The sequence below is a fragment of the Carettochelys insculpta genome, chromosome 17, assembly GCF_033958435.1.
Source record: "Carettochelys insculpta isolate YL-2023 chromosome 17, ASM3395843v1, whole genome shotgun sequence".
Lineage (NCBI taxonomy): Eukaryota > Metazoa > Chordata > Testudines > Carettochelyidae > Carettochelys > Carettochelys insculpta.
Window position 1 is genome coordinate 8,099,612 of NC_134153.1, and position 72,089 is coordinate 8,171,700.

Below are 72,089 nucleotides of genomic sequence, written 5' to 3' on the forward strand. Positions count from 1 at the left end.
AAGCATGTGAAAGGTCTGTGTGGGAGGTGAGCAGTGAATGAATTTGTAGGATTTCTATTGGAATTGTTTGGGGAAGGATTTGGGTGCCTTAAATTCCTGGGTAAATTGTGGTGTGGGATCTTCCTTGAATTCTTTGCAATAGATGGTGTTGGAGAGGTGTTGGTTGGCCTTATTAAAGTAGTAATTACAGCTAAATGCTTTTCACACAATTATGACTCGGTATCTGACCACTCACTGGTCATTCTCAAAGAAAATCTGAACAGCCCCTTCAAAAGACTGGAAGCTTAAATTCATAAGTTTGGTAAACAGTAAAAATCACGGACTGAACAGAGACTGGACTTAGGGCTTCTTAGAACAATCTATATTCCATTAACAACTCCAAACCCCAGCTGCCAATTTTTCCCATCTCTTCCTTTCCCCCTTATCACTGAAGGGATGTTGATGGACCATTTCTCCTTAAATAGTCCCTTAAAATACATAAACTACTTCTGCCAAACAATCTGTTCCAGCTTGTGTTTAGCTATGGAACTTCTGAGCATGTTTCCCAGACCAAAAGGGAGCTCTGTGTAAGCTCGAAAACTTATCCCTTTCACCAACAGAAGTAGATCCAATAGAAGATATTACCTCCCCACCTTGTCTCATTAAACTGGGGATTTATCCTTTTAAAGCTCTCCACCATCCTCAGGGAAATGGAACTGATATTTGGATGCTAAAATGGACCTCTCTTATACCCTCTCTTACACCTTATGCCAAGAGTTTGAGACTATTGAGATCATTTGGTGAAGTTGAAGTTAACCAAAAGTTATCTAGGAAACGTGTCTTTAGAACATCCCCTGGGCAGAGCGGTTTCATTTTGATGGGCTGTATACCTCACACCAGGCCCAATGGGATTATGGTGGGTTTGAAAGCCAATTAACAGGCATGGGAGCAGCACCTGCTAGAGGGAAATTCAGGCCTAATAATGACACCCAGCTCAGTAGGGGGTGAGCAGAGATTATAAAGCCAGGAAGGATCTGCAGGGAAAGCATCTGCCATCCCTCTCTGGAGGAGAGAAGAGGTAGGAAATGGTCCAGAGAGACAACAAGGAATCTGAGGGACTAAAATGTTAGCTGCCATCAGGATTCTTTGGCCGGCATGCAGAGCAGAGCGAAGGTCTGAGTTCACCTATCAGCCACTGAGGAAGGTGGGGGGAAGGCCCCTGAAGTAAAAAGTATAAGGAACATGGACCCAGAGACAGTGAGAAGACCTGATGTAAGGTCATTGAACTACTACAGCTTGATTTGACACTCTGTTCATGAACCAACCAGGGAGTCAAGTTCTAGGGCCAGTACTTTTCAACATCTTTATAAATGACCTGGATGAGGGGATGGATTGCACACTCAGCAAATTTGCAGATGACTCTAAGAGAGAGGGTCAGGTAGATACACTGAAGGGTAGGATAGGGTCCAGAGTGACCTAGACAAATCAGAGGATTGGGCCAAAAGAAATTTGATGAAGTTCAACAAGGACAAATGCAGATTCCTGCACTTGAGATGGAAGAATCCCAAGCACTGTTACAGGCCGGGGACTAACTAAGTAGCAGTGCAGCAGAAAAGACCTGGAGATCGCAGTGGATAGGAGAGGCTGGATATGAGTTAACAGTGTGCCCTTGTAGTGAAAAAGGCTAATGGCATATTGGGGTGCATTAGGAGAAGCATTTCCAGCAGATCTAGAGAACTTATTATTCACCTCAATTCAGCACTGGTGAGGCCACATCTGGAGTATTGTGTCCAGTTCTGCCCCCCGCCTCCACCAGCATAGAAAAGATGTGGATGCATTGGAGTGGGTCCAGTGGAGGGCAACAAAAATGAGTAAGGGGATGGAGCACATGGCCTATGAGGAGAGGCTGAGAGATTTGGGCTTATTTAGTTTGCAAAAGAGAAGACTGGGGGGAGATTTAATATCATCCTTCAATTTCCTGAAAGGGGGCTCTAAAGAGTACGGAGAGAGATTGTTCTTAATGGTGACAGATGGCAGAACAAGGATCACTGGTGTGAAGTTACAGATAGGAAGGTGTGGGTTGTGTGTTGGGAAAACTATTTCTCCAGGAGGGCGGTGAAGCACTGGAATGTGTTTCTGAGAGAGGTGGTGGAATCTCCACCCCTAGAGCTTTTCAAGTCCTGGATTGACATAGTCCTGGCTGAGATGATTTAGTTGGGGTTGATCCTGCTTTGGGCAGGGGGCTGGACTAGATGACCTCCTGAGGTCCCTTCCAGGCCTCGAATTCTACGATTCTGATTCTAAGATGTGAGAAGACCACTGTGGTGACAAAGCAACCATCAGCAGGAGGTGCCATACAAAGAGACAGCCACTGGGCCTTGTCTGACTGAAAGGAGGTACTCCTACAGTGCATGACTCCTGTTACTTCCCCATAAAGGGAGAAATAACAGAAATGCAATCCATTAGGGATGTTGTCATTGCTCTTGATTTTCCAGAAAAGTTGCCCAGATACGGCAATGATGGATGGCACAATAAACTCCCAATGTAAACAGAAAATAAACACTCCTCAGACATTTCTCAATATTGTGGAAATCCCAACTGCTTCCTTCCATAAAACAAACTGGTAAAAGAAGAACAGCCATAAAGTTCATCCCTTGTTCTGTCAAAGACACTCCTTACTGATATTTGTGCCTTACGCTGCAAACTTCTTCAAAGCCTGCATTTGTTCTTTTCTCAAGGAGACAGTCATTTTATTTTTCTGCTTCTAGAACTACTTTCATGTAGGAGGCAAAATGTCAGAACTAGATCCAAAATAATCAAAACAAAAAAAAAAAAACCATCCAACTTGCAATTCATGGTACCTGTGCTATATGTATCGCTAATTATATTTTCAATGTAAGTTAGTAAAGCCCTATGGTTAAACACTTTTAGTTTGAAACCCAGCTTACCTTAACTTCTTCCTTTTATTAAAAAAAAGTTAATATTTTTTCAGTTGCATTCATTATTTGCTTTGTGTCATGTGCTCATCTCGGCTGCATTTCTCCAGAGAGTAGCTGGTCACTCAGTTTCTATGAAGTATTAATACCCCACCAGTGATTTTTACGTACGCAGATCATTTCTCTTTTATTTACCTTTAGATGTTCAACAGCATGAATATTCTTATTTTTTATTTAAAACTAATTTGGAGTTCTTGGCTCTCCAAGGGGTTTCTAATCACCAAAAAGTGCTCGAGGCTAAAGCTGATTGACAGGAAAACGTTGTGGCTTCTGAAAAGTAAATTGGCTATTGACAGAACAGTATACAAAGGAAAATGCTAAATGCTTATTATTAATGAGCTATTAGGGAAAATGTTATTAGCATCTGTTTCCCACATGGGCAAAAACACCTGTCAGACATCAGGAAACTATAAAACGATGCGCAGTTAATAGTTACTTTGTTTAAAAAGTCATTAAAATTGAATGTCAGTTAAAACTTAGGAAAACGTTATTCTTCAAACAACTTCTTAATCTTGCTGTTCAGAAAAACAAGGGCCTTGCCACAATTTCATTTCTGGAAGCATAGAGAAAATAGGACATTTGATTCAACAATGATGAGGCAAATTGTAATAAACAACAAATAAGCTCTTTTTTAATAAAAGAAGAGAGAACTGGAAATTTATAATGGAGAAAGTGTGGAGGGAGCTCAGACATTTGTAGTGTTTTTCATTACAGGGGTCTGTATGCCGCACTTATATCTGACAGTGGAATATGTATGTAATTCTTTCTATTAAAGTGCACTGTCAGTGGACATGACAATGTCTTCTTCCATTCTGAGCCATTGCCCTCTGCTCCCTTTCTTCTCCTTCCCCCTTTAGCTGCTCATAAAAAGAGGAACAGAAATTTCAGGCAGGTGACATATTGATGACCTTGGAATTTCAAGTCCTTTACTCAATTACAGGTGACCATCTACAGTGGTGTAAGCTCCATCACTGCACCTGAAGCCTGTAGTAGAGGGATTACCTTCACGAGTAAAAGCACTTTGGTCTACAGGCTGATAAAAAGTTTGACCCACAGCAGATCCAAATCAATGGAAGTCTTTCCAGTGACTTCACCCCAGGGTCCTGACCCAACAAAACATTTCAGCATGTGCATAACCTTGAGCACATGCGTAGCCTCACTTATGTCCGTGCGCTTGGACAGGGCTACTCGCATGCTAAAAACTACATACATGCTTACTCTTTTCCTTACTTAGGCCCTGATCCAGCAAGGTACTTAAGCATGTACCTAAATTCAAGTGGAACCAACAAGTGGAACCAAACCTGGGTTCTCTGGTACTTAGTGCACAAGCCTGTACAGCAGGGGTCAGCAACCTTTCCAAGGCGGAGTGCTGAAATTTGACCTTTTGACCTCTATGTATGGTCCAAGTGCTAGTGATACTTTTTAAGGTCTCTAAGGCTGTGTCTACATGGCAAAGTTATCTCAAAATAACAACAGCTATCTCAAAATGACATTGGCAGCACTTAAATGATGCACATGTTATTACAAAATAAAATCAAAATAGCAGGTGTGTTATTTCGATTCCAGTACACCTCATTCCATGAGGAAGAACACCTATTTCAAAATTGCACTATTTCAAAACAAGCACCAAAACAGTCCTTATGGTGAACTTATACTGTCAGGGATAAGCACCCGAGGACTGGATCAACTCCTCTATGTACCAGAAGAAAAAAATTCTACAATGGCATTGCATTCAGAACACAAATTCTTCATTTTGTTTGTTTTTGTTTTATATTTCACTTGATTTTTAACTTATCAACTCTCTAACAGACTAATAAAACATTCTCTTTCTAGCTAAGAGCTCCGTGTCTTCTGGGGATTAGAACACTGTGGTCTTTGAAGTTCTATCTGAGCTAAATCATGAAGGTCCCTTTATCCCTAGGGCTTCAGATGTCCCAACTGTAGTATTAAGACAGGTGTGTGAAACTATGGAGAATTCATTGAGATGGCTTCTTACATCTAGAAAAATCCATTTTAACCTCTAGTCCAGCCCCCTGCTAGTCCATCTAGTCCATCTAGTTCATCTAGTCCAGCCCCCTGCTTCAAGCAGGATCAACCCCTACTAAGTCATCCCAGCCAGGACCTTGTCCAGCTGGGACTTAAAAACCTATGCTCCACATGGAGTACAAGGGTTAAGTAGTAGTAGTAGTAGTAGCTCTGCTCAGGACACAGACCAGGTCTTCCTCTTTGTTTTGAAGACAGCTGAGTGCATGCACAAGAGAGGAAGTAATACCAGCAGAGTTGAAGGATTTTATAATTATATATAAATTACAGGTCACGCTCTAATCTGCCCACTGAAGATGCACCTCATTATCCTTTCCAAGTGGGTTGCAGTATCAGAACAGGTTATGAAACCAAACCCAGTAGGATAATTGAAACTATGTGGCAGTTGGGGATGTGAAAATTGACCCCAAACGTATACTTGATTTTTGTATACATTAATTAGTACATTTGTCTACACAAATTAGGTAATAGTGAACACAAGTACATTTTAGTGCAAAATACCCAGTGTGCATGTGAAGGTTAAGCATGTCCATGCACATATATGTGTGTGTGTGTGCATGGTTTGCACTTTCACTATACTTGGGATTTAGGCCAGAGATTTTACTTAGTCTTAGTCTACACTAGACTTTACAATCAACTGCAGATATGCAATTGTGTAGCTAGATAGACTTATCTGCAGTTGACTGTAAGGTCTGTCCTCATTGAGGGAGGTCAATGGGAGCATTTCTCAACCTCCCTTACTTCTGCTGACCCCAGACAGATCGATTTCGTGCATCTTTACCAGACACACAAAATTTAATTACGGATGATCAACCCTGAACAGGTTGATCTCCTGGTAAGTATAGACAAGCCCTTAGTGAAACAGAAGTAACAAAGGTCTTTAAAACAAAGCTGGAAAAAAAGTCCGAACATAATCTTTTTCCTTTTAGTAAATAAGATTCTCTCGATATAGCAGTCTACTTATTGTACGAGGACAAACCCTTTGTGCCACCAGTAAAAATGCCAGAGAAATATGATATATAATATTGCCTGTCCATTTAAATTATTAAATGTTATTAACATTAATTACCATACTCTGATGGTGTGAGTGAATTACATTTTCCATTTCCCAACTTCCCCAGGAAAGTTTAAATCCTAATTAAACACACTCAGTTTTTCTCCATTCATTTCCTTAAAGGGAAGTACCAGTCAGAGGGTACATCAACCCAGTTAGGATCAATCTTCTGGGTTTAATTTTGCATGCCTAGTGGGGATGCAAAAAATCGATCTATATGAGGTCAACAGTTGACCTCTGTACTCCTCAATCTCTCAAGGAGTATGAGAGGTCAGCAGGAGAGTTTCTCCCATCAACCTCCCTCAATGCAGATAGCCAGGTAAGTTGAACATAGATACGTCAATTCCAGCTACGCAACTGCGATAGCTGGAATTGCATATCTACAATCGACTTTAAGGTCTGGTGTAGACCTGCCCTGAGAAAATGAAACAGCCACTGAACAAGTGCCTGGAATCAGCTCTTGTATTACTGACTCCCATTCCATCACTTCACCAGAGTTTGCTTATTACTTCATTCTCTGTGCTGTTTCCATTTTGTCCAACACAGACCATCCACGCCTGCAGTGGCATCCACAGCCTTACACACATTATGCATAAAATAAAAGGAAATTTTTCTTCACACAGCGCACAGTCAACCTGTGGAACTCCTTGCCCGAGGAGGCTATGAAGGCCAGGACTCTATTAGGGTTTAAAAAAGAGCTTGATAAATTTTTGCAGGTTAGGTCCATAAATGGCTATTAGCCAGGGATAAAGTATGGTGCCCCTAGCCTTCAGAACAAGGGCAAGAGATGGATGGCAGGAGATAAATCACTTGATCATTGTCTTCTGTTCTCCTTCTCTGGGGCACCTGGCATTGGCCACCGTCGGCAGATGGGATGCTGGGCTGGATGGACCTTTGGTCTGACCCAGTATGGCCGTTCTTATGTGCTTATGTTCTTATGTTCTTATGATGCATTCTATGGGTACTGATGCCAAGTCGTCAGCATTGGGCAAGGAGGAGCAGCACTGTCAACCTCTCTTCCTACTCTGGTTTGACCCCCCAGCCCCAAACCTGAGCGGCACCTGGTCACACCCTCACCGGCTCAGTTTTGGGAAGACCCCATTTGGAATCCGATGTATAATGCTGGTCACTTATGTTGAAGAAAGTTGAATTCAGACTGGATAAGGTACAGAGAAAAGCTACTGGCATGATCAGGGAGCCAGAGGACCTCTCTTGAGAGAAGAAACTAAAGGAGTTTGTCTTATTTAGCCTAGAAAATTAAAGCTGAGGAGGGATGTGACTGGTCTCTGTAAAAACCTCAGGAGCATAAACACCATGAAAGGAGAAAAGCTGTTTAAGCCAATGGATAAAGTTGGCACAAGAGCAAATGGGTATTAACTGGCCATGAATGAATCCAAACTGGAAATCAGAAGGTTTCCAGTCTTCAGATGTTTGAAGTTCTGGAACAACTTTCCACTTGGATTAGTTGGGGGGCGGGAACAACCCATGTGGGGGGCTGCACAGGAGGTCACATGCACCCCCCACACCAGTACCAGGCTGCCCCCACACTCACTGTTTGGCACTTCCAGTGAGTGAGGAGGTGGTCTCACCCCTTCCCTGGAGTGGCATGACTGAGAGCAGCACAAGCACATTGCTTGCAGGCTGCACAGCGATGGGGAGGGGCGGGACACACACACACACCCCTGTGCACTCACAGAAGTGATGCAGCACATCTGGAGGAAGAGGCATGTGAGTGTGGAACAGAGGTGGGGAGGGAGCAGGGCAGGGGTGGAGCAAGGAAGGGGAGGGGCTTGGGGAGGAGTGGGGGTATGTGGCTGGTGCCCCCCCCCCGAGTTCTCGCACCAGTTGCCACATACCAGCTAGTTTTAAAATGGAGCTGGATACACTTATGAACAGGGTTGTGTGACAGAGCTGCCTTAGAGAGGAGGAGACTGGAGTCAGGGACCCAACTCCTCAGCCTCATATCACACGCACAAGGAACAACCATCGGGCTGTAATAAACAGGGTCACGGGTGAGCTGGGCTGGGTTTCGGCTATGGAGACAAAAGGTACTTGCTGATCAGCAGTTCCCTGGGCCAGACGTTCCATGGAAAATTGTTATTTTGAATGCATGTTTGCCCTCTGAGAGCCTTGGGAAGGGTATACGTAAGATGTTAGAGGGACAGAGATTAAAGTCAAATGCTCTTCAAATGATTCCAGCACGCCTGAGTAATAAGGATGACAATATTTTAGGTTCCAGATACGAGTTTCTTAACCCTTTCAAGCTGGTAGGCTCTGTGAGTTGGCCGAAATGTTGACAGTGTTTCCAGTACAGGCCATGGCATAGTAGGATATCTGCTGTCTGACCATGCTACAGAGACACACTTCCCCAGAGCCAGACAAGGCCACAACAGCAGGTCTTGTAATTGGTTTAGTGCTAGTGTGGTGAGGGGCACAGTACAGTGAACACCAATAAAGGCAGTTTCTACCTGGAGACACTTGCAATATAAAATAGGCTCACGACTGGCCTCCTGCAAATCCAGCGTTGCAGAGGGGATTGTGGGTTTTCCTCTGCATTTTCACTCATACAATTCATTTCTAGGGTGGGTCATCCATCCACCACAACATGGGAGGGGGGCCAGCTCTACGCCCTTGAAAGGGTGGAGTCAAAGTAGAAGGAAGGGATGGGTCCAAGCTGGAAGGGATGGGGCCAAGGGCAGTCAACCCTTAGCACCACCCAGACCATGGTGCTGGGCCTCCCTCCCTCCCAGCATTTCGAAGGGGCCCATAACTGTGGCTGCCACCCCTGCCTAAGTAGCAATAGTGGTGGCCAGAGCTCTGGGCCTCCTGAAATGCTAGGTCTATTGCAACTACCCCCTCACCACACCTCCCCACCGTCAGCAAGCCTGGGTAGGACAACCATTTCATTGATCTGAATGGACTTTCCGCTGAACGTTCTGGCAAGACGTTGCCTGTGAAACTTGAAATTATTAATCTGATAACATCACAAACACCCAAGGGCACTGCAGACTGCACACAACACACACACACACAGAGTTTTCCAAAATCAACAGCATCACATCAACGGCACACTCCAGAGCCCACTCTAGTCAGCAGAAAGAATCTCATTGAGCTTTGGATCAGGCCCTTAGCCTCTTTCTCTCCCCCACTCCCACATCTTGCATTATCGACAGCAGCCATCTCCTCCTTACCCAGCCTTGATTCTTCAGGCAGGAGCCCCCCTGGGTGGACATTTCAGAATTGCTCTTGAGCTGCATTTGATCTGCTGGTTCCTTTTGAAATGCAATGCCTCACTCATTTAGTCAAGGTCCCATTTGGGAAGCTTTGGCTTGATTCTTTCAAATCAGGATACCAGGGGAGCAGGGTTTATAATGAGGAAAGAAAGAAAGATGATTTTGAAGTTATTGTTTAAACGTATAAATGCTTTTTTATCAAAAAAATAAAACATTATTTTGTTAGTTGTTGGTTGGTTGTTTAATTGGCCTGACTGTTTAAATAGTTCTGATAGAGCCAGAGCGCTCACATCTGTTTTCCTAAACTTCCCCTTCATCTTTATCATATAACTAATATAGTTCAGCCTCCAACCCATCTTTCCAGGCATCTGTTGGGATCACTCCCAACGTAACCTTGGCTTACAGTGAAAAAAAATCAGAATCGGGCCCAGCCGGTAAAATGCAGAGCACACAAAATCTGCAGTGTGCTAAACACTTACTGCAAATTTCCTAGTCATTTAGTGGACCCACCATCTCAGCCTCTTCCATTAGTTGAAAGGTGATAGTTACTTGATATAACTGTAGTTTCCATACTGAATCAGACCTGTGGCCTTTCAGGTCCATGCACCTTTGCCAACAGGCCAGCAGAAGACCCAGTTGCTTGGTTCTCCGTAACCTCAGGGGTATAACTGAATCTGACCTCTCCTCCTTCCGCCATATCTCTTACATCTGCAAATGTGCAGTGTTGCCCATACATGCCCCGCCTTGACTCCTGAGCTGTAATCCACATCTGAGCCTTCATATTCTCTTGTCTTGATCACTCCACCTCCCTGGTCCCAGCTCTCCAGGTTCCTAGAAGAGCGAAACACTAATACCCACTGTTACAAAAGTCCAAAGAAGCATCATGCACACGTACGTCCAGAGGCTGCAATATCATTCAAAATTTACCTCTGTGCTTTGCACAGCTCTCCAAGGACTTCATAGTCTGCCTTTTTCTCTAATCCTCTCCACCCTGCCTCTGCCCACCTACTGTAGTTAGAGCTGCTGTTCTTTCCTCCTGCGGAGTCTCCAAAGCCACCCTCCAGGCCATGCTGTCATTACATTCTCATGAAGGCTTCAGACCAGTGCCTCCTGCTGCACCGACTCAGTGGGCCACAAACAAGGCTGGGGCATGAAAAGGAATAAATGAAGCAATCAGCCCCAAGCACTGACAGTCGGTCAGCTGCAGAGGGCCATGGATCTGGTAGTACTAGACTCTGGTAACAAACGGCGTGGGTGCAGGACTTGAAGTAGACCTATGTACCTTCTCACTCAGTGATCTCAGCTGATTGTCCAAAAAACATGATGGCTCTTAGTCACCTATTAGCAAGCCTGGGACTACAGACCTGTAATTGCAGCTAGTGTGATTTAACTTGGAACCTACACACACTTAGCCTCTTAAAAAATAAATAAATAAAGGAATCAAAAAGCCTAACCTTTTCTCCTCTGATTTTTTAAAAGTTAGAAACATCTTTTGTATTCCAAAGGCCAAAGGGCCAAACTTGCCTTTAATTAAAATGCATATTCTTTAATTAAAGGCCCCATAACACATGAAGGGCATTCATTGAAATACGATGTGTGACATAGTCATTACCCCGCTGTTAATTACTAATTAATGAAGCTATTTCAATTAATAGCCTCCCCACTGTCACTCTCACTTTGACAGGGCTCCGTGCTGTGAAGCTGTGGCAGAATCACAGACAATCATAACTCCTGGAACACCACCAAAAGGCGTCAGTTGAATATTCATGTCGCATGACTTTAATACTTTTCAATTAAACATAATAACGTAAAATCGCCATCAAGAAAGTATATCAAATGTGCATCGGTTTTCCTCTCTCTCTCTCTCTCTCTCTCTCTCTCTCTCTCTCTCTCTCTCTCTCTCTCTCTCTCTCTCCCCCAGCTTGTCAAAAATAGCTAGAAAGAAAGAGGAAAAATAGTTAATGTCTTTTTTTTTCTTCCTTTGACACCTCAGGCTGGAATGTGATTTATCAAGCAGAGCTCAGACCACACTGTGCTGCAAGACAGAGATAGGATTTACTATATACTGTAGATGCATTTCAGACATATTCATCCCTCTCTTCCTGCTGATCCTTTGGTTTAGGGCCTGATCCTCTTCCTATTGAAATCTGTAATAACAATTCAAAGGGTATAGATTTTCAAAGTGTATTCTTGCCCTGGGTCAAATGTTTAATAGCTCAAGACCAAACTGCTTAATTTCCATTCCAAGAAAAGCGATCTCTGGCTGCAGAACTTTATCACCTGGTTATATGATTGCAGAGGCTGAAGTTAATGGCAGAAGTAAAGAGATGCATAAAGGAAGCCGTTTGCACAGCGCTTTTTTTGGGCTTACAAAACCCAGAAATTAGGCTATGTATTGTGGAGCGCCATCTACTGGTACCCTATCTGTTAATTAAAGATGTACTAAAGGAGATTAAAACAAGTCCTGTGGCACCTTACAGACTAATAAATATTTTGGAGCATAAGCTTTCGTGGGCAAAGACTTGCTTCACCAGAACAGACTGAAATTTTTCACTCTAAAGTTTTTGGGGCAAAAAATGGCTCATTCGTCAAACTCAAAATTTCTGCGGGAATGGTCATTTTAACAAAAACTTTTAGTCTGAGTTACTGACTTTTTTTTCAGTTTTTGGTGTTTCTATGAAATATTTCCTCAAAAACAGGAAAAGAAATAATTTTCAGCCAATTTTTTTTTAAACTGCATCTGACAAGTATAATAAATAAATCAAGGGGTTTTTGTTTACTCTGCAGCTCAAATCAGCTTCTGCATTCCAGTGTCCAGCTTGTCTCAAGGTGTTTGTGTGTTTTCTCCTTGTAACTTTCCTCTTCTTCAGTGCTGTACTTAACAGCTGACTCCTCAGAAAACCAAAATCCATTTTTTGGCCAAAAAAGCAGAAACAGCATTTGCTAAATGCTCTTTGCAAGCACTTACCATTGTGCTCAGGAAGTCGGTGTGTAGGAGAGTTACACAAAAATCCACCGCCTGTTTTGACATCACAGCGTAAAGCTGTGCAGAGCGTTGGTCAGGCTGATTGGGTAATGTGGTGCTATCATTCCTGGAGGAGACAAAATTTCAATCAGTGATTTTACCATAGCCTGACAGTGGAATAGCAGGCTGCTTCTGGGGCATCTTTTAAAGAACAGAATCAGGCCTGGCCTTTTATACATCATATAAAGATATACCTATCTCATAGAGCTGAAAAGACCTTCAGAGGTCATTGAATCCAGTCCCCTGCATTCACAGCAGGACTGGTCACCATCACTGATTTTTTTTTTTTTTTAAATCTGTTCGCCCTAGATCCCTAAAAGAGCCCTCAAAGACTGAGCTCACAAGCCTGAGTTTAGGAGGCCAGGGCGCAAACACTGAGCTGTCCCTCCCACCCATGCTTTTCGGACCCTGTGCTCCCATTGTCTATAGCATCCATCACCCACTGGCTGGGCCCCACTATCAGTGTGCTGTCTTTGGACCTGCGTATTGGCCAGGCTGGCTCTGAACTGAATCATAAACATACCTGTGACTGAGGTCCCTGGAGAATATTATCTGCCCTGAATGCTTGCTCTGAGAGCCTGAAGTAAGTAAAGCAGAGATTTAAATGTGACTGCTTTCAGAGGGGCACATTAAACCATATTCAACACACACACATACATCAGATGCATTGAAATAATCTGTAATATAGAGGCGCTTTCCCTGGCACTATTAAGTGAACCAAACCATGGCAAATTGCTCAAAACCAGGTCACTTAATGCCCAAACTGGGGTTCCCTCCTCTATGAGTCACACCAAGCCAAACACAAAAAGCTCCTCTGCTGGCTTCCTGGCCAGCAAGGGGTTACACAAGCAAGTCCCACAGGATCCCCCAGCATCCCTGGTCCCCAAATTAGTATCCCTCCTTACACAGATGAGAAGTTATGAAAACCAACGTCACCTAATCCACACAGGTTCTTCCTGTCCCCAGAGAGACTAGCCACATTCCCAGGTCAGGACACTTAGTTCTTACCCAAAACAGCGCACCGTGCCAATTCTGTCTTACTAGTTTTTGGAAATGCATCCTATGTTAGGATGGTCCCATAGTCCCTTGGTGTCCAATAGGCTCCCTGTTCAGCACATGTGGCGAAAGGGGCAGTGGGATGTGGTGAATGTGGCTCAGGAGAGCCGCATGCGTGGGGCGCCCCTCTGGCTACTCCGTGCACACGTCCTTCCACATGGTGAGACAAATGCCCGGTGGCAGTGGCTGAGGCAGCTCCTCCAGGCTCTAGCCATGGGGCAACTCACACAGTGGCTTGCGCAGCAGTGGCTCTAGGCCCAGGCAGCTTGTGCAGCTCTGAAGTCAGGAATCTTGTGGTGTGGGGGGCAGTGGTGCCTGGCTGGGGGCGGAATTCCTGGTGTGGGGGAGATGCTGGCTCCTGGTTGGTGGGGGGAGGCTGAGGCGATTGGGTAAATTTGTCTTGGACACCACTGCCATAGTCCATTAAGGCTTAGTTCATTTCCGTGCAAATCCATGTGCTATGAAGCCATCTGAATAAATTTACTCACAAGTACTTGGCTGTGGTGGGGGGTCACAGAGGTTCTCTCGTCCTGGGGCTGCTGTGGAAAGAGACAGAAAGAGCTCCCCCAGCCCCACGGCTCCTTGACTTCTCCAACCTGGGCTCCTCTGCAAGTTCTATGGCCCTGCTGATTACTGGGGGTTGCCCCTGCTTACCTCCCGCTCTTCTGCACATGCCTGAAGCAAAAAGAAATCAACACTGATGTTTGGGGCAGGCTCCAGGGCAAATTCTCCTCTCGGCCACATGAATATAAATCAGGCATAACTGTACTGAAGTCAGGGAAGCTACACCAGTGTAGAACTGCTGTGAGAGTGCTCAGAACCAGGGACACAGAGTTGGGAATGGAAAAGGGCCTCGCCCTATGAGGCTCATAACTGTCTCCACACAGATCCCTTTCCCAAGTGTTCTGCAGGGCTCTTCCTGTGCAGCTCCCACACAAATCCCTTGTGACAGCTTCCCACTCCTTGGGGGCAGTTCTTGTGGTCACCACCTGCTGCTCCAATATCCAGACCTGTTCTCCCTAAAGTTCAGCCTCCAAAAGAACTGATTAATCCAGGGCTCATTAACCTTTCCGAGGCGAAGTGCTGAAATTTGATCTCTTGACCTCCATGCACTGACTGAGCGCCAGTGATACTTTTTAGAGTTCCCTAATTGTCCGACTTACCACAGCCTCATTAATAAATAAATCAAGGCGCAGAGCTTTGCCATGTAGATCAGTGGAGTCCAATAATAATTCAGGGATCGCCACACTTGTGGTTATGATCCTTGCATATTCACCACACAGACACCTCAAATGACTGCCCTCCCACAGAGACAGGCATCCCCAGCACCGTCCCAACTGTATAGCCCAGTGACTCACCAGAGCTACCGCTACTGGAGCTGGGGCTGCTGGGGTCACAGGAGTTAGTTACACTGCACCTACCTGTGGCCACACCAGCTCAGGAGAAGCTGTGCCGGCCAGAGCAAGAGAAACCATGCTGGTCCACTGCCATGCCAGGGCAGGAAAAACCGCGCTGGCCTGTGGCTGTGCTGAAACAGGAGAAGGCACATGGCTTACGGCTGGGGCCACAGGAGCCCGGCCAGGGCCAAAGGAGCCGGGCAGCTCCCAGCAGCAGCGGCGCACCTGCTGCAGGGCAGAAGGATCTGCACCAGGGAACCTGCTGTAGGGGTTGCCTCCAGCGCTGCCACCGTGCACATGTCCTACCAAGTGGTGGGGCACATGCCAGGAGTGGGCAGAGGAGCACACCACGTGTATGGCTCTGCTGAGTCGCATTTCGCCACACCCTGGGGCCCTATTCACCACATGTGGTGAACAGGGAGTGCATTGGACGCTGCAGAGCTAGATAATGACTGTGCACCAGGGTGGCTGAATGGAGGAAGGCCATTGTTTCTTTGAGTGGTTTATACCAAACAATTTTCTTTGTTTTAATTTTTGTTTATGGTTCAAAGACTGGAAAGGCCAGGGTCCAAGGGGACCAATAGGCTGAGGTCCTGCAACAGGCCTTTATGATGTCACTGCCACACGCACCAATCCCCTGCAAGGCTGGTGTCCTGATGTCTTTGGATATTTGGGTGGTTTCCCCTGGAACATCCCAGTTAATGACAGCTGAGTCTGGGATCGAGTAAAGCCCCAGAGGCTGCTCCCTCTGGCACACTCATTTTTTTCCATTCATTAATAGACTTTAGGGCCAGAAGGGGATCATTAGAACATCGAGTCTGCCCCTGCATATCCCAGCCCTCCTTGTATATCATAGCAGCTAAGTTTTGATCTATGCACACACCAGAAAGGCTGAGAAGACATCAAGAAATGGCAACTCCCTCAACTGCTTTGGTAGTTTGTTCCAATGATGAATCAGCCTCACTGTGAAATATTTGTGCCTTATTTCTAATAAGAATTTGTCTTTCACCTTCCAGCCACACGCTTTGTTCTGCAACATTGAACAGCCCTTTTATACCTGACATTTTCTCTCCAGGAAGTCACTTAGATGCTTCCATGAGGTCACATCTCAGCCTGCTTTTGTAGCAGCTAAACAGATTGGTCTCCTTACAGTAGCTCACAAGAAAGTATTTTCCTTCAGTCCTCAAAATCATTCAGCTTTTTGCTGCCCCCAACTCCAATTTTTCAATATCCTTTGAAAATATGGTCCCTAAAACAGGCTGTGGTGTCCAATGTCAGTCTCGCTGATGTTGTGTCACCTCCCTGGCCTACTCACTCCTCTGTTCATGTGTCTAATGATGGCTTTAGCCGTATTCACCTGGGAGCTCCTGTTGGGGGCCGGACCAGCATGACCCTAGATCCTGCTCAGAGTCACTGCTGGCTCCAGGGGTGTAGCCTGTACACTTTGGGGCTAGGGTCAGCCCTCGCATTTGGCTCTGAAAAGCTGTTTTGTTCACATGGGTCCAGCTTCCCAAGGAATGCAGATCTCTCTGTGTCACTGCCCTGGCCTCAGCCTTATTTACCACTCTGCTCATATTTTGTTACCCATGTTACCAGCAGTGATTTCACATTTCCTTCCAGTTCATTCATAACAATTATTTAAACAGTTCTTGAGAGCCTCATTAGACCCCCTAGTACCAAGGTACCTGCCCTGCCCTGAATCTTTTACAGTTCCACTGTCTGGTTGTAAGATATCACCCAAAACTGAACAGAGTATTCTGGGTGCAGGCGTTCTGGGGATTTGCATAGTGGCACAATGAGATTTTCTGTCTGATTTTCTATCCCTTTCCTGAGAATCCATAACACACCAATAGCCTTCATGATTGCTCTTGCACAGGGAGTGGAAGCTTTCAGAGAATTACCCTGGTGACTCCAAGATCTGTCTGGCGTGGTAACAGCAATTTTAGAGCCCATCACCATATGTGTGTAGTTGGGATCATCTGCACAGGCTGTTGGCTCCCCTGGTGAGATCCCGTTGTATCTCTTCACAGTCTGCTTTGATCTGTACGCTCTTGAAGTATATTTGTATCATCTGCAAACTGGGCCGCTCCCATTCACCTCCTTTTTTAGGGGTTATTACTACATCGAAGAGCTCAAGATCCCAGTACCAGAGCTGTCCCATCCATAGGATGGTTCAGGTCACCTGCTCCAAGCCCCATGCTTGGGGGGGCATAGTGGCCATCCCAACTGTATTATGGACAGGATAGTCCCCCAGATGGAGTTTAAACCACAGGGGCCAGAGCAACCCAGGGGATTACTGGGGGGCAGGCTGGGGAAAGCATCAGGGGTCAGGCCCCATGCACTCACTGCAGTGGTGGGAGCCATGGGAAGTGAAGTGATGCACACATCAGCCTGATCCACTTTACCACCATCTCCACTCCCCCAAAGTGACATGAGCTCAGGGGAGCAGAGCACTGCAGGCTGCTGGGTTGCCCCCCTGCTACTGCCCCACACCAGCCTCTCCCCACACCCCCAGTAATATCCTGGATCAAGTTGCTTGGAAGAGGTGGTTTTGGTGAAGCAGGGCAGTGGGGTAAGGCACAGTAGAGCTGGGGGGGGAGCAAGATGTGGGACCTTTCCACCTGTTTACAACCATTGTACTCTGAATATTGTGGCTTAGGGCCTGGTGCTGCTGCCATGGAAACCAGTGGGTTCTCGCCGATGATGCCAATGGGGGCAGGCCCCACATACACTCATCAGCTACCAAGTGACATGAATGGATGAGGGATGTGGGAACCTGACGGACTGGCAGGAGAAGACAGGGCCAGAGCAAACAGAGAAGGTGCTGAGAGGGACCTGAGCAGAGGGGTGGGAGAGTTGGGTGTGGGAGTGGTCCATGAGCAGTTAGAACCATATTCAAAATGGCTACCTAGCTGCATTGGTTTCAGACATCTGGCTTTGTTTCCAAGAGCAGAATGACATGAAGAGGCTTGCACAACTGCCAGGAACCAAGACCTGAGATCCATCCTGGCACTGATGCAGAGCTGAGATGATTCCCAGAGCATGCAATAACAGCTCTTTGGACATGACTAGGAAATGCAGGCTAAGTACCACTAGAGGCAGGCAAGCAATGAGTCTACAGTGTAAGGCAACACAACCTGTCATGAAGAGAAAGCAGCAGTGCAGGAAGATTTAAAGGACAGAGTTTATAGGCATGATTTTCCTCCCAGGTACCTTGCTGTACAACAAGAGTGACCACAAATCAAGAGTAACCACTTTGAGGCCACTGGAGTTAGACAGGGATAGGAGCAGCACAAGAAACAGCAGAATCAACCACTTTGTTCAGAACAAATCGGCAGGCCATGAAACCCCACATTTTTCAGTGAGGAACTGTCACTTCTCACAAAAAAGTTGCGCTGTTTGTTCCAATTAGCCTCGCACAAGGCCCCAAACCAGGCCTTTTAGTGGCCCAAGGATAATTTTTATGGACATGTTCCCCTCGCTTTTGCCCTGACATGCACACATGAGGGATTATAAATTAGTGTTTTTATAGGGGACGTGATAGGGGAGAACAAACATGAAAGGAAGTTAACAGCTGCGACAAGTTCAATGATTTCACTGGAAAATCCCCTGTTAACCGCTAACTGTTTTCCATGAATGAGAATGCAGGCTCTGCTCTGCTAGGTTTAGAATTCTTTGTGTTAAATTCTTACACAGATAATTGCTACATGTGTACTAGTCTACCGTCCCCCATGAAATTGGCATGAATTTTTCCTTGAGAGCTGAAATTAAAAACTATTTATTAGAGAATAGTTAATGAAATGCATCAGGCGATTATGCAAAGTTTTCAGTTGCATGCCAGACAGGGACTTGTCAGTAAATTGCACTGGTGGCCAATTATGTAAAATGGCAGACAGAGGTTTGGGAAGGGATTCCTATGATTAGTTAAATCTCTTCCAGCCGTCGCTTGCACAATCAAACAGAACTCATTACATATTTTTATAATCCTTTACAACAATTGGGAGAGTTGAATAAAATTTTTGCAAGCACTTAAGAAGTGATTTAGGGACTTAAATGTAATCGGGTATTAGTGGAATTTAGGTATCTGAGTCACAGAAGCATTTAGGAAAGGAAACTCCCATATAAAAAGAGACAGTAGTTTAAAGGTCTTTCTAAGGACTAAAGGGAAAATTTTCCATTCATGTTTGGAATAAAAATTACCAGCTCCCCAATCCTGCAATGTGATCTGATTGGCCAAAGAGTTCTGCCCATTCATTAAAGTCCAGTTTTTAAATATGATTTTTATTATGTGTATATTATAGTATTATTTGCAGTGTTACTTGCATGTTGCATTAGTATATACAATATTATCGTTACGTTATCTCCTGATGCTAATAACAAAGATTAAGACCTCATTGTACTAGGAGCTATCTGTGCCCTGAAGAGCTTGCCCTCTAAAAGGATAAAACAGAAAGAGGACAGAAGTGGAATCAGACTGCAAAGAGAAAGTGAATTCCATGCACTGCTTGAACGGATCACATTGTAGGATCAGGGCCCATGTCTGTCCATGGTCATCAACCACTATACATGTTGAACCTCTCTCATCTGGCACCCTCGAGAACTGATACCATTGTTGGACAAGAGAATTTGCCAGACCCTGGGCAGTCAATATTATCTAGCAGCATTACCAACACATCCACTGCTTACTTAGCTTTTAGAAGATATTTGAGGTAAATTACAGCTAAACAACACCACAGAACACTGAGAGCTCAGACTGGTTGCTGTAAACACATTTTATGGGACCACAGGAAACTTGGCCACACCTATTATAAGCGGTCATCTGGCTAACTAAAATCATGCCAGACCACAGATATTGGCAGAGGAGAGAATTCTGGATTGGAGAGGTTCAACCTGTAGTGGTTAATTTTCCTTTTAGTACAGGGGAAAATATTCATTAGGATAAACAGCCAGGCATATAGCCTCTGATCAAGGTGATGGCCTTGATTTTCTTAGGTTAGCAACACCCAGAGGACAAATCTTTCACTGCGGACAAATGATTAAAAGAAAAAAATCGAAAGGGGCAAGATGAATTTAAGCCAATTAACAAATATAGAGAAGTAAGAAGATTAAATTCAAGCTGTCTGAATGAATTTTGAAGCCCTTGGCTGCGTCTCACTCCACCCCCGCTTTTAATGACAAGGTAGTGAAAGTGAAAGACTTTAATAAACATCCACATCTTCATTATTGCAGTCAGATTTGAAATGGGAAATTCCTCATTGCTTGACATGCAGCAGCTGCAATGAATGGTGGTTATTTGCTTGGTTTCTAGCCCTGGATCTGAGCTGCCCTTTGTAGAACCTGCCCCAAAGTCCCTGGAGGTCAGCTGTTCCATTGGATCCAACAGGCTTTGCCTCTGATTTTGCTGAAAGGAAACAAATGTTCAATATCACAGAAACTAGGGAGTAGAAAAGTGCTCTAGGATAGTCAGATCCCATCTTCTTAGGTTTTGCTTACTCTGTTTAAATGTATTTATTTATTTAGATGTATAAAACCTGTAATGAGAGCATCCGCCCAATGTTCTGTGGGCCTGTGCCATACACTAAACTTGCCCCAGACAATTTCCACATATTCCTGTCATTCCTCCACCCCTCCAGATCTAGTGCACCACACCACAGCAATCCACTGGACAGTGTGTGCATGGGAGGAGTAATTGCAGAGTCCCAGCCCTTTTAACCAGCCCAACCCACCACCCTTATCCCCACGGCAAGAGCAAAAACCTGGATAGGAATGCTGGTAAATTCATGTAGTTACAGCCGGGGTGAAATTAACTTCAAACTGTTACACTGTCCTATTGAAATCCAGGTCCCTGACAGCTCTTTAAATAGCTCCATCCTGGCTTTTGCTGCAGCTCAGCCACGTCTTGCCCAAGCTGTGCATCCACTTATCTTCACCTCTGGTTGCAACCTTGTGGAGAAAGGTAGTTGTAAAAGTCCAGGGCTCTAAGACATCTCACTCACTCTGATGTCAATAAGGCTTCACATGGTGACAATATATCACCAGGAAGGAGGCAATCGCTTAGGTAGGTCCCAGGACATTTAGAGCTTTTGTAGCTCAAAATAGCTTAATTGACGAGATTTCAAATGATTGTGGGCATAATAACAAAACAGCCTCACTTAGGGACCCAGACATTGTAAGGTTACAAAGGAATTCAGTGGCTTTGCAAACCACTTCTTCACCACATTTCCTGAAGACACAAAGGTATTTCTACACTAGGCAAAGTAAGTTGACTGCAGATACATAATTCTAACTATGATAATTGTGTAGGTAGAATCAGCGTGTCTGTTCTTGGCTTACTTGGCCGTCCTTTCTGAGGAAGGTCTACAGGAGGGTTTCTCCCATCAACCTTCCTTACGCCTTGTGTCCCTGAGAAGTCAATTTCACACATCCCTACTTGACATGTGAAATCAAACCCTGGAAGATCAACCCTGAGCAGGTCAATCTTCCAGGCTAGTGTAGACATAATCACAGTTTCACACTTCACGCCAGCTACCATAGCACTGCAGGGAATAAAAAGGATCTTGCAGCTGATGGATTCTGTGATCTTCAGTGATGTTTTTTTTTTTAAATTGAACCAGGCTTCAAATATCTTTTAAAGCTATTTCTACCTCCATTAAATTTTTTCTAGGCATCCTTCTTATACCATTGTACAGTAAACTCTTTTTATCCAGCAGCCCCAGGACTGAGAGGTTGCTGGATATTCAAATACTCTGAAAAATAGAGGTACACCCAGCAATGCATAACACTAAAGAAAAACAAGATTAGCTATTAAGAAACAAACAAAAATGCATGCAGAGTACTTTATGTACCAACAACCTCAGGATTGTAAACTGTACACTTATATCGTATATGCTGTATTTATTTGTTTTTACTGTACTTAAGGAAAATGTAACTAAAATTTGCTTATGGTTAAAATGCCAGTTACTTAAGAGTTCTGGATGATAGAATGCCAGATATGAAAGAGTTTACTGTTGAATGGCTGAGAATGCACATGAAAAGAGAAAGATAATGAGAAATCATGAGGCCTAGGGAATGATGTCTCTGTTGATATGCATCATGCATATCATGCATACTTACGCATCTGCTGAAGCAGGTGTTTGCCCTTGAAAACTTATGCTACAAAATATCTATTAGTCTATAAGGTGCCACAGGACTTCTTGTTGTTTCTTTTGATATGAATAACAGGGGTCAGAAACTTCAGCAAGAAGCATTCCTGCTGGTGTCCTGGACAGCCCGAACTGAGGAAACTCAACTCCCATTTGTATTATTGGTACCAGATTTTCAGAACCAAGTCAACATGCTTGTCATGAATTGACACATCCCAAATCTAACAGCTCCCTCTGTTGGAATCTTTATGAACCTATAAGCAAGACAAAAGAGTGTTCTTTACAGCACACTCCCAGCTGAAGGTGATCTATCTATGATGGGTAAAATACACCAGGACAATTTAGTTTCCTACTTGGTTAGTGCCGAACACAGTAACTTCACACTTAAGCGAACAACAAAATAAAGGGATATCTAACCAATCTACGTGGCTAACTAAGTCTTTCTTCAAGGAAGGTAAATCCTATGAGGCATTCTTACAGGACTATGATTAACATGCAGAGGAGAGAATGTCACTTTGTTATGAAGTCATTTATATTGAGGCTGTTTCAGTACTCCTAGGAGAATTCTGCATCACTGTACAAGCACAGAATTTATGGCCCCTGGAGATTTCTTTGCTTCCCTGCAGAAGAACGACTTTTGATGGGGACGCAAAGGGAAGGTGGAAGAGCAGTCACATGCCCCACTCTGACAGCACAGGCAAGTTGATTTGGGTAGAGGCAGGTGGACCGGGCAGTCATGCATGAGAGAGATACTCTGTCCCTTTCTCTCATGACTGCAGCATACTTAGCCTTGAGGGGCAGGTTTTTGGGTTGTTTCTGAAGAGACAAGCATGGGACAGGCTCTGTCCCCTCAGGCACAGCAAAATGTAGCTGCTTGGCTGCTTAATGAATTGTTCCTATTGTCTTTGTGAAATCCCCCATGAACGTAACATAAGTGTAAAAGTTTTAAGGTTCCTTTATATTGCTAGAGTGATACAAAGAACAATACAGTAAACCCTCAAGTTACACAGGGGTTGCAACCCCCATGTCACTCAATTTTTCACACAAGTTGGCAGGGTGGGGGAGGAACCAGCACCCCTCGGCTTGCAGGTGCTGGGAAACAGACCAGCCCACCAGGGCTGGTCAGTTTCCTGGCTGCTTCTCCCTGCCTTCTCCCAGTGGCATGGCAGTCAGTCTGACAGCAGCACCGCTGGGGGGAAGGTGGGGAGAAGGGTCCACAGAGCAGCTTCAAGCTGTGCTTTTACTCACATTCAAGTGAGTTATGCACAACTTGAAGCTGCATATATCAAGGGTTTAGTGTATTGCCTTATAAATGCTTATTGTGCTTTAGTTAGTAGAAATGGTCTGTATTCTTGGATTGAACATTTTTCTATCAAAATGTGCTCCATGAACTGTTTGCTACTGACCCTTCTGGAGCTTGTCAGTAGCCAACATAAACTGTGAGTTTGATTCCCCAGCCCGCATTTGCTCTACAAATTGCTTATGATGTAGCACTGAAAATATGCTACATGTATTTGCTGACTAATAACTAGAATTAAACGGCCAAACCTAGCCACATTACTGTTACAGAGATGGGGTTTGGGGATTTGCTCCAGTGCTCCCCACTCCCATTAAATAAACTTTCAAAATAATTGAAACCGGTGTGATTTTATTGAGCTATTTTCACAAATAAAATATGCAAAATTTTAAAATATTGTCTGGAGAATTTTTAATTTTTTTGGTGCAGAATTCCCCCAGGAGCACAGTGTTAAGTTTTGGCTTTGCCCCAGAGCTAATGTTCCTCCCTCCCAGTTAATTAGGGCCTAATTTGCAAACACTCAGGTATAGAACTATATGCACAGAAGTGTGTATGCCTACTTTATATGTGCAAGTTACCATGATTGCCTGCACACCTGGCCATTTTGCTTGCAATCTCCTGATCTGTATATGTTGTCAAATCTCTTAACATTTGAAAAATTGGCTTCAATAGTCATTAAAAATATTTAGCAGCTGTGGGGATTTACTTTTCTGTAACTGAAAGTTTTTTTTCCCCTCCAGGAGGCTGGTGTCTATTTTAAGTAAAACTGAAAGATGCAGGATTCTTTCATTTTAAGTACACGCATCCATTCCAAAGCAGGATGCTGAGAATTATTATCTTTGTGTGGATAATGGAGTAATTCAGATTGCTGAATTTAAATTATTTCCATCCTCCGCCACAAAATGATCTTATATTTTATTCTATTATTACGTTACTGTTGTGATCGAGCTTTTTGTTTTGTTTCATTTAATAAAAGTTAATATTTAGAAACAAAGATGGGGGTTATATTCTTGTTTAAAAGGGCACCTGTTGCTGATAGACAAGTATGTAATACTGGTGTCAATTTTACACATTCATTTGACTCTGTTTTTGTGTATAATTATTTTAATAAATAAGCTTACATGAATCTGGACCTTGAATCTGAGCCTGCAAATTTCACACCTACAACTTTTTCCTGAGTGCAGCTTTGGCGGCTGGTGAAAATTGCCATTTCTGCTATGCAGTGACAGTGATTTAGACCAGTGTATGCCTAGTCCTGAAATCCTGTAAGTCACTCTTGTATGTCGTGGCAACCAGCCACCTCAACAGACAATGGCATAAGTGCCGAAGCAGTTCGGTCACTAGGTGTCTTGATGCAGAGTCATGAGTGACTCAAAAGGCCAATTCTCTGTCACAGATTGGGGCATAGGACTGAAACTTAAAACCAACATGTTAGTTTGAGGTTCCTTTGAAAAATTGTCCCCAGCTCCTTCTCTTCACAAGTACATTTTTTTAAAACACAAATGTTGAACAGAACCCCATAGACTTTGCATAAGCTATAAGAATGGGGCAGGGAGAAGACATTTAGTAATTCAACGTGAACATTCGTATTTAAAATAAGCCCTAACAAAACAAACTTGCAGTCTGTTAATCGTCCCGCACGTGGAACTCTCATTGATTGCAGTGAGAGGACCACTGCAGACAGTTTGCGGAGTCACCTCTTTAGAGCTTAAAATGGACTAAGGCTTTTTGGCATTTAAAGTCAAAACGTATGAACAACTTAATGCATTCAGGCTCAAAAGCTTGTATTGCTGAGGCAGAGTAACCCCTTTGGTGAGCATGTAGCAGTATGGATCCAGAATGCAGAAACGAGCCCTGCAACTCGTGCAAATGCATAACGTGCTATTTTCAGGTGCTTTGGAATGTCTCCTGCATTCCTTTCAATGCATACTGGCACAGGCAACATTTGGCAGGTGCATAAGGGGCCACATGCACCCTCCACACCCACCCTGCTAGTGAGTGTGGGGACAGTCCCACCCCTCACCCAGAGTGGTATGGCCCCAGAGCAGTTCAGGCCACATTACTCCAGGGGAGGGGGACTGACCCACACTTATTGGAAGTGGTGCAGCACTGCCATGGAATAGGCATGCAGGGCAGAGCTGGGATGAAAAGGGAAGAAGCCTGGTTTGGAAATGGGTGTGGCAGGAAGGGGAGAGGCAAGGTGGGGAATGAGCAGGGAATGAGTGGGACATGGGCAGAGCAGGGGGCAGGGGCAAGGCCAGGGCCTGTGGCCAGTGTCCCCCTCCAAAATCCCCACACCAGTCTCCTCCGCTTACTGGGAACAGACTAGCAAAACAGAGCACACTTGATATTATGGATCCATTGTCCATCGAGCCAACCTTGATACACATTCGCAGCATACGACAAAACAACTCTGAACCCCCTGATCGTACCTGTTATCTATACCACAATACTAACGCACACAAGGGCAAGCTAAGGGCAGTCCCTGGTATTATTACGTTAATCTAGTGTTGATGAAAGGAGATAGGAGCTCTCTCCCCACCCACAGAACAGGTGGGACAACTGCATGGAGGGCTCCCACACTGCTCAGGTGCCTCAGCGCTGTCCTGGAGGGACAATCTCTCCAGATGAAGGGGCTCACTCCCAAAGAGCCTTTCAGTCCTTGGACTCTCTTCTGAGTCTTCCGCTCAGGCACCTCTTAGTGTCACCTGGTACGGCATTTCCTGGATACTTCCGCATTAGGAATTTGCAGACAGCCACCAAGGAGTTCACCATAGGATATCAGCTGCTTTGTTCAGTCACCAGTGAATTCAAATTCAAGCTGGGGTCTATCAGCTGTCCCCTGAGCAAAGTTTTAAATCTGGATTTCCTTCCTCCTCTGGCTTTAGTCCAGGCCCGTAATAGTCTCTCAATAACTTTTTTTCTCTTTAAAATTCTACATAACATTTTCTTCGCAAAGAACCATTTGCACAACAGTGGTCCATGGGAATCACAATCCAAAACCTTTCACCAGACGTCGTTTACTGAACTCATCTTTACGGTGACTATAGATCTATATATGCAGAGTCTGTGTCCACCCTTTGGGCCTTTCCAAAGATCAGGAATGTACAGAGCCCCAAGGCATTAACTGTAGCCACCAGGTTGAAAACGGAAACCCAGGAACCAGTGGCTTCAATCAGATGCCCAGCTAAGTACACACAAATGACACCTATATGCAGAGAGAGAGCAGAAATTACTCAAACGTAGCCAGACCAGATCCTCACCCTCTAATGTCAACTGAGCCACAGGATCCCACAAACGTAGGACAATGCCAGGAAAATCCCTTACCTAAAAGGGCGCCACCTGTATTTGCAACACCTGCAAAGAGCAGAAGGAAATCACTGCATCACATCATCAACTTATGCACGATGCTTCTAACCATAGGCTATTTGCTGCTCATTTCGCAATGAGTAGTAACTTCAGTGCATGGTGTTATCTGGGCTTCCACTCTGCCTCCAGTTTGTAGGCAGGCAAAACTTCCAAGGGGAAGTGCCAGCTGGAAGTTCTAACACATACACAATCCCTTCCTATAGCCTGATTCCTGTGTGTGCCCAAGAGTTACACTAGTTCAAGGACATGCATGTGCAGGGGAAGCACATGAATAAGAACAGAAAGAGGCTGAGGGTTGAAAGGCTAGGGCTGGAGGTGTGCAGTGCTGCTCCCAAGATTTTAGACTCCCTGTGGGCTTGCCCAGTTTGTCTAAGCACAGCCCCTCTGTGTGAGTGTCAGGGTAGAGCTGCAGCCGCCCATGCAGCAGAGTGGGAGAGAGTGCTGGGAAGTGGAATTCTCTCTGCCAAGATCACAGAGAGAGCTTGCCCCCTGCTACTCCTTCCAGGCAGCATGGCATATATTTTCCCTATTGCGCACCAAAGCAGCTTAGCTGTCTAGTGTGTAGAGGGCAGGGTCCACCTCCTCCCCATCCCCTTTAGGATGTTTTGTTCTTCCAGTGGGATGCAGAGACTGCCCATGACTCCGGATGCCATGGAGGAGAAAGGACTCCTTCCACATCCCCCATTCTGCTGTGCCATGTGCCCCCCAAAAGCCACTCAGCTACATAAGCCACAGAACACTTTGGGGAACAATCTGGCCCTTTGTTAATTTCTCTCTGACATACAGAATGGGCCAAAACTGCTGCTGTGGCACTTACATTACCAGCTTTCTGGACAGCCAAGTTGTGGCTATGAACACATTCTACCTTCTGTTATACCTCTGCAACCCTACTAAAGCCAAGGGGCGGCCTGAACTGAGGCACATTCTGCCCTCATTGACTGGTGTGTACAGGTCGTTCCCCCATATGTAGGTATTTTCCATGCAAATAAAAATTATTATAAATGCCTCCTTACCAAACACCAACCCAGCACACGATGGAGCCAGATCCTGTACATTGACTGAAATGCCACTGTTGACAAAGAGATGAGAAATGAAAGGCTTTTATTAGGAAGCAAGATTTGATTGTTTTTCAGAGTTTACCCATGGTAAGCATGGATTTGCTCAATGAAGGGAACCAGTTCTAACCAATCCTTGGGGAGAAGGAGGACACTGAGAATGAGTATATGGTTAAAATTGAACCACAATGGAATGTAAAGACTTCAAAGCCAATGAAGCAAAGGGATTCAAGGTTAGCCAGAAAGCACATCAGATGCAGTGCTGGTTAGATGGCTACAGTTGCATTTTCAAGTACCAGGTGGAATCAGGATGAAATTCAAATTCTCTTTTGCTGTGTCCATCCTTTGCCTGCTAGAATGTGCCAGTTTCACTATAGCAAGGCTAAGATACTTTTCCCTGCTTGACGAGAACTTGGTATTGCTGTACGCCAGTACAGGTCTATGAAACCCAGCATTCTGCAGTGACCAATATCTGATGCTTCATTTAATAGCTCTGGAGGCCAGAAGGAACCTTAGATCATCTAGTCTAGCCTCCTACTAGGCTGAAGCCCCAAGCCCTGGCATCTTCTCCCACATTTCATGGGGCTGAAGACCTGACTCCCAGTGTCCCCATCTCCATAAGGCTGAGGCCCCATGACTCCCCCTCCTCACAGCTGAAGCCTGGCACCCCACCACTCTGCAGGCAGAAGCCTCTAGCCCCAACACGGGGCAAAAGCCCCAAGCTGTTCCTCCCTCCTGTGGTTGAAGACCAGCGCAACTCCCTGTCCTCCCTCACTGCTGGAGGCTGGAGTTTCATTATTGTGTTGAGAAGCAGGGGGTTCAGAAAGAAAAAGTTTAAGAACCCCTGATTTACCTCATGTAGTCTTATCCTCCTGCAGATCACATGCCACAGAATATTACTCAGTGACTCGTGCATGGAGTCCAATAACTTGTGTTTGAGTAAAGACATCCCATCTCGAAGGGAAGCCATCAAGAGAAGGTGAATACAACATTCACTTTGGCAATTAGATCCAACAGTTAGTAGTCCTCATGGTTAAAAAGCGTGTCTTGTTTCCAATTTGAATTTGTCTGGCTTTAGCTTTTAGCCATTGGATTTTCTTCTGCCTTTCTTTGCATCTGGGCTAACTCAAAGCTTGAGGCAGGAAGAAAACTAAATCAACGGGTGTGCTGAAATTGGGAAGAAACCCTCAGTTCTAAGTGGACAATCAAACAGAAGTAAATGACAGATTTAAAACCATGGGGTCAATTTGCCAATGAATTTGCTAGACGCTGGCTTAGCTAGGAATGCTGTGGAAACTACTCCCACGCAGATCTCAGAATGCATCTCAGATGTGATCTGCAGCAACCTGACTGGCCCATCCACAAAGCAGAGTATTCATTCCCTACCCCCAGTGTGGCCGTGCTCGGCTGTTTCAAAACTAGAACATTAAGAACATAAGAATGGCCACACTGGGTCAGACCAAAGGTCCATCTAGCCCAGTCTCCTATGTTCTGACAGTGGCCAATGCCAGATGCCCCAGAGGGAGTGAACAGAACAGGCAATCATCAAACGATCCCTCTCCTGTCAAACATTTCCAGCCTTACAAACTGAGGCTAGGGACCCCATTCCTACCCATCCTGGCCAATAGCCATTGGTGGACCTAACCTCCATGAATTTATCTGTCTATTTAGCTAAGCTGAGAAAGTGGGGAGGTGGTGAGAGAAATGCTTGAATTTTAATCATGTTGTGCATTTAACGTTCCCCTTCTGTGGGTATTTAGCTGCAAGGATTTAGCTGGTTGTCCAGCGACTGACATGACACCCATGTTCCAGACACTTTTTCTTTATGGACAGTCACTGTTCAGTAAAACCTGGATACGCCTTTGACCTTGGACTAGATGGTCAACAGAAATCCCACACGTAACAAATAAAACACTGATGCTGTTTGTCTGCCAAGTATTTGGCCTAAACTGCTTCTGGAACTGTAAAGGCAGTGTGGCCTATTGGATGGGGTACGAGGCTGAACCGCTGAAGAATTTAATTCTATTCTTGTCTCACCTATTGGCCAGCTAGGTGATTGTGGCTAGTCACTTCACCTCTTTGTGACTCAGTTTCCCCAACATGGATAATGATAACTGCTGTCTGTGTAAAGTGTTTGGAGAACCACAGATGAAAAGGACTCTGTCAGAGGTAGGAGTTGACTCCTACTATGATAATTGTTACCTGTGGTTAAAGGTCTGAAGTCCAATGAAGACAGAGGCAAATACGATAGCTTTGCAAAAACTGGCTGTCTGACCCATGCACAAGGCAAAGATGCTTGAGACACCTGAGCCAATGACCTGAAGGAAAAAGAAATGTAACACTCACAAAGTTTCACAGCGAGTGGTAGTGAAAAGAGCAGCTCCTACAGCAGACAGTCTGTCCCTTTGTGTAACACAAAGGTCTGGCTATGGGCCTGTATGCAGAACTAGGGGGTTCTTAGGATGTGCTTTTGCATTGCTAGGGGGGTGGCCTGTCTGCACAGCAGAATACCCTTTCTGAAGGCAGAGGCCCTGGTGGCTGGTAGACAGCAGCATTTCCCAAATACGTCCTGACCTGTTAGTCGCTTGCCAGTCACTGCCCCCCGTTGCTATTTCTTCCCCGTCTCCCCGCGCTCTTCTCTGCTTGGCTGAGGGACCAGGCAGCAGCAGTGCCGAGGAAGTGGCCACACGTGGACAGTCAGCAGCCTGGTGCTGACTGTGGCCTCGCTGCAGGGACAGAAGGACTGACTGGGTGCATCCAGGACCGCCAATGGGGGGAGGCAGCAATTGCATAGGGGCCTGGCGTTTCAAAGGGACCCAGAGATCTGGCTGCCACTGGTACTACCTCACGGTGCAACTGGTGGAGAGGGGCAGCCCAAAGGGCTGTCTTCCCTAGGCCTCACCCATTCCACACCTTGGTCTCACCCCTCTGGGAACATAGAGCAAGAGCCCCTCGCCCTGCCTGCCCACTATGGTTCTCGGCCCCGCTGGCTGCATCAGGGGCGGGAGAGAGGGAGTGAAAGCAAGGCGCTGAGAGAACAGAGCAGGAGATTTGCCAGGCTGGCAGAGGGGAGCAAAGGACTCAAAGCTGCTGTTGTACACTCACAGGATTTACAAAAGAATGGTTTCTGTATATCTCTACAGAATGGCGGCTCCCCAGAAGAAACCAAATGCAGTTGTTGGGGGCCCCTGAGTAAAAAGGTTTGAGAGGTAAACTTCCCACACAGTGTCAGATTCTGTCCTTGGAAAGGTCCTTACAACTCCCATACATGACAAAGGGCATTACACACATGTAGAGAACAGTACGTATCCAGCATTCTACAGAGTGGACGGGCTGTGCGCTTGCATGGGGATTCTTTTCTTGTTCATTCTTTTGTCTGAAACCTGAAGTCAGTCAGTGTGAAAAAACATGCTTGCTCTGCGTGGCTGTGTCTGCACTACAGAAATAACTTTGAAGTTGCTTACTTCGAAGTACAACTTTGAAGTAGAGCATTTACACACACCTTACCTGGAAGTTAAACTTCGAAGTAGGACACCACTCCATTCCCAGGAATGGAGTAAGGACTTCAAAAGGTGGGTTCCCTACTTCGAAGTTAACTTTGAAGTTAACTTTGAAGTAAGGAAAAAAAAAAAATGCATGTAGACTCTCTGCTGGCTACTTCGATGCTGTGCTTAACTTTGAAGTTAACTTTGAAGTTAGTTCCTAGTGTAGACGTACCCCATGTCTGATAAAAACCATCCAAATCATTCACAAAATCACCATTCTCAGGTAAACTGGCAAAATGTGATGGTTTCTTAAAGTCCAGTGAAAAAGTCAGGGTGTTTTTCTGTATTTCCCTTCCCATCAGAGCTGGTTACCGTTCTACCTGCTCTCAATAAAAGGTTTTTTTTTTTTTTTTTGGTAGCCAAGACCATAAGTCCACTTTCCCTAGAGCTCTAATCTGATCTCCACTGTTACACAGACATGCAAAATAGGTGCTAACAGATAACTGACATTTCTCTCACAGGCTTTCATTTTCTTACCTGCATGAACTTCCGAACAGTGATAGTTTTATACCCTGAAAGGAAAAAGGCAGATGATTGGAAATATTTAAACTAGACCCCATCACTGGAGATATTTAAGAAGAGGTTAGATAGATGGCTTTCAGGGATGGTCTAGAAAGTGCTTGCTCCTGCCATGAGGGCAGGGGGCTGGACTCGATGGCCTCTCGAGGTCCCTTCCAGTCCTACTCTTCTATGATTCTATGATTCTAAGCTGTGACTGATTTTTCAGTTGACATGAGTTCAACACCGATAGCTTTGGGCTTGTGCTGGGAGAAGAAGTAGGTAAACTTCCCACACAGTGTCGGATTGTGTTCTCAGATAGGTGCTTACAATTCCCATACACGACAAAGGGCATTACGCATGGGTAGAGAACAGTATGTATCCAGGCCAGAAATCTGCTTGCTTTCTCCCAACAAATCAGCTCCTCCCATCTGGCCCTCTTTTCCATATAAAAGGACAGAGCTGGTGAACTCCCAAGGATCTCTTACCCTGGTTGATCAGGTGATCGGACAGGAATCCACTAAACAGACTTGTTGGGATTGCAACCAGCCATGGTACGACGTTAAACACCCAGCCCTGAAAGGGAGAAAAATCCTCACAGGGAAAGTGAAGAGAATCAACATTCACTTCCTGCTACTGGAGCAGGATGTGTTGGCAGCTAATGAATTTGCTAATTAGGGGAGAGCGGGGTTGGGTTTAGTCTCTCCCAATTCCTTGCTCACCTAACATAGGAGCATTAAGCCACTTGCTTGTAATACTCTCTACCCAATCCTCTATGGAGCTCTGCAGCACTGACAGATGGGGCCTCGGGTCTGTAATTTATGTGCCCATATAGGGAGTCGTATAAATAAGTGGATTCTAATAACCGTGAGGTCTGACTGGGTTTACACCCATGACAGAGGAGCACAAATTTCTCGCTATCACAGTGAGAATTAAGAGTGCCAGGGTTCACTGGCAAACAAACAGGGTTGACAACTTTCCCAAATGGACCAACCAGACTCTGGCAATGGCATCTGGTCAATCCAATTAGGAAAGCTGGCAACCCTACAAACAAGATTCTGCAGCACAGAGCCAAGATGCAAAGAGTATATTCTGTCCTGCCTCGTGCATCACCAGCAAAACTGCTAACCAAATTCAGACTTTGGGCACTGTATTATTAGCTAGCATTGCAATGAAGCTAAGGGAACACAACTGGGTTTTCTGAAGCCAAGGCTAAGCTTTCAAGACTGATAAACAGAAGAATCTGACTTTGTTTTTTAACCAAGAAAATGTACTGTGGCTGTAAGTGAAGATAATGAAGGGTTAAGTTTTCCGAAGTACAGTAATGCCCAGGTCTATGCCCTGCTGGCTTTCAGTGAGATTTTCAGAGATATTTAGGTGTCTAGTGGGATTTTCAAATCATCAAAATTGATTAAGCTCCTAAATGACTTCAATGGTAGTTAAGAACCTAACTCATTCAGATGTCTTTTTCAGCCTCCCTAGGCATATACCTGCGAGGTTAGGCACCTAAAATACCTTTCAAAATCTAGCCCTTAGTCATGTTTGAAAATGGAACTTAGGCTCCTAAACTGCTTAGACAGTTTGAAATTGAGAGTCTGATTTTCAGAAGCACTGAACACCAGTTGCTCCCACTGCTTAGCACCTTTCAGCTTATGGACCAAAATATCCAATAAGAACAGAGGGACACAGGAGAATGCCACATTGTTATTATATAGCCCCCTTTTCAAATCCTAGCACACTTCCTGACATGGCCCAAAGGTGCAGGATTTTCTTAACTGGACTGGCCATTAGCAGAGAAAGAAAACAGCTCACCTGCAGCATGTATGTCTGACCAGTAGGTGACATAGTTTTACCACATTAAAGATTATTGTCAGCCCTTTAAATTCACATAGAGTAAGTCCACATTTTATTAATATGTATGAGGTGAGGCCCCATGCAGGAACATTATATCAAGCATTTTACACAAGGGCACAGGAACTAAATGCACAACAGATGGTGAAATTACCAAATCACTGCTACAAAAGTTTATTATAAGAGGTGCTGCCAATCTTTTTATAACAGTATGTTTGCTGGATAAATACACAATTTCAATATAAATATACGTCATAAAGCCCTTCATAAAAGTACTACATATAAATAGTAATAGAATTCTATATAAACAGAATATAAAAATAGGCCTCAGAAATTCTGGACACCTATGACAGAACCACCACAGAACAGACAATCTTAGGATTTCTGTGGGCAGAATGGCTTGTAAAAATAGAAGCTCTCAGCTTGGAAGAATTTTAACCGAGTTTAAAAAAAAACAGATTTATTTGCGCAGAGAGCAGTCTTTTTCAGAGCCCTGACAATAAAAAAGTGTGCTAATTAGTAATGACAAATAGCACTGTAACAACTAACTTCATGCCTCTGACTCAGCTATGACAGAACAGTAACAAAGCCTTGTGTAAACACAGGTTAGTGGCTGTTTGAAATTGCTCTCATCTGTGAGCTCTGTGTCATCCTCACCCACACAGCAGTGTGGATAGAAACCATACAGAACTCTGAAAAGAGCAAGCCATGCTGGAGAGCTGCTAAAAGGAGACAGGGGGAGCTGTATGTTGACAGTGGTGGAAGGAGTAGGAGCAGGCCCTGCTATTTCTCAGCACTGCTGCTTAAACAGTATGGCTAGATCCTGCAACCAGAGCCCTGGAAGTCTGTGTGAAGCTGTAAGGGTGAATCTACAGGCACACAATGGCACTGATCAGGGCCTATAACTGTCACTGCCTTTGAAGAGAGTTTAAAAACACTGGTACTTTTCAGCTAGGAAAACAGAGGACTAAGGGGGACTATGACAGAGAGCTATAAAATCATGACAGATGTGGAGAAAGCCAGTAAGGAAGTTTTATTTATTCCTTCTTGTAACACAAGAACCAGGGGTCACCAAATGAAATGAATAGGCAGCATGTTTAAAACAAGCAAAGGGAAGTATTTTTTCACCCAATGCACAGTCAACGTGAGGAACAGTTTGCTAGAGTATGTTGTGCAGGCCAAGATGATAAGAGGGTTCAAAAGAGAACTAGAAAAGTTGATGGAGGATACCTCCACCCATGACTATTAGCCAGGATGGGCAGGGATGGTGTCCCTAGCCTCTATTTGCCAGAAGCTGAGAATGGATGACAAGGGATGGCTCACTTGAGGATCACGTCTTCTGCTTATTCCCTCTAAGCATGTGACATTGGCCATTGTCAGAAGATACTAGTTTATAATGATCTTTGGTATAACGCAGCATGGCCATTTTTATGTTTTTACATGTGGGAGGTACAAGTGTCTATTAAATAGCTGGACTCCTGCATATATCAAGCGTGAACTCCCTGCTTGCCAAGAGCCTCACTTGAGAATCAGGGTAAATGCAACTGGCAACAGCACAGCCATATGCGCAGAAATCATTCCTCCTTCCTCTTCCCCCTTCTCTCCCTGCCAGCAATGTGTGATCCCCAAAAAAAAAGCTTTCCTCTTATACTGACACCGTCTTTCTAACTCATACAAAATCCCTAGGTGCCCACCCTGTCCAGTTCCCAACTGTATGTGTTTGTGGGGGGGTGGGGAGGGTCGCATTAGACCTTCTGGCTACAAAGGATGCTTTGACAATACAAAAGCTGCTGCTTCTGGAAAGTTTGCCATTATGGAATGACTGAGAGTTTAACCCCCTGACACTTTCTCAGATAGCAACCTGTGGCAAGACTTGGCAAGTGACAAAATTTGAACGGACCTATCAGAACCAGGCTGAAGAGGACTAGATCGATCAAAATCAAATGTAGGGGGCAAAGGGTACTAAAATCAACTTCATAGTGTTCCCAGCTCAGATAGCGAAAGGACCATTCTCTTCAGGCCTAATCCAGAGATCAATGACGTCAACGCAAAGGTTCCCGATACTAACATGAGCTGCGTGAATGCCTGGGGAATACTACATCCCTTTGTTTGTACTGAGCTCTGAGAATCTCCACTTTGTGGCAGTGTCAGCCTACCTTGGACTCGGGAAAAGTGTCTTTAAAGAAAGTTGGCAACCAGGAGAGGAGGGTAAAAAATGTGCTGCCTGTAGAAAGCTGAGCCACTATGACAGCCCTGTAAATACACAATGGGAAAATGAATCAATCCAGATGACAGATCACATTCCATAAAAAAGAGGATTCTGTTATTATTTCAAAACAGTGGTGTCAGGCATATGAACAAACCCTCTCTAGCACTGAGGCAGTTTCTTGCAACTTATTGGCATAACTAATGCGAGCTGACTGCCAAGGCAAGAAGATACGGCAATGCACCAGCTTATTCCCATGATGCTTTCACCATAAGCTGCTCTGAAGGGAGACTCGGTATCAGCTTATCATACAATCAGTGCTGCTATCTGTCACACTCTTGGAACGCATATGAGTGGTGGAAGATTCCATTATCTCCTTAATTACAGCAGAACTTGTGCACTACTTAGTGATTTCGTTTAGGTCCTGCTAGGTGTCTGTCTGCCAAGCATGTCCACTCAAGCCCTGGTATTGGCAACAATAAGCCACTGACTTAACCTAGCATAGTAGCGGGGCTGGAGTTGACATTTAAACAATAACATGGGTGGTTTTGAGCAGAACCATATCTGACAGAACATCGCAATGCAAGCGTACCAGGGAAGATTACTACCTTCATGTTACACCCATTATCAACAGAGCCACACCCTCTGCACCTCTTCCAGAACACTGGGGCACTACCCATTCCCTCCCACTCCCCTGACTATCTTTAAAGCCATGGCTCCTGTCCCTAGGCTTCTCTCACTGTCTTCCCTTAAATGGCCACAAGGCAGACACATTGAGCAAAGTGAAAACATTCCCCTGCTCTGGCCTGGAGAATATTAAACGCAGAACCCCACACTAGGAAGATGCCATGTCTCCTGAAATAGTTTATTAAATCAGCATGACAATTGAAAGGCATTTTTGGGAGGTCTCTGTCTCCAAGGACAGCAAAGATACAGCACTGAGTGTCCTCTGAGCAACATATCCAGAGTATATGCTGTGGGGTTGCAGCCATGTCAGCCCCAGGATATTAGACAGACAAGGTGGGTAAGGTAATACCCTTTACTGTAGCAGCTTCTATCGGTGAGAGTGACAACTTTGTGAGCCACAGACCATGGAAAGACTTGAAGAATGTCATGTAGCTCGTAAGTTTGCCATTCTCACTAATAGAATTGGGTCCAGGAAAAGATATTACCTCTCCCGCCTTGTCGCTCTAAATTCAGAATATGGCCATATGCCAGGGATGGGAAATAAGTGACCCACATGCTGGAGGCAGTTCACCAGGATTAGCCTCTGGTCGCCATCAGACATGTTATTTACCTGCTTACCTGCAGGTATACCATTGGCTGCCGATCACCGTTCCCTCAGCAAATGGGAGCCGTGGGAAGGGGCATCCAGGTCTGTGCCACTTCCCACAGCTCTCATTGGCCAAGAATGGCAATCCATGGAGTGGATATACCTATGGAAGTGCAGGTAAATAATGCACCTAGTGTCCTGATGGGGTCTAACCTTGGTGAACTGCATCCAGCCACTTTTTGCCTGCCCCTGCCTTATACTCTGGGCTGTTAGAAGCACTTCTCGTGAAACAGAAACACTGAACAGTATAATTCACAGAGGACTGGATAGTGTAATATGGGAATACCGCTGCTCAATGCTGATGATTATGTTACCGCACAGTGATGAGCTTAGTGGCATAATGGTTCTCATTTTTACAGGGCAATGATTTGTAAACCTGTTAAAACTTCCTAATAAATAAATAGTTGTAAAATAGCACCCTTGGAAAGACCCACCGTTCTGCTGCCTGCCGGAGGAGTTTGGCAATGCCTGATGGTAGTTAACTCCAGGAACAAAGCACAAAGGTTTTAGAATGAAAGGAAGGGGGAACAACAACAAAACCAGGTTCCGCATGAGGGGAGGCTGACATGCACAACACACAGGCCCGTGACGTTTACTTACCAGATAGGGGCCTTTTTAAATAACTGCTTCCAGGGAACTTTGGTTTGTTTGGCTATCGAGTGGCCCTTTGCTCGATGTTCTAAGCGAATGATGAGATCTGCAGGAAAGAAATAAATCAAATCAAAGCTACACAAGCCTGTACAAACACCCAGGGTCTCTTCTAGGCTAGGACTTAAATGCATGATTTAAGACCTCCTTATAACATGAAGGATAACCCCAGAATACGTATGCATTAAACCATCCAAGCATTGAATGCAACTTCACTCTGCTCACAGCCACTCCGAATGTTGCTGCAAAGATCATTTTCCAAGCCCGCTACTATGCTCACATCACCCTTCTCTTTGCATCCCTGCTCTGGTTCCTCTTCTCCATTTCATTGGACATCAGGTGCTTCTCTACACTTTCAAGACCCTAAACGAATGGCCTACTCCCACCCTCCCTATCATCTCTCATTCACTGTCAACACCTGGCTACCTCCAGTGCTCAGCTGATACACTTTCAGACAGCATCTTTGCACTTCTCCCATGCTGCCCCTTACCCTTAGGAAACCCTCCTCAGAGAGGTGCTGGAACTGGGGTGGTGGTTAAGGACTGGGGGCCATGGCCTCATCACTTTTAAAAGTGGGAGGGCTATGCCATCCTACCTGACTTACAGGCAGGCAACCAAGAGGGAGAAGAGATCTTGAGGGAGAGGCAGAATGAAGGCAGTACCTGGGAGAGGCAGACCAAGGGTGTGACCTTGAAGAAAGAGGCAGAACAAAGGCAGGGCCTCGGTTCAGGTGCTGGTCCCCCACCCGCCCCGCTTCTAGGACTCTCTGGTGCTGCTGGCTCCCTGTAAACATCCACAAATCCACCTAATTATTTTCCTTCAAGATCCTCCTTAAAACTCTCATTTTCTGCAATACCTACCAAAAAAAAGAAAGTTAGTAACAGCTAGCCTGAATTCCCTGCCGGTACTTAAGCGCCTAAACCCCAGACTTCGGTACCCAAGTGTGAGGCTTCAGGTCCGAAGCCCCAGTTCTGGCTCCACTGCCAGCCATGGACATGTGCCAACCACTGCAGGTGCCAACCACTGCAGGTGCCCACATTTTTGCCATAAAAATTCCTGACTTGCTTAAGTTTCTGCCTAAGCCCCAGAAAGAGTCACAAAGCAGGAAGAGAGAGGCATTCGGCCCTCTGGGTCAGATGGGCGGCTGATCAGATGGGTGCACTCAGATTCCAGCCAGAGGAGAAGGAGGTGACATCTGCAGTTTGCCCCAATACACATCTGCAGTTTGCCCCAGTACATCACATCTCTATCATCCCACATCACAGCCTAGCCAATGAAGGCCTGGGGGAAGGAGGTTACCTTGTTCATTCAGGAGATATTTGCACATGCAGTAAACCCAGAGCAAAGTGAGTAAACCAGAGAAATAGAAGACACTCTCCCAGCCATACCAGTCCAGCAAGAGGGACCCTGCCCCGCCAATCACCAGCGTCCTGGAAGGAAAAGCCAAAAAGATCATGAACCAGATAAGAGTGTGCTTTGGGAAACCCACAACCCTCTCAACCATGCTGAAAGTGTTACTGGGCAAACACTGGGGTTTACTGGCTGTTATTTATCCAGGGGCTGTTTGTCTTGTCAAACTGTTGCACTGGCTAGTTATCCTGACCACATAACGCTGTATGGAGAAGTTGCTCAGTTACTAAAATCCATTCCACAGTACAATAGGGGTCTCAGACTCAGTCCACAGACCAGCTATTGCCTGAGCAGTTTCACAATCTGGCTGGGGAGCCCTTCAGCTGGAGGGGGTTAGGGGGAAACACAACCCCCAAGCTCCACCTCTTCCCACTCTGCCCTCCCCCCTGCACCCCCATTTCACCTCTTCTCATAGTCCCCCTTCCTGAAGGGATGTGGCCTCGGCACTTTTCGGGTGGGGGGGGGGGCCTGGCACAGGATGGCAGCAGGGCTCAGGCCCCCGCAGTCACTGCATCCCCTGCGGATGGGTTTTGGGGGTATGGGGCAATGGGGGGAGAGGACAGGGCAGAAAGAGGTGGGTTGGTGGGGATGGGGATGGACACGGACACATGCACCCTGGGCCACAGGGACTCCTGGGCTGCATTGTGAAACTGCTCAGGCTGTGCATGCCCTGCAGGTCATGAGTTTGAGACCTGTGCTCCAGCCCTGGATGTCTGTATTGCAAATTCTAGAGGCCCCCGACCCAAGCTCCATGAGCTCACTGGGGCCAGCCACGGGTGTTTAATTGCTGTGTAGACATGCCCTTAGTCCGTCCAATAAGGCCACCATTTACATCCAAGAATGCACCTATTAGCATAAGAAAGTCAGGATAGAACATAAATTGCATAACATACTTTGCTGCCCTACAGCCCTTCCTGTTGGAGATTCTCCGACAACTTCATGCAGGAAGGAAAATACTGTTAATTCTCATCTAACAAAGAGAACCGAGACTGGGGAGTTTAAGTGACATGCTCAGGGTCATGCAACACGTCAGTGGCAGGCCCAGAAACAGAACTCATGACCATACATGGTCTGTCTTGCTCTTCCTGCTGGCTCATGCCACTTCTTACAGCAAACCAGCAGCAACTCCTTCAAGCTGCTTGTTCAAAAGACAAAAAGTCCCACTACTCTTCAATACACCTGGGAGTACAATACGTTGCAAAGGACTCAGAGTCTTTGAGTGTGTATATTCTAGAGCAACTGTCAAAACTTTCTTCATGTGGCACACATGCCCGCCAGAATCCAATAGTCCAGATCTGTGATCCCCAGCACCGTCCTGAAGCATATGCAGTATATGTAGTTGTATAGGGTACCACTAAATTTGGGGCCCCGGTGGTGCTTCAAAGTTAGTAATGTCCTGTGCCACTTATGCCAGGAACCACCCTGGGCAGCGGCTCCAATTTCCTGAGCACCACCCCGCTGTGCCTCCCAGCCCTGTCAGTCGCTATCCCCCAGTTCCCGGTCTCCCCACCCCAACTCTCCATCCTGCCCACCTGCCAGCCCACACCTCTAGCTGGCTGGTGCCCCACCATCTGCCTGCTCCCCCTGCAGCATCCCTGTCTTCCTCCTGCCCACCCCCACACAACTCCTGCCTTCTCAGCCCACAGCACAGCCCCACTCCATAGAGTGGGCTCTCCCCACCCCTGCAGTTGCTGGAAGGTGCAGGTGCTCAGCTGCTCAGGGCACCAAAAATCTTAAGGACAGCCCTGGTGGTCTCTGTAAGCTGAGCGTTTGGGCGCCGCCTAGGAGAGAGTCAGGGGCCACACAGATGTTAAGCACGATGGTGGTGCACATCCCCATATGCTTTGGCACACATAACAAAATTTATTCCACCCACAGATGGATAAAATTAGAGGGAACCATGTTGCAGATGTATGTGATGGGTTAGTGGTTTTGCCTGCGGCAGTTCAATGGTGCTTTCTCTCATTCGGCATCACTCTGAGCTCCTGTCACTCACTGCTCAAAGCCCAGGGAACACTGGCCTGCGGGAACTTACCCAAACTGAGAGCCGGTTCCTACCGTGCTGCAGGTGAAGGCGCGCTCGCTTTCCCGGACCTTCTGAGAATAGAGGCTCGCCAAGGCAGGGAAGTACACTCCTAAGAGCAATGGAAATGAGAGTTCAGCCTGCAGTTATCAGGCACCCACAGTTGGTGGAGGCTGAAGCCCAAAAATAAAACCGTGAAAATAACCCAGAGCAAACAAGAAAAAGTCACCTGACCAACTTTGGGGTACCACATGCCAAGCGGCCCCACTTCCAGGTCCTCATTCCGCAAATTATCATCACTCAGACAGAAGGCCAAAGAAACCTCCCCAGATTGCAGGTGCTTTGAATCATGTTCAGAGCCCGGCAGAGAGACTAATGCATCCTATAGTGACGGCACCATTCTTGTCATAGACACATTTCTCAGTGGGCCCCATCTGGAAACCTAGCCACACCAGCACTGAGAATAGGATTTCCAGATGCGGGGAGCCCCGAAACTGAAGTTCACTCTGATCAGCCCAGCAATTTACAGGTGGCAGTGATGCCTGTCATTTGAGTCCATGATATCTGAGAGTTTCAGTAGAAGCAATTCCTAAATCAGTAGAACACACACACACACACACACACCACTTTTTGTCTCACCTTGCAGCAGTCCCATGAGGAATCGGGCAATGGTCATGAAAAGCAGGTGGGCAGAACTGATGTAGGTGAACAATGGTGTGATAGCGGTAATGAAGCCCCAGGCAGATGCAGAGAGGAGGAGGACTTTTTCTCCTCCAATCCTGAAAGAGAGGCAAGTATGATGTGTGTGGAGGAGGGAGGGAACTGTGCTTAGGGCATGGGGTTAGCACAAGGTCTAGGGATCAGGACATGAGGGTTCTCTTCCCAGCTGAATGTAGGCCAAGTGGCTCTCCATTGGACCTTCCCACCCCACAAATGTTCTCAGGGACAACCTGCTGACTTGCTCCTCCTTCACCTACGTCCTTCAGGGAGCTGAGCAGCAAAGCAGACCCTTCCTGTGCCCTCTTCCCTCCACTCCCTGGTTGCATCTGGAGTCATCTTCAACTGGTCATGCCTGCAGAACTCCTACCATTTCACTGCACACCTGAGGGGGCCTGGAAGGCACAGTGAGTGAAGGAGTATATAAAGGAAATCCCCATTTGCTCCCCAACAGCAGCAGATGCCTGGCACATTCACACTGTTGGGAAAGTGATTACCCACCACACCCGTCCACATAGTTACATTGTTGGTAATGCAGGAGGAGGTGAGGGGTGTGGCACTTACTTGGGGCAGGTCCTGTAAGTGACCCACACAGGGATACATTCACAGCCACCTCCAGACTTGGTAACAAGAAGCTGCTTTAGCCACACAGCACTGCCAGGGGTGGTTGCAGGGATCAGTGGCCATTTTAAATCACAAAAGGGCAGCAGGCAGGGCCGGGGTGTACCAGGGGAGACATGTGGGACTGGCAGGGAGGGCTCATGGAGAGACCTAGTCCCACACTTTGGTGGAGCTGGGCTGCCATGCTCTCACATGGGTGGTGCACAGGCTCATACAACTTTCCACCCCTGCCCATGGAGAACATAAGCAACAGCTGGTCTTGTAATTACAAGCCTCTCTCAGCAAGGTAAGGAGAAAACAGATAAATGAGGGGGACATCAGCCGGGAATGAAACCTGATTTCAAAGCCCCAGAAAGAGCTTTACAAACAACAGGGAAGGAGCAGTAGTCCTCAGTCTTTTTACTATCTTGGGAACCTCCCTCCATCCTGAATAGCCAGGTTAACAACACGGAAAGGCACGAGCTCAGGGATGAGAACAACAGATGCAGGGGAAGTTTCAATAACAACACGTCGTGAGCACCGTTCATTTTTTCTCAAAGGACGGGTGCTGTTTCCTGTTCTATCTGCTCTTCAGCACTGGCTTTGCTTGCCTGTAATCTTTCCTGTCATGGGGGCACTTTGCTGGCAGTCTATTAAAGACCACCGTGCATTGGCACACCACTTCACACAGATAACGTGTGACTCTAAGACTGTGTTTCTTACACAAGATTTTACAGGCAAGCTGTGCCCCCCCCGTACACCTCCCAAAGACACTGCAGTCTGGGGGATGAATTTAGTCAAATAATTACAGGTGTTTCCACAATACAGATGCAGATCACAGCAGATCACTCTCCCATAGACCCTGTTACTCCACCCTGGATGAGAAGAGTAGGGGAAGTCAACAGAAGAGTTTCTCTGATCAATCCTATATGGTGTAGAGCTCACAGTAACTGAGGTACATTGACTCCAGCTAGGTTATTCACATAGCTGGAGTTGCATAGCTTAACTTGACTTTCTACTGTAGTATAGATGTAACCTGAGATCAATTTTGAGTTGGTTACACCTTACTCACATTCATAAGGTGACGCGGTACTTCAGTGCTCTGCTGGACCAGAACCATAGGGTCTGATTGCAAACTGACTGAAGTCAATGGAAAAACTCCAACTTCAGTTTACTTTGGATCAGGCCTCTGGAGCTTCTCCTCCAGAGATATCAATGTACTTCCCAGATAGTTATCAATCCTCACCCCCTTTGGGGCAGGAGTTAGAGGTAAGGTAACTTTGCTAAGAAGTGTTATAGCAAACACTGAGCCAGGGATGGTAGAGAAATTTCCCATACCGATCACTGAGGTGCCCTCCAATGATCTGAGTTAAGCAGTAGCCCCAGAAGAAGCTGCTCAGAACAATGCCAGACTGTTTCTTGTCCCAGTCGAAGTGTCTGCTCATAGCCACCGCACAGATGGGCATGGTCACCCTGGCACAGTACAGTAAACAAGTCCCGAGTAGTAACATCACAGTCCAGATTCGAGATTCGGGCCTGCAAGGATGAAGAAAGAGATAGGGAACAAACAAGCTTTAAGACAAACCAGGTTGCCAACTTCTAATTCAGATCACACAATGCTGCCACACAGGTCATACAGGTTTCTTGGAGGGCTTTCGCAAGCCACACAAGTCTCCCTTTGAAGAGCAAAATGTCACAGCAATGCCAGCTTCACGTTCAGATATGGCCTCATCCACCTGCTTTCATGTCCTGTGCAGGTTCTTTAATGCTGCTTTGTTCCCAGCTGTGAAACAGTGAGCAGTGTTGGGTTTTGTCTACACTTCTACAATTAAAGCACAGCTGCAGGGGGCACTATTTCAGATTTTGGTAGGGGAGGGGCTGGCCTGAACATGCCATGATGGGGGCGTGGAAAGGAGTGAGACAGCCGTGACCTAGTTTTCCTTAATGTGGTCAATGGGTCCAGTAAAAATGATAATGCAGGTGTGTAAGTTTTGAACTTTTGGGCTGACCAAAGAAGGGACAGGGATTCAGGTCAGATCTATCAAACATGATGTTTTTATGCCATACTATTTTAATTTCTTACACTAAATGTTAGGAAAAGTTCTCTATATTTTTCTGCTTTTCCTCGGGATCAGAAAAGAGGCCCAAATGCCTCTTGCTGGGCATCTTGTATCTAGGGCTGTGCATAGTGGGAGTAAGATACTACCATGCTGATACCCCACAAAGGTGTGAATGACTGTGTGGGGGTGCAAGGCAAGCCAGACTTGAGCCCACTGAGTTCACTTGTTCTTTATGATAGTGCCTTGCACACCTTGCAGTGTTTGCAGCAGTAAGCACAGAGGCACAGATACCCAAAAGAAACGAAAAGGAAATTCCAACTCTGAAAAAAAAAGTTTTAATTATTAAGATTTCACGTCCCGTCCCTTGACTTCAAAGGTATTAAGAGTCCTACATTTCATTGAGGAGATAACTGCAGTGCTGTTGGAGCTGTGTTGGTCCTAGGATGAGAGAGAGACAAGGTGGCTGAGGTGGTCTTTTACTAGACCAACTCCTTTTGGTAGAAGGGACACACTGTCAAGCTTTTCAGATCTCCTCTTGAGATCTAGGGAAGCTAACTAGCGTGTCTGAGCTTATAAATTGGGACAGATTGTTAAGGACAAGGGGTTTGTGCACGCTGCAAGAGACCATTTAAATGAAGTGAGCAATTAAAGATTAGTAGGCAGAGGGGTTAAAAATTATTACAACGAGCTATAAACCCAGTCCATAGTTTTTAGCCTCCTGCAGAGTTATGCAGTTGAATTCTCAGGCTCATCTTTTGAAGGGGTGATGCGGTTTCCTTTGCGGGTGAGGACTGAGGTCAGATACAAAGTGATCGTTTTTGAAAAGTGTTTGCATGTGGATGACTTGTGTCTTTTATTGTTTTTCTGTGAGAATTCATTCGAGTGCATGGTAACTGTCTGCCCAAAGTCCTTCCCCTCTCTAAGAATGCAGAGAATGGCACGTGGGCTGGCCAAGTCAGGTTAGGTGCAGGTGTCCTGAACCAAACTCAAAGCGGTCAATGGATGCGTTCCCTTCGCTCCAGTGGACATTTACCTCAGGCTCTCAGCAGAAGCAAGTGGCTTTACCTTGTATCAAATCACTATAGTATCATGTTACACCTACATTTCTCTGGTGTCAGTGATTTCACCAGGCACTGGCTTAGGCCCAGGATGTTGACAGGGAGTTCCTGTTGAGAGAGAGATGAGTGTACTGGATCCACAATGGGCAGAAATGTTGTTCAACTCCTGTGGGAATAACTGGGTGGCGGCACAGGAGGTGCTCTCATTAATGCTGAATCAGGTTCCCCTGCCTTCCTGATCCCAGCTCAGAATTTCTGACCTAGTGCATAAGAAACATGCCACATTCACATTGTGTGGGATCAGGGCCTACAACATTTTAACTATGGACAGAAGAAGAGAGGAAAATGACAGAGAGAGGAAAGACAGTGGTGGTTTAAGCACTAGAATGAGATTCAAGAACATTGGTTCAGTTCCCACCTGTGTCACAGACCCTGTATGTCCCCTTTGGTGAGTGACTTAGGCAAGGTCTACACAAGGCAGGTAAGTTGATTGCGGGTAAGCAATTCTAGCTACAGCAAATGGATAGCTGGAATGGACTTATCTGCAATCAACTTACCTGGCTGTCCTCACTGGGGAAGGTCAACGGGAGAGTTTCGATAGTGAGGAGTACAGGGGTCGACTGACAACGCCAATAGGTTGATTTCACATGCCTCTACCAGGTGTGCAAAATCAAACCCTGGAAGATTGACCCTGAGTGGGTGGCCTTAATCTCTGTTTCCTATGGAGGTAATAAGCCTTCCTTTACCTGGTTTCTTGTTTTAGATGGTAAACATTTTGGAGCAGGGACTATCTCTGACAGAATGGCTGCATAGTGCTTTGCATAATGGTACCTAATGTTACTTAGGCTCTGCTGCAGTAAAAATAAATAATATACAGGAACAACAACAAGGGGGATTAGAAAACAGGAAACCTTTTCTCCCCACCTGGTTTTTGACAAAATTTCTATGGAATATTTTTATGAGCTTTAGTTTTTAATCCTTTTTTAAAAAGTGGAAGATTATTTCACAGGACCTGATTATTGTCATGGATTGCTAGTCTGTTTTATGTCATTTATTTCTATTGTTTTCATTTTCTAGAAATATGTAGCTGTAGATATAAGCACAAACCAAGAGGAAAAGTGTGGAGAAGACTTCAAAACAGGGCAAGCTTTTTAGACAGCATTTCTAGCCAGAAAATCCACTAAAACAATACTAAGTGTCACATATAAGCACAAGCTTCACCTCTGCACCAAACTATTGAAAGAATTAATCCAAGGATCCTGATGTGTTTATATCCGAGGAAAGCACCTTAGTTGCAGAATCATTTTTCCCTAATTACAGTTATTATTGTAACTGCAGATGAGTCACTGTTCTGCTTAGTTCAAAACAACAATTTACAAGGCAAATAGGAAAGTGTCCGCAGACACTGAGGAGTGGGGGGACTACATGTCCCTATCTCAAGAACTAAATAGTAATTAAAAAAAAGCATTATTTTGCATGCCTCTAGCACCCTCCATCTGAGAAGCTAAACGTGCTTTACTGGGTGAGGTTCTGTGGCTTACAAAGAGCGTATGAGACTAGATGAAAACGATCCTTTCTGGCCTTAAAGTCAAGGAGATGTTAATAAAGTCAACCTAAGAACCTCCCTCATAAAGTGAGAAAACAAAATTTGCCTGTTACCAATATGGAAACTGAGTCACAAAAACTGGTCTAAGTGCCTTGTTCAAAGTGCTATCTGGAAGTGACTGAACTGGCAATAAACTTGTTTTCTGACTCCCAGCTGATGACTCTGACTATGTGGAGTGTTCAGTCCTAGTCTCTCTTCAGGAGCCTTTTGGGTGGCCTCCACTCTCTTGGGAGACTTGGGATCAAGAAATGATCCTGCTGAGCAGGGGCAACAAGTGCTGGAGAGACACTAGGTCAGATAGTCACATGGGGTTCTCCAATCCTTATACTTCAGGGGTTCTCAAACTCGGAGTTATTACCCCTCAGGGGGTCATGAGGTTATTACAGGGGGGTTATGAGCTGTCAGCCTTCACCTCCCAAACCTGGCATTGCCTCCAGCATTTATAGTAGTGTTTAATATAAAGAAATGTGGTTTTAATTTATAAAGGGGAGGTTGCAGTCAGAGGTTTGCTATGTGACAAGGTCACCCATACAGAAGTTTGAGTATCAATTCAAGCAGCTGGCTCTCAGCAAACCAAGTGGAAGATCGGTCTGCTCCTGCAGGGAACTGAACACGCATCAGCTCTCAAACTAAGACTATGTCTACATGAAGCTAAGAAAGTTGACCCCAGATACACAATTTTCACTATGGCAATTACGTAGCTCAAATCAACATATCTGCACTCGGCTAACTTAGCTGTCTATACCGGGGAAGGCAAACAAGAGAGTTTCTCCCAGCAACCTCCCTTACTCCTTGTATCTTGCAAAGAGTACAGGGGACGACTGCGACCCCTGAGAGGTCGATTCTGCACGTTTCTACTAGATGTGTGAAATCAAACATCAGAAGATCGACGCTGAGTGAGGCAATCTTCTGGGGTAGTGTAAATCTGCCCTAATGCTTCAACTTCTCTTACCTATACAAAAGCTCCACAATAACCCTCAAATGCCACAGGAAATCATAGAGATGAAATAGAAATCTACAGTTCCATCCCTTTCCCCCAGCATCAGGCACATTTGTGTGGGTGATGGGGAAGTTCACCACCTAGAAAGCAACCTTTGTTTTACCAAGCACTATTCGACACTGGGACATGCCTTTAATTAGTCCCTGTGTTTGGGTCACAGTTAGACGCATCGACTTGGTTTGGCTTGTTTATTCCAACAACCCTGCATTCAGACAGCCATATCCAATGCCCTTGTTTTTAACTTCTTGCAGATTCCTGTCTCCATCACCGCACAGGTTGTGAGTTCAACACTTGAGGGGGCCATTTAGGCATCTGGGACACATAAATTGAAAAAAAAAAAAAAAATCAAATCTGTCAGGGATGGTGATAGGCCCTGCTGTGAGGGCAGGGAACTGGACTCGATGACCTCTCAAGGTCCCTTCCAGTTCTATGAGACAGGTGTATCTCCACATATTCAATATATATCTGGCTCTTCGCTGCAGCTCTGCTTTGAAACATCCCTAGGTAGCAATCTCCTAGGATTCCTGTGCTTACACAAGCTGAATAACTGAGTCAGTGGTTCCCAACCTGGGGTCCATGGACTGCTGCAGGTCCACCACAGTATTGCAGGGGTGTCCATGAAAAAATAAAGAAATAAAAATCATCATAGAAAATAAGTTTTAAATAAATTGCAAAGTTACAATCAATTATTATTTTTAAATTAAATCTCTTCCAATCATGTTATTAATAGTTATCCAAAAATCAATGTTGTGGTTTCCTTTTTCATTAATAAAGTATACACAGCAGCCAGAATTGGCTTTGATCGGGGTCTGCGAATGGTCTGCGGTGGGTGACTGAGGGTCTGCAGTAGGGAAGAGGCTGGGAACGACTGCCATAGGCGAAAGCAAACATCACTGTCTGCCCTTCTGTATCGGCGAGGTTGGTTTATGTTTAATGTCCTAGGAAGTCACAGATCTCCAAGAGGCTAAATAAATAAATAAATAAATAAATAGCCCACACCTCACTCTAGCCCAGAGAAAGCCAGCAGCATAGTGGTGCTTTAGTTTCTCTGTGTTTTTCATGTGGCAGGAATTTCTCCAGGAGCTGCCCCTCAGCTAATATTTGTTCAGCTTCATTTCTCTTGATTCAGACCTATCCCTTTCCCTCAGTCAGTGATTCCGCCTGTTTACCGACAGCTCAGCTGGCTTTTCAAATGGATAGTCTGGAGCTCAAGCTGCCCTTAGATTTTAGTTGGTGCTGGCTTTTCAGACTGGAATGAGGATTGTAGTTATGCGTGTGTATTTTAAGGAGGAAGCAGGGTGGCGTTCAGACAGCAAGGCTAAGGCTAAGAATAGTCTTATCCATCTATGTGGCCAGCAGACCAACCATTTGGTGTTGTTCTGCTGAGGGGAGTTGCCTATAGTAGAAGAAGTTATAAATTCAGAGCCTGATCCCTGTTAATGCTGCTTTGTGTGGCTCCATATTGGGGGGTGTAGCCATGTTGAACCTGCACTCCGACGGCATGGTCTAAAGGGGCCACTGCGGACAGATAGCACATAAGGGCAGTGTTCTGAACCACCTCATGGTGGTCCTGCCCTCTCCCTGTCTCTGATGAACCTGCCCAAGTGTCTTGATAGCTCAGCTTCCTTCTCTTTCAAAAAGGGACAAAAATGTTCCCACCCTCCCTTGTAAAGCACAGTGAGATCTTGGGCTGCTCATATTCACAGCGTTGTCACACATCATCTGTGTCTTCACAGGGACTAAAACAAGAATCGTTAGCTCAGAATTACTGTATGTCTTCCCTGCCCAGAAGATCGACCCAATTAGGCTCAATCTTCTGGGGTTCAATTTCACACGCCTAGTGGGGACACACAATATTGAACTACCTGGGGTCGACAGTTGACCCTTGTCTAAGGTGACCATATCTCCCATGGCCACATATGGGACTAGGGGGGTGCTCTCTCCCTCTTCCCCGAGCCTTGGGGAAGCAGCTGGCACAGAGCAGCCGTGGTGCTCCATCCCACCATCCCCAAGCCTCATAGAAGCAGCCGGGATGCAGCAGCCACGGCACTCCCCTGCTCCCTGAGCCTTAGGAAAGCAGCAGGGAGGGAACAGCCACGGAGCTCCCTTCCCTGCACCTTCCACGAGCCTCGGTTGGCTCCCTCTGTTGTGGAGAGCACATACTGACGCAGAGTACGTGCTCTCCAGCTGGCAGCTGCACCTGCACAGGAAGTACCCTTTTATAAAATGTCAGGATGTCTTTTTGGGTCCCAAATACAGGACGGTTCCACCAAAAATGGAACGGATGGTCACCCTACCCTTGCCCTGACTCAATGTTGAGAGAACTAAGGGTATGTCTACACTTACTGGGAGTCAACGCACCGCAGTTGATCTTCTGGGGATCGATTTTGCCGCACGTTTGAACACAGGGTAAAATTGATCTCTCTGGGCTCGACTATCAATCCTTGTTCTTTATGCTGATGCATAGAGTAAGGGACATCCACACGAGCCCAAACAGGCCTGCTCTACACCAGGGAAGAAAGTCAATCCTGATATGTCGATTCTAGCTATTCTGAGATCGACTTTGATCCCTAGTGTAGACCAGGGCCTCAGAGAGGTTGATATGAGAGTTTCTGCCCTTGACCTCCCTCTGTTGGCCAGCTGAGTTGATTGTAGATAAGTTGATTCCAGCTACACAATTGCCATAGCTGGAATTGCCTATCTATAATCAATTTTAAGGTCTTGTAGATCTGGCTTTAGACCTAGCTGCAGGTTTTGATGTGATGTAAAGACAGCACAGTGACACCAATAACACTGTACAGAAGCAAGTTAAATCAAAGAAACTGGTACTGCCAAGGGGGTTGGGGAGTTATTTTTAACTCAGCTTGACGGTTGGCTTCCCTGAATTTGTTTTTTCTCAAAAATGATCGCTCCCACCAATAATTACTCCTAGTACTTCTGTATGTCACACCCTTCCCTGCCATGTGTCTGCCTCGTAGAATTAGATTGTAAATTCTTTAGTACATGGACTGGTTACTAGTATTTGCACCATGTCTAGCACAATGAGACCCCATTCCCAGTTGGCCCATAGCATGGACATAACCAGTGCTTTTTTTGCGCTGGTACTTGGCAGTACTGGCAGCCCCAGCCACGGGATTGGCTGGTGGCGGAGGGGAGCCGGCTGCATATCAGCTCTTCTTCTTTTTTTTTAAACAAAGAAAGTACTGTCCATAACAATTAAAAATTGTCATAAGAAAATCTTTTTGCCACCCCCCCATATTGCAACATATCTGTCCTACACCAGTTGACACCTTACGATCTATAGCCATGAGAGGTAGCTTTGATTTTTCAAATCAATCATTTAATCACAAACTACAATGACCTAGAGAAGAGGGTTTGTTTATTTCCTTCCTGCCTGTCTCCTGCAACACTTGGCAACAAGCACCACTTAGCAAGAGCAGCTTTGTATCTAGCCCCTCTTTTCACATCTTGCTTTGGGCAGCATACCAATGGAATTTGATTCTCACCAGTAGTAGGAGCAGAAAATCACTATTAAATCAGAATACTGGAGGCGGAAAGGTGCTGCTGTGATCACATACAGACACACTAAACACTGAAACAGGACTCACACTTGACAATCCCGAATTACCACAAGTGATGCATGGTTCTTGGATTACAGCTCCTTAAATAAAGGGATGTTATTTAATAATAAGAGCAAGTCGTACAGTAAAATAAACCAATGTGGACTTGCACTGATAACAGAAAGCTGTGAACAGAACACTGTTCAGTGCAGTCCGTGGGACTGGAGACAGGCTAGCAGAAAATGACCAGGAGCCAGATTTTGGTCCCTATCACAGTTCTGCACAAAGCAACTACTCTAGCTTATTCCCTGGGCCACACCGGCCCTGCAGGTAGCTCAGAATCGAGCAGGTGGAAGGTTCTCACACTGTGCTGTGTCTTTTGTGCTGCACCACCTGAAGAGCACAGCACAGAACCTGCCCCATAAACTCTGCACTCTGAGCCTGGATCCACCAATTACTTTGTGTGTGACTTTGGGCAAGACATAGCACTTCTCTGTGCCTTCCTTTCTCATCTGTAAACAGGGAGGTGTTGATATTTACATATGTCCTGGAGGCCCTGGCTGGTAGAGCACTCTAGGTAGGTCTACACAGCCAAGTTATGTCAAAATAACCTCTCCTATTTTGATATAACTTTGTATCTACACAATGCAACCATTATTTCAAAATAATTTCGAAATAGTGATTGGCATATTTTGACATTAGTCAACCTCATTCCGCGAGGAATAGCGCCTATTTCAAAACAGGAGCTGTGTAAATGGGGAATAGAGATTATTTCAAAATAAAGTATTCTGGAATAGTTTAATTCAAAATAAAGCTGCTAGGGAGACATAGTATTTTGGATTAGAGTGGTGCATCCAGGGGCTTGTAATCTGAAATAAACTTTATTGTGTGGAACTACAATTTCAGAATAAGTTTTGCTTACTTTGGGACTTCTCTGTAGTGTAGACACATTATTCTGGAATAGTTTATTTTGGAATAATAACTCCAGAAGAAACTATTCTGGAATAACTTTGTAGGCTTGTAGGGTTCCGAAATAACCCTCTGAGAGCTGCAGATGAAAAGTGCTCTCCAAGTGCTAGGTTTCATTAATTAATTTATTATCATTACTCAAACTGACATCTTTTTCCTGCACAGCCATTCCAGCACCTTCATCAGAACTTTCTGAGAGTTGGTCCTGGTAAGAGAAGGGATCGTATGGTATCACAGAATTACTGGCAAGTTCCCCGAAAGTTTAGGAATGGCATCTGGAGAGGGTAGGATAATGTGTATGAGTGGAGCAATAAAAGGGAGTACGAAACCTGATCTGAAGACAGGGAGAACAAAAGATGGAATAAGCCAGGGAAAACAAAGAGAGGAAAACAAACATGCCCCCACAAGTGGTTATCTGTCTCACTGCATCCATAGGCCAGGGAGGATCTAGAAGGCTGCCAAGCCTTTCTTTTGTTTCAATATGAAAATGGATTCTATGTCATTTCTCCATATTGATAAATCCTTGTTTCTGCAACAGGATGGGATCCTTCTGAAAATATGGACATTTATGTCTATTATTTTAATTTTAAATATATATCTGGGCAGACGGACAGAATATGTAATTCACCTGCTGCGTGACATTAGGCAATCACTTCCCTTTTCTATACCTGTTTTTCCCTTCCCTCTTGTTGACTGTCTTGTTTGCTGGGGCAGGGACTGTATCTCTGTGGGTGTGGGCAGGGCATAACACAATAGGGTTCTGAGCCTGTGTGTGTGTCAGCAGGACAGGTGATATGCTTACTGCCATTTCCATTACCCTCTCACTGTTCCTTCATTAGAGTCATTGCAACTACTTGTTGGTAGAGCTTGTTGGGCACAGGGCCGGCAGCAACTAACTTTGCATCAAAAATTAGGGATTTTTTCATGGGAAGAAATTTGGGTGAAAATTTTCAAAATCTGTCAACATTTCCCTTTGAGCACGGGGGCAAATTTTCATGCACTCCCACTTTTTTTTGCCACTATTGCCCACCTTTTTCTATTGGGAAAAATAAACAAATCAGAGAAGCACGGGAGAGGAGAGGCAGGGTTCCCTGCAAGCTGAGAAATTCAAGTGTCACCCAGCTGATAGGCAGAGCACACACAGCTGCCCACAGTGGGACACATGGGTTTCTATTGGTAGTGCACATTCACACATGCTTTGGTGCACATACCAAAATTTATTCCACCCATCAATGGAAAAAAAATTAGAGGGAAAACTGGAGCAGGTGGACACAAATTTGAAATGAGGTTTTCCCCAAGTAAAACTTCCTTTTGGATTTTTTGTATTGGCCCACCCATCTGCCCCCACACCAGGGACAAATATTGACATAATACAAACACTGTACTTTGGGTGAAAAAAAATCCCAATCAGTTCTACAGGCTCCATCTTCTTTTAAATCAGTCTGGAAACTATTTGGAGCTGCATGTTTTACTTTACTGTATAGCCTTAACTCTCTGATTATATGGCGTGTAGCACTGTGCTGAAGCTCCAGTTCTGACTGGAGTGCTTAGGGGAGGCCACAATATAAATAATTAATAAAAATATTAGTTAAAAATGACTGTGAACTTTTCATCAGCGTAGTTTTCAATGGCAGTTGAGAAAAACAATCAACTAAGTTTTCAGAGATTGTTTCCTTTTTTTTTGTTTGTTTTTTTAAACTACTCTCCTTGGGAGTTTATCCAAAGCCCATGAAATTTGCTGGACTTTTCAGCTTCAAGGGGTGTTCAATCAGAAGACTTTCTGTAATGTGTTTGGGAGCTAGGGGAAACCGCTGGATCCAGATGAGTCTCATCAGCCATCTATGCAGTGATTATTTGGTATGAATCACACATTTTAAACATAAGATTAAGACTTCTTGCTATGGCAGGCTTTCAGTTTTGCAAGGCTTCTGCCAATCAGTCAGTCTTAATTACCTCCCAGTCCCAACCATTTCACCAACATTAACCAATTAATTTCTAGCAGCACCCATGTGTATCATGAGTGTGGCTGTAAACTGAGGCCTAATGGTTTAGCGATTTGCCAAGGCAACAGAGAAGGGTCTGTTTTAGAGATGAGATTAACATTGGTAATTCTCGGGTTCCTCTACAAAATACATGTCTGGATTTCCATGTACCATCATTGTCAAGGGTAGTACATTTTGGCTTAATAACCTGGAGACTCACCTGTCCTTAAAAATATCGAATAATAATAATATTCATTGTGGTTGGGCCAAGAGGCACCAAGTGGGTATTGGAGCCTCATTATACCAGGCAATGTACCTCTGTCATGAAAATGGGCAGAATGGAGCAATTTTACATGTGTCGCTCACTTACCATTTGCCACAGACTTGTCGAACTAAGTCCATGCACAAGCTTTGAGCCTGTTTTCTACATTACACACACTGCAGAGAATACAAAAGGCACTAGGAAATCCTTCTCCAATCTACTCAAGTTAAAGTAAAATCACATACACTGCAGCAGCCTCTAACACTTAAAGACTGGGCAGCTAACCCACCTTAGAATGTGATTTTTCACAGTGCATATTGTAATTGAATATAAGAACATGAGGACAGACCAAAGGTCCAGAAAGACCAGTATCCTGTCTTTTGCTAGTGGCTGATGCCAGGAGTCCCAGAGGAATGAACAGAACAAGCAATCATCAAGTGATCCATCCCCTGTCACCCATTCCCAACTGCTGGCAAACAGGCTAGAGGCACCATTCCTACCCATCCTGGCTAATAGCCATTGAGAGTGCTAGCCTTCATGAATTTATCTAGCTCTTTTTTGAGCCTGGTCTTCACAACATGCCCTGGCATGGAGTTCCATGGATTGGATTAGTTTGTTTTAAGCCTACCACTTTCTAATTTCATTTGGTGACCCCTAATTCTTGTATTATTAGAACAAGTTAGTCTCCGCTTTCCTACACTGAAAAAATCGGAGGTTTTTTTTCATCTCTCCTCATATGGCAGCCGTTCCAAACACCTAATCACTTTTATTGCCCTTTTCTAATGCCAAGATATCTTTTTCGAGAGCACATCTGCATGCAGTATTCAAGACATGGTTGTACCATGGATTTATATAGCCACAATAAGATATTCTCTATCTTACTCTGTTTCTCTTTTTAATGATTCCTAATGTTCCATTTGCTTTCTTGATTGCTGCTGCATATTGAGTGGATATTTTCAGAGGACTATCCCCAATCACTCCAAAATCTCTCTTTTGAGTGGTGAAGGCGAATTTAGCCCCCATCACTTTGCATGTATATTTGGGATTATATTTTCCAATATGCATCAGTTTGCATTTATCACATTAAAATTCATCTGCAGTCTCCTAGTTTTGTGAGATTTTTTTAAAGCTCTTCGCAGTCTGCGTTGGACTGAACTATCTTGAATAGTTTAGTATCATCTTCAAGTTTTGCCACCTCACTCTTTACCCCTTACTCCAGATTGTTTATGAATACATTGAATAGGATTGGCCCTACTACGTACCCCTGCAGAACAAATTACCTATCTATTTCTGAAAACTGACCTAACCTCAACTAATTGCTAACTTGAACTACTACTATATGCATGACACTGATAATCATCATAAAGGCAGTTTGGACGCATATTTTTTGCTTGGAAAAAAAATGAAAGAAAATATTTTACCTGGGAAAACTATTACTGAGTGCTCTAGTTACTTCTACTAATGTTTCAAATGACATGTTTGAATAACCAGCTCCACGGCAGATATAAACGCAATCATCCTGCATTTAAAAAATGTGTATTTTATGTTGCGGTTACATTATCTTCCTCTGCAGTACAGTTTTGTGGTATTGCTATGATTAAAATAGTGCTTGACTATAATGGCACAAATTTGCAAGGAAGAAAGTTTGTGTCTGTCTGTCTGTGGGTTCTTTTTTCACCCACTTTATCAGTCCCATAGTATCTGACTCCTTTGTAGTCTTTAATGTAATTATCCTCACAGTACTCCTGTGAGATCAGGAGTGCTGTTCTGTCTTACAGCTGGGAAAGGGAGACACAACTAAATGTGCCTGAGGAGGACGCCTGTGGGTGGCAAAACAAGACACTCAGCTCAGCTCTCCTTGTGTCACAGGAGTGATCTCCAGCTCTGACTGGACCACTGTCCACTGTCATTTAGAGCCCCTAATGGGCACAACTCTGACTATTAAAACTACGTAGAAGAGGGTTACATACAAGGAAAAGAATTATACATATAACAAAAGAGGCTGCCAGTCTTACCTAGACCAATAGGAATCCACAGTCCCATCTTTTTTCGTGTCTTCTTTATATGCCGTCTTTACAGGCTGCTGCTGGTAGACCTGATGGTGATGATGATGATGTAGCAAGACCAGCTCAGAACTATATACCTGACCACCATTCCTGCCCACACTTGAGGCCATTCAGATGATGGTGATTATTATTTTAAGGAAAGGCGACGCACTAAGGAAAATGACTGACAGACCTCGCTCTTACTGCACTTAGAGAGGATGCTGGAGGGGTTGCAAAGAGGCAGACAGCAAGGACTAGAAAGCTCCCTAGGGCAGAGTTCCGTGTCCTATTCTTGCAGCTCTCTCGCCGGCCGCTGGGCTCCAAGCGGCTTAGCTCCAGGAAAGAGGCAAATTGCAAAGCCGGTCTGGTTCCCAGGGCGTGACTGGGGCGGCTGGCCCTTTGCCCGGGCCTCGCAGAGCTGGTTGGGGGCTCGGACGGGAGGTTTCCCTCTGTGCCATGCAAAGTCCACGTGTCAGTTTTCAACTCCTCTTCCTGTTGGCGATATTCCAGGAAGTCAGCCTGGCCGGCTAGGGCTGCGAGCAGCCGGGGGAAATTGACAAGCTGAGTTGAGCTACCAGCCTTTCGCACGGGGCCGGAGCAAGCACGGTCCAGATTCAAGACTGGGCCCGGGGGGTTACAGAGTCAAGGCCAAGTCTGGATGGCTTTTCCTAGGGAGGTGCTTAGCAGAGCTACAAGCCGTCACCCTCTTCCATCGGCGGGGAGTAGATGCCCCTGCCCCGTGACTTTTCAGAGCTGGGTGCTCAGCTCCATCAATGTTCAGAGCCCTGCCAAGAAGCAGTGCCTGAGGCAACAGGCTTCCAGCGGGGGATCCCTGGCTTCTCTACCTGCGCTGCAGGAGAGAGGAGGATGCAACATGATTGGCAGCTCCCTTCTCCCAGCCCCATGCCCCCAGAAAGAGCACAGATCTTCCACCTGACTAGCTGCCTGCTGCGGCGGTTTGAGTGTCTTGCACGGGGCTGACACGCTGGCCAAATTTGCATTCTAGTGCTCTGGCCCTCGCGGTTGTGGTGTCCCCCATTGCCCTGGTCCCTCACAAGCTCCCTACGCTCCCCTTCTAGCACCCCTCACTCCTGCAAGCACGTGGGAAACTGACCTACCTGGAGGCAGAAAGCAACCGACTGTGCTGCTCACCCCTACCCCAGACTGCTGCTCATTGGCGTCAAGCAGCTCTTGGGAGTCCACAAGGAAAGGGAGGAGAACGCAGCTGTTAATGCCTCAGTACAGCCCAGGAGGAACTGACTGTACAAATGACCACACTTATTTTATGGATTTATTTAGTTTTAGCTTACCACCAACCCATGTACACCCAGCTCTGGGCCCAGCCAGCTTCCCATGTTCCCCCTCTGCTTTAACAGTAAACTGGAAATTCATCAGCATAATACACATTTTTTTAATCCTAAACGTTGTAACAACGTTTCTTAAAGCTTCCTAGGTAAGGACCTACTTGCATCACATGCAGAACAGAGGCGGTTGCACACTTCCAATGCTGAAATGGGAACTACTCTCCAGCGAAGAGAAATTACATATGGTTTGGGCTCAGCAAGTTTGCACCCCTGGAGTTGGTGCAGTGCAGTTTGTGTATGGGCACCCTTTTTTTCTGCCTTGAAGTGGGAAAAGTCCATTTCAGTGAAGACAGTTTGCTAAGTGGGTGCTAGTTTGGGCAGTTCAGGAGAGGCAGTATAGACTAATGGTGACAGCACTGTACAGCGACAGGAGATCTACTCCCATTCTCTTAGTAGCCTGCTCCGTGACTGTAAGCCAATCCTTTCGCTTCCTTCTTGTACAATGCATTGAGGCATTGCAATGCTACTCCATCATGTCTACACAAGAAGCATCTGTCAAAAGAAGTCACTGGTGGAAGGATTTCCCAGTAAAACTTCTGTTGACAGATTTTGTCTACAGATAAAAACCAAATCTAAAGAGCAATCTGCTTCATCAACAGAGAGCCAAACTGCCCGCCCTCTCTTACTAGAAACTCTGCAAACAGGGCTGCCTGGTGAACTGGAAGCCCTGTCTGTCAATAAAAGGAGCCTGGAGCATCTACATGGCTGTTTTGTCAGCTGAAACCTGTGGGGAGAGGCATTATAAACTGTCAACAAAGTGCATTTTGCATGTAGACACTCCATAGTTTTTCCTAACAAAAGCTCAGTTTTGCCAGGAAAAGTCACTTGTGTAGACATGGCCCATCTGTTTAAGGGTAACAATGTGGCTTTTAAATTGTAATCCTATGGAGGTCAGGGAACTGTGTGTAAAACAAAAATAAACAAACATAGCTGTACCTATTTTCCATTAAATACCTGATTTAACATGAAAAGCAGCTTTACTTTCAAAATAAGCAAGGCCTATGTTCCCCAAGTTGGAGTACTGGCAGAGAAAATATAAAGTTAACTGAAGGCCAGCTTATGGTATAGGCTACACACCCATACAAGGCAGAAACTCTTTTAAAACCTAGTACAGCTTGCGGCACTGAACTGTGATGCTTAGATAAATGGAGGGAGAATTTCAATAGATGTACTAAAAGGAGAAACCTTCCACCTCTAGGTCATTGAAGACCTGGACGAAACTAATGATCAAGCTTGCAGTGATCAACATGCAAAGTCTGCAGAATAAATCCAGTTGTTCACTGATATCTGCCCACAGGCAAACTCCCTAATGAAGCAATTGATTACAAGTGGGAATACTGTGTAATTGCTAGGGATATTTTCTCAGAATGGGGGTCAGACATACTGGAAGTACACCATGGAGATGTTTGCAGTTATGCTAGACTGTACCTATCATGAGTTCACAGCCCAGTACTCAGTCTAAAAGCATTACATTCACATAAAGTCTGATTTTGAGCAAGATCTCAGCAAGTTTTCTTTTTAGTCACTTTTGTGAATGCAAATAATCATGGGTAGGACTATGTCCAATATCTTATCTTCCATGTTTTCTTATTTCTGTAATGAACCTCTTCTGCTGAAGCAGAAAAATATGTACTGTTTAACAACTCTGCACCTTACTGTATTCTATCTTGTTTCTTTTGTTTAGTTTTTAAAAAAAGGATACCTGCAAGGGAAAGTGTAGATAAGGCAAACAAAGAACAATTTACACCAAGTGAAAGCTTATTATATTAATACTTGAAGACCAGGTATACACTAAGATTACAATTACAATTCAATATAGCCAATACCAGAAGTATGTCAAACAATTTGTTACACTTTAAAGCTTTTGTGAATTCCAGTATTATGTCTTTTCCCCGTATTCTTCCACTAGGTGATCTGTAAAAAAGCCTTGTTTTTAAAAGGACAAGGCAATAATGATCCAGATACATGTTACCTAGATCACTCTCCTACTCAGTTTAAAACCTTCTGTAAAAAAATGGGTATTAAGGTAGTGTAAAGAAACTGAGCAACACATAGCTCTAGAAGACAAGCAAACCTATTCTCAACTTGCACTTGTAAATGTACAAACCAGAGGAATTTTTACAACTTCAGCAAACAAAATTCACTCTATGATAGGATAATTAACATTTTACATTTGTTCCCATCTTCCATGCAGGGGGAAAATAAGTTCTCCTTGTTTGCTGTAGTTTCCTCATGTGGTTTACAGAAAGTGGTAATCCTGTTTTAAAAAGTTATGTAGAACGTACTTAGCTGTTAAAAACTTCACCTGTCTGCTTTCCACATAGCCTTCTTTTACGTACAAGTATTACTTATATACATTCATCTTTCCAAAAATTCAAGGTAATAATTATAATCTAACCACCATTTTCTATATAGTAAAGTCAGTTCTCAGATAGTAATATGTGAGACTGAAATGGTTCTCAGTACTTCATACATATGCAGATCCACTATTTGCTCCCCCATTATAGAAAACTACTGAATTACAGGAGCAAGCACCTGTTTACATTCCACATTTGACTGGCAAATTCCAATTATGAGAATAGCCAAAATGCAGAAACAATTAACTAGTTAATCATGAAAATGGAAGCTTATATCTTAATCAGAATGCACTCGACAAGACAGGTGTACAATGCAGAATCTTTTGCATCTTGATTGTGTTCACATCACTAATAAAACAAATCTGCTTTCAACAATGAAAAAGATTTAGCAAGGATAATGCTACACATTTACTGTATTTGTTTTCCAACAGTGTGTTCAGAACAGACCATGTTAGATGCTGCTGTATCTTTCATAATCAAAGAAATCCATCTTCAGACCATTTTGTTATGTGAAGTGGAACAAAACAATGTATTTACATTAACAGTAAACTGATCAAAGTGGTATTTAAAGTGATTATCTAACAATGAGGGATATAACAAAATCCATTAATTAGTAGTCACTGAATAAGACACTTCTCATGCATAACAAAAAATTCATTCATGTACTCACATCTGCATTTACTGTATACGGTATTTCCATAAGTTATGTTTCACAGTACCTATCATTCAAGAATATTTCAGAGTATATATTATATTTGTATATGTAAATTATATACATTAATATAAAGATCCCTAGAAGTACCATAATGACTATCTTTATGCTTTCTGTATAATGCATAGCTTTTGAATATTTTCTTGCAGATAGACTTTACAGATTAAAGCTGCTCATCAATGTGGTTTATTAATAAAAAACAAATAACCCTTTACTAAAATGTTATATTTAAACCCCTTAGAAAACATTTTATTTTTAATGGAGAAAAAAATAAGCAATCTATGCACTTTGCCCAAGACTATATGGAATTAATGCAGCATTCTAAAAGTATGGCGAACTCTCCAACCAGGTCAGTAATATCGCATTTCTCATAGAGAAAAATGCTAGTTATGCCACAAAAATGCATCAGTTTCCACTTCCTCCTGGAAAAGCTTCAGACAATATTCAGCACAAAAAGTGTCAGACTGGAGGAAAAGTTGATTGGTTGTTCATGAAGAAATTAGAGCAAACCCAAATTTAATTTCTGCAGTTTGTTATGGAACAAAATTACACTAGCCACATCAACTAAAAATATTATACTTTTTGAAAAACAGCAAGTGACTGAAAACAATTTTTATCTTCTCAGTTCCAGTAAATTGTTAGAATAAACAATTACAGTGAAAAAAGCCAGCTTGTTATTGCAGGTGATGGCCCATGAAAGCTTATTATAGTTTGTACGAATTATAAGAGCTACATATGACGAAAGCTTCAGGATGTACAACAAAACCATCAGTAGTAAAATAGGACAGATCAGACTTTTCTTTTTTTTTTTTTTAAAATCTCACACCCCTTTACTAACCTTGGCACTGAGGCATCTCTATAGCTGTTTTGAAGACAACTGTCTCCCCCCAAAATTGCTACACACAATTAAACAGTGCTGACAATAATGCAGGTTTTGTTTTTCTCTAAGTCATGTATCTACAAAACTTTTACAGTTTAATTCATAAGTTTCCAGAGAAAACTAAGCGGAAACTAAGTAATTTCAATCTACAGGGTAATAGCTACCATATGAGGAAGGGTACAGTGTAAATTGCCAGTGCACTATGATACTATATTTTCTCCCCCAAATTGGTTCAGCAGTTTTATAATAACTCAGATGTATAGCTTTTAAAAATCTAGATCTCCATTTGGCAAGGTCAGTACAGAATACTACTAGATATATGAAATAATGCAAAATTAAGACGTACATCAAGCATAATCTCTTACATGCAGAAGACTGCAATTCAGTGAAAAAGAAAATTAGAGCTTCATGTATAAGCATTAAAGTTATAATATATCTAACTGAATACAGCCAATGAGCAATAGTACAGTTGTCACGACGAACTACATCTTTACAGAAAGATATGAAATCATTGGGAGCATGTAAAGGGGCTTTGTAAAGTTGCTGTTCCATTCATCCAAGACATAACATCCCAAAAGAATGGTTACCACAAGCACAGTACAAATTATGACACCCACCTGCGAATCACGCAAGCTAGTCCACAAACGTGGACACCCCCACATAAGGACAGACACTTGCAAAAAAAAGTCTAGGATTTTTCCCTTCCCCCACACATCACCAAGGAGACTTCAGCTAACCAAGCCATACACAAGTGGCCAGAAAGGGTATTGTAAGCATCTGACATCAGTGCAGGTGAGTGGAGATGAAAGTTTAATAGTGGAAAAAATCCCTGAATAATCCATACCAAAACCCTACTTAAATATATGATTTAATATCTTATTTCAGGAAGCCATTTTGGTCATTTTTGAAATTAAAAAGAAACTTTTATTTCCAGCAATACTAGTTGTGAAAAGATGGGTCACTGATCCACTGTGAACATAACTCTCACCATATAAATAAAGCACCAAAGAGTCAGAAACAAGGAAAATCACCCTTAAATTATGATTTACAAGTTTATACACTATTTCCTATGCAAAAGGTTGGCCGTACAGTAAGAAATTTTTAGATAGAAGCTTAACCAGTTTTTAGTTTTAAGGGGAAATGCATATCTTGCTGTAACTTAACATAAGGTAGAAAATATTCACTGATCTATAAACATGTCAAATGAGAGAGCTGAACTTATCTGACTAGTTAACCCCATTTAACTCACTGGCCACTAAACTAAGCATCAGTAGCCACTTAGAAACCTTCAGCACTGTACTTTTTAAAAATGCCATTTTTTTCTTTTCTGTTTAATTGGATTTTTTAAAAAATGTATGATAGTGCATAGCCTAAGTCAGACTTTCAAAGAGATACAGCGCCTTTCAATGCAATTTTCGCAGCATTTAAAAGGGACTTTTCTCCCCTTAAATAAGATGTTCGTTGAAAAAAATCTGAATTGTTGAGTGCTGTATGGTAGTAAAAATATTTCAGTCACAGACTGATAAACATATACTGTGCAGTATTAAGACTGCTTGGTGTCCTTCTGCACATAGTTTACTTGGGTTCCTCAATTGTCCCCTTGCTGAGGTCTGTCATTTTGGGATATTTTACTTTTTTCTGGTCCAGTTCATTCTGAGCCCACAGAAGTAGTTTCAATAATTTAGCCAACTTGGGTGTTGACTCACGATTTTCATAGTCTAGGACAGCTTGGTTAACTTCACTCCATACCTAGAAAAAAAAATATTAAATTTAGAATAGTAATTTATTAACTGAAGAACACTGTGCACTGTTTGTGGACCCATCAGGGCTGGCATGGTAGCCTTATGCCAGATAAGCAATCCTCAACTGCTACTTTAGGTCAAATTTAATACCCTGTAGAAAAAAAAATTAACCATCCAGTGTAAAGGAAGTTTGAGAATGAGGTGGTTAGGCCAGAATGCAATGTGCTCCAGGAACCTGGTAGTGGAGCAATCCACTATGGACTATAATCCAGAAGCACAAATTAGAGCAAATTCACCACCTAGATTATCACATCACCGTAGCATTTTTGGCTGTCCAAGAACACAATTTTTATCGTGAACTTTTGAAGTTCCACTACCACTTTCTACAATAACGGCTATTCTTTCCCTCCCTCCCCCACATATAAAATTGAACAGTCTGTAAAAAAAATACTCTGGGGGAAAACAGTTCTCTTTACAGCCATCCCATAAGAAAGTCTACAATTTCCTTACCTTCCCTATCTAAGGAAATTCTAATGCACAACACCAGAAGACATAGGAAAAAACAGTCAAAATGAGGAAAACCAAGGAATATTAAAAACAAATCCTGAAAGAGCAATTCTGATTTGCACTCAAAAGTGGATAAAAAGCCAGTAAAATGGAAACATCCTGTTTTCTAGAGCTATACAATAATAGAAGCATCATTCTGAACACCTTGAAGTTTTTGCTTGTCCTAACTTCTGATCTCTAAAAGAGGAAACTGTAGTTATAGATTTTGTAGACAGAAAAATGAGCCCCCTTGTTTCACAAATTGAGGATGTCTACATTACAAAATTATTACATGTTCAAAAATTATTGCTGTTACATTATAACAGAAGTCTCAGTTTTAGAAATGTCTGTTCTCCCTACCAGTTTATAAGTATTTAGTAATTAAGCACAAAATATGTTAATATTAGCATCCCCAAAGACAAATAAACGTGGAAAAAGCTTTCATTTGAGCACATATTACCTTTTGTCTCTGCATCATGTTGAGCAAATCCCCAAAGGGTGATTCTTCAGGATTATCAAAGGCAAGCAATGCCAGGGTGCGCTCCATTTCTGTCAAGCATTCTCTGCTCTCCTCTCCTTGTTCTGCCAACTGAGTCTGAGCAAATTCCAGGGCTGCCTCTGTCTCACGCTGTCGAATCAGTTCAATCAAATGCTGCTGCTACATGCATGAGGAACAAAGCAAGATTATTTGATGGAGATGTAAGTGATGTTTAATGTGTTAAGCTATAGGTATTCTTTTTCTTACATATTACTTAGCAAAGCAGTACTGAACCAGTATTTTGGCATTACTAAAACACAAAAACGCATTCTTTAACTGTTCTATTAGTTCAACAATCCTATTTTTGGAATTAAAAACCTGGAGGACATGTTTTCAAGAAGAAACTTTGTAATAGCTGCCAGAAGACGTGACTAATCAACAATAATTTTGGAGTTCATAAATCATATGCATGACCTAATCATGTTCCTCTTACCTATTACTGAATACATCAAACTAAAAATACACTTTAAAAGCTGCATTCCATGCCATAAACTAAGACTTCTCCTTACTAGAATGTTTTAGAAAGAGACAGTTAAAAATCACATCCCCATCACTTTAGTGAATGCAGACATTTACATCCTTTCTTCAATTATTCCAGTTACAAGATAAAGTGATTACTGAAACTTACCTGCAAATGAAAGTAAAGGTAGCGGTTTGTATCTAACAGTTCTGGATGGAGACTATTTATGAGTGCAATGGCTTCTTGAATCTGTCCTTTCAGTATCATTTCTCGAATTTTTATCCTTTCATCCAGAGTCTCTAGATCAACGCTAGGCTCAATTCCAGACTCCATCCGAAACTTCTCTGCGGCCTCTTTAAAGCCCTCTGAAATTTAAAAATAGATGGTCTTCGAATTGTATTTAATAAGCTATATACCAAAGTACAGATTTATCAAACCTGAATACTTCCAATTGTCTTCTATTAATGTAAAACACAGATTTTGCTTAAACAAAACCGTTAAGAGACTGAATGCATTTCTTCCGTGTTGCGAGCAGGAACTACTGGACATAATACTGTTTGATTTTGTCAATTAATAGGAACATATTACTGAACTGGCCTGGTGAGAACTGAAGCCCTCATCAGTCACCACCAGCTGCACTTCTTGGTCACATAGCCAGTCTCAAAGATAAAATCCCTGCACATGAAACCCTGAAAAATCAGACCTGAGGTCAGGAGGAGACACTGCATGGGTGTAGACTTGCTGGGCTGCACCAGATTAATAACAACCCCATCGAGCTTTGAGGCACCTGGAGTAAAACCTTACGATAAAAGACCATTGATATCTGGAACCTCACTGTTTCCATATAATGTTGTTTTCTGAATTTTTTATTTAATAAACTAAGCAAAAAGCATATATTAAGATGTCCAGGCAATCCTATCTGGAATCTTCTCAATGAAACAGGCATTTTTATAAATATATAATTATATGATTAAAAATACATGAACTTCTAACTCTCTCAGAAAGGCTAATTTAAATAAGATGCATAATTGTAGGAAAACATCACGTTTAATTCTCTTTAAATTTGTAGAGTTCGTGTCTCTTCAAAAAAAGCCTACATTTAACTGTGTGCAAAGAGAAAAAATGTATAAAATAAAATTTCAATGGAAAGGATTCAAGTTGAGCATTAGATCTTGTTGGACATATTTAGGAATGGTTATCCTTTTGCAGGAAACATGACAGCAACAATTGTGTTCATCTGTTGTATAAAGAGTCACACCTATTTTATAATTAGCATAAACATGAGAATCTGAGCTCTTGCTGCACACCATATGAAGGCTCTTTTCATCAGGAAAAAGGTCACCAAACTATATATGCACTCTCTTTGTATGCATATATACAATACATGACAAACTTGGCATGGTCACTCTAGTGCATCTCCCATTGCTCAAATTCCAGCTGCACATGAACACAAACTGGGAGGTACACTTGATAAGTATGAACATCTCTACTACGGTGCACCTGGCCATGGAATTAATATATCACATGACCAAAGGACAATGTCTGAGGAGTTTCTCGTTTCTCAAGTTGCAGTTTCTTAATGCCTATCATGTTAAATATTCTGGTATTCATGAGCAGTTTTGGGAAGAATTTTTCCTCATAATTAGTCTGATCTTTCAACCAAATTAGCTAAAGGTGGTTTCTCATAATTCCTCCTGCTCTGTGATGAAAAAAGAGTAGAGGCAGCTTGTTCAGGGATGTACAAATGACATTTGTAGAGGCCATCAAATTTTCCGAATTTAAGGAAGATACTATAACCAAAGATGTGCTATCAAGTTCTATGTTGTCTTGGGTAACAGTGTTCCAAACAAGGAATGCTATGAAGGAAACAGCTTTTTTCACAGAAAAGCTAAGATCAAAACAGACAGGAAAGACATTTTGGATAAAATCGATAGAAATGACATTGTCAAAATCAAAAAAGTCTGAGGAGCTACAACTTTACTTCATAAAAATAATATGCTAACAGAGTATGAGTAATACACTATTAAAAGAAATAAGAAAGTACTGAACTTATTTTTCCCTTTTCCAAATGTACAACTATTTTTTATTAAATGATCAACCACATTTTCTGTCAATTCTAGAAATCGCAGAAACTATTACCTAAATTTTCTGTGATTTCTAGAATATCAACATTTCACAGGTCCTTCTAGTAAGGATGAATTTTGTTTATTAAAATAAACATCAGATAATCTAAAAAGAGACCAACCCACTAAATTTAATATTGACATGCATGGCTCACTGTTACCTGTAACAAGATAATTCATGATCAGGCGATTCATATCAGCTCTCTGGATGTGCAAATTATTGAGTTTTTCCATCCATTCATCTTTTGTGATTTCATCTGGTTTTTCTGCATAACTCATTCTGAACTTTCACTATAAGGGATAAAAAATTATCTTACTTGGCACAAACACCAGCAGGCAAAGAAAAGTTAAACCTTACTTGCCTTCAACAACAGCGTGACCAGCTCAGTCATGACATACTTTCTTTGGGGGTTCAATAAAAAGTTGTGGAAGGGGGAACTGAACTCTCTTTGAGACCAGCCACTGGAACAGAAACCCACTCACGGTGTAATTCCCTCCCCCCCATAACAACACGCCACCACACAGGCGTTCCCCTCCACACTCCCCCGGCACCCAGTCGCCCTCCGAGGCGGCGCGCATTCCGTCCCTCACACCGGCTGCCCGGCCCTTACCCCCCACACCTCACACGGGCCGGTTGGGTCTCTAGCCCCAGCTCGCTCCAAGACGTTGAAGGGTTCTTCAGCCCTACCAAGCGCGCGTTCCTCAGCCCCGCTGTTCCTCTGGGGGTGGGCCCGGCCTGCAAGGCTCCGCGAGGTCCGGGGCCGCTTCTTCCAACACCCGCAGGCCTCGCACCCTCTCCTCTGGCGCTACCCGAGCCGGGCTCGAACCCCGAGCGCCGCCGCCCGAGCCCCATCGCACCAGGGGAGGAAAAAAAAGGCCAACGGGCGCCATCTTACCGAACGAGCCACTGCGGCTGGCTCCGGTGCGGAGACCTAGGCGCCACTCCACCGCCTCACTCAGCCGGGACTCCGGCTACAACTATGGTGTCGCGAGAACTCCTCTCCCAGCCAATCACACGCTGGACCCGGCGAGCTGCGCGCACCATAGAGATGGGGACAGAGGAAAGATCATAGAGATGACAGGCAGCAAGCCCAGAAAGCAGGTCGGGGTGGTACCATAGAGGTTGCGGCGGGAAGGTCTAGACAGCGCTAACCAGGGGAGAAAGTTAGTGTGGACGTGCAGCGGGGTCGGCCCTTCGTTCCCTGAGCCCTGCTCGAGGTCAACGCTACGGGGCGCGCTCCTCACCGCCGGGCTTGGCAGTGACAGACTGGTTAGGGCCATGGAAGCCGGTGGATGAATGTAAGCAGTCCTGTAGCACCTTAGAGTACAGCACATTTATGAGGTAATGAGCTTTGGGGGGCAATACCCAGTTTACCGTGAAAGCTCATTACCTAATAAATAAATTTGCTAGACTTAAAGGCTATGTCTACACTAGAGCGATCTGTTCACGTGTTTCTAAAACTTCTGTCAACAGATCATGTCCGCACTGCAAAGCGGATCAAAAGAGCGATACCCTCTGTTGACAGAGGGCTTAGAGACTGCCCGGCCTCTCTCTTGACAAAACAGCCAACCAGATGCACAGCAGACAGGGTTGCCCACTGTCTTGGAAGCCCTGTCTGTCAGCAGAGGGCCCCCAGAATGTCTAGACCACCTTTCTGGCAACAGAATCTGTCATCAGAGGTGTTCTGCCTTATGGGGGAGTGGCAGAACACTGTTGACAGAAGTGCCACGTTCTGTTGATTTACTGTCAACAGAACGCCGTGGGAATGTGGATGCTCTGGGGGTTTTGTCTACAAAACGCCGGTGTTGTTGACAAAACTCTCTAGCCTAAGGTTTTACAGGGCTACTTGCTTTGTTTGGTGAAGGTACAGACTGACATGGCTATCCCTCTGAGACTATTTACTATGCAAGTGGATGAATATGAATCCCAGGCACAGACCATGCAGGACTGGGGGGTCAAATCTAAAGGCATATTAAATTGGGTTGTCTGAGGATTATTACTATTGGGATGCTCTGATGTCACCATAGCACACCAGGTTCATCTGCACCCATCTGTAGGGATTATTCTGTGTGTGTTTCCTTTAGGCCTTTTCTACACAATGCTCAAATGTATTGTTTTAACTACACTGCTATATTTCAATAGGTCAAGTCCAGATATAAACATGCAGGTGCTGTAAAACTCTGTCCAAACAAGGGATTGTACTGGTTTGACTATGTCAGTTTCAAAATAATTTTAAGAAACCAGCCCCCTAGCTGAAATAGGCAAATCGGTATTAAAAAGGCTTACATATTCAGAACAATATATACCAGGGTCCTCCACAAAATCTGGTAATTTCATTTTTCTCTGTCCCCATTTGATGTTGGTATATGAGGTTTCTCTGAACACTCATTTTTGCAATTGCTCTTGAAACGCATAACTCCAAAACTCACTCAAATTATTATAGTATAGCATAACCACTATTTAATAATTTTAAACTTGAGTTATATCTCAGAGAATAAAAAGGATTTCTACTGAATGTTTGTCATCAATACAGATTTTTGAACAAGGAAGTATTGTTAATTGTCAGAAACACTTCAAAGTTACCATTGAAAAGTACAGCAGATGAGTATCAGATATAAATAAAAAATAACATAAACCCTGAGCCTGTAACTCCAAATATCATGCAGCACACATTACCCTGCTACACATACCTCATCACCTTATTTTTATTTTCTAAGATGCTCCCTGAATGTGTGATGTAAAGTCAGTTTAATTTTGGGGATAGATTCCTATTTATTTAAGTGGTCTTTGCATCTGGTTTTTGGAATTAATCAGGAACAATATCAGGCATAAACAAGCCCTTAATTTGGAAACCCACAAAGTTTCTGACTCCCCATCAGTCAGTACTTTTTAAGCGTAAGATTCTATTTTCTATGTCTCTTTTGTTAGATTGAAGAACATCTCTTGATCAAGCACTCTTCCCTCCCTGTCTTCAATTTATCTGACTTTGCCTGACTCCTCCCCAAAAGGTGGAGTTTATCTGGAAACTTCTATATAGGTGGAGAGGATGAGGAGGTCCAATTCCTATGACCATTTCCTGATTCTGTTATGCAGAGAACCATGCTTCAAACACAGGAAAGGCTAGACAGTTGTAGCAGAGTGCGACTGCAATTGCCGGTGAAAGGAACACAAGAGTCATAAAAATGGCTATAACAGCAAGAAAAAATAAAAATTTTTGATTTAAAAAAAAAAAAACAAGGGGAAGTTTGACCAGGTGAGTGCATAAGCATTCGTTCCTAGTTTCCTTGCAATTTTGGGCAAACAACAAATACATTATTAATTGTTCTTTTATTGGTGTTGGACTGTAAGTATTGCTTCTAGTGACGCGCTGCTTCTGCACCACACTATTTTGGGTGTGAAAATATAGCATGACATAAAATGATACCTGTATATATTTTTATATACACAGATCTATACAGTGTCTTCTTTTTGTTAATAAAAGGGGAGAGCTGGTGCTCGGCTGGCTCCCTGGCCCCCACCCCTAGCCAATCCTATGACGAGCTGCTGAGTCGCCGGTACTCAGTACTAGTAAATACAAGCATGAAAAAGCATTTTAACAGCTTGAGACACTAGAAATACAAATGTTCAGAATTAATGTCTCTCCATAAAGTTTTGGTAATGCCTAAGTTTCCTGTGGAGCTTAAACTTTGGAAGGGAGGGAGTTTCTAGTGATTTAAGTTTATTTGAAGGTATGTTAAGGACACATGTCCATATTAACTACACTTTGTTGGTAGAAATTTTTTACTGGTGTATATAAGTTTTAAAACTTGTTTTAAAGATGCAAATAATTTACAAATCTGCTTTAGTCTTGATTTGTTTTATTTGCATAGTTGGGCATTCTTGCCTGCAAATGTTTTCTATGAAGAAAATCCTGGATATTTTGGTGTATCAATGTCTGATTGTAGTGACTCTAGTTTCATCCTAGTTTCAATGTATTAGAAGTACATTATTGGCTGGCTAGCCAACTTACTCATTCGCCTCTCTCTGCCTTATACCAGGTGGAGTTAAGTGTTGGATCACCCACTCTGTAATGCCTGCTGTCTGTCCAATTACTTGTGGACTCAGTGGGGCTCTCAAATTCCTAGGACTGCATGATCTGGACTGCTCAAGGATTTAGAAGCATCAGGTCATATTGTACTCAGGTTACAAATTTGAAGTGGGAACAGGCCTGTAAGTCCTTCATTAAGGTAGGTGTTCTCCTCCATAGAGAAAGAAAGGAGTCTGGAGTTTATGAAACTGTGAGGGAAGGGTGTCTGGAAAACAAGTGGGAAGTTTCCCCCACTGAATTTCTTGCTTTCCTCCCCAGGT

At 44.1% G+C, this 72,089-nt stretch overlaps 2 protein-coding genes across 2 annotated transcripts; both read right to left on the reverse strand.

Moving 5' to 3' along the window:
• Positions 1–26,266: 26,266 nt before the first annotated feature.
• Positions 26,267–57,150, reverse strand: SLC17A9 (solute carrier family 17 member 9). Its single transcript, XM_075011947.1, has 13 exons — positions 56,990–57,150; positions 43,816–44,013; positions 41,800–41,939; positions 41,173–41,272; positions 39,027–39,157; positions 37,680–37,776; positions 35,697–35,793; positions 32,178–32,265; positions 31,669–31,703; positions 29,849–29,964; positions 27,605–27,660; positions 26,550–26,579; positions 26,267–26,430 (listed from the first exon to the last, which is right to left on the reverse strand). Exons 1-13 carry the CDS (start codon positions 57,148–57,150, stop codon positions 26,267–26,269), a joined length of 1,413 nt encoding a protein of 470 aa, XP_074868048.1.
• Positions 57,151–62,017: 4,867 nt separating this feature from the next.
• On the reverse strand, positions 62,018–68,713 carry GID8 (GID complex subunit 8 homolog). The gene is made up of 5 exons (XM_075011472.1): positions 68,638–68,713; positions 67,903–68,032; positions 65,787–65,983; positions 65,081–65,278; positions 62,018–64,081 (listed from the first exon to the last, which is right to left on the reverse strand). The coding sequence occupies exons 2-5, from the start codon at positions 68,018–68,020 to the stop codon at positions 63,908–63,910; spliced, it is 687 nt and encodes a 228-aa protein (XP_074867573.1). The 5' UTR covers positions 68,021–68,032; positions 68,638–68,713; the 3' UTR covers positions 62,018–63,907.
• Between the last annotated feature and the right edge of the window lie 3,376 nt (positions 68,714–72,089).

What these genes read in the sequence shown, in the direction of transcription:
- SLC17A9 (XM_075011947.1), bottom strand. Translation starts at nt 57,150, where the DNA reads ATGGCCTCAAGTGTGGGCAGGAATGGTGGTCAGGTATATAGTTCTGAG. An exon ending in GTGTGCTGGGTTGGTGTTTG is followed by an intron (nt 26,580 to 27,604) that starts GTAAGGAGGCAT and finishes TGCTCTTTGCAG; the next exon opens with GTGTTGCAAATACAGGTGGC. An exon ending in TACAGGTGGCGCCCTTTTAG is followed by an intron (nt 26,431 to 26,549) that starts GTAAGGGATTTT and finishes CTCTGCATATAG; the next exon opens with GTGTCATTTGTGTGTACTTA.
- GID8 (XM_075011472.1), bottom strand. Translation starts at nt 68,020, where the DNA reads ATGAGTTATGCAGAAAAACCAGATGAAATCACAAAAGATGAATGGATG. An exon ending in CATGAATTATCTTGTTACAG is followed by an intron (nt 65,984 to 67,902) that starts GTAACAGTGAGC and finishes TTTAAATTTCAG; the next exon opens with AGGGCTTTAAAGAGGCCGCA. An exon ending in ACATGATGCAGAGACAAAAG is followed by an intron (nt 64,082 to 65,080) that starts GTAATATGTGCT and finishes TTTTTTTTCTAG; the next exon opens with GTATGGAGTGAAGTTAACCA.